The following is a 72089-nucleotide window of genomic DNA, read 5'->3' as shown; positions in this document are numbered from 1 at the left end:
CTCCTGCTTTTTCTTCCACTGATCCTACTCATCTGTGGGGAAAAAAATTACATACAAATGTCACACTTCAAACTTTGCTCCCTTTTATGAGCAAAACCTTTAGTGGAAACAACATAAAGTTGATTAAAGTGTGGCCATTACCATTATGAGGGAGGTGCTTCTGCCCCTCTACTCCACTGTTATGAGATCTCCCATCCAGAGTGCTCCCAGCACAGGAAAGATATTGGAGCAAGGGCACAGGAGGGTCATGAAGGCTGGAGGACCTCTTCCATGAACACAGTCTGAAAGAATTGGGATTGTTCAACTGAAGACTCCAGGGACGCCTTTGAGCACCTTCCAGCACCCAAAGGGGGCTACAAGAATGCTGGAGAAGGACTTTTTACACCTGCCAATGGATGGGTGAGGTGTCCCATGGTGGGAATGGCTTCAAATTGAGAAAGAGTAGGTTTAGACTGGATAATAGGGAGAAGTTCTTAACTGCGAGGGTAATGAAACACTACCACAGGTTTCTCAGAGAAGTTGTGAATGCTCCACCTGGAAAGTGTTCAATGCCAAGTTGGATGGAACTCTGAGCAATTTAGGGGAAAGTGTCTATGCCCGTGGCAGAGGTGTTAAAAATAGGTTAGAAACTGTTGTAAAATAGTTGATAATTGTTAGGCATGTACTGTTAGTTTGGTTGTTATATTGTAAAAGGGGTTAAAAGGGTAGCTATAAGAAGTACGGTATGCAACGTACCATAATACACCTAAGTAAAGGGCAGCACTCCCCAAGCGAAAGGAGAAACCGAGCAACCTGGACAGAACTGTAATGGGCCAATCAAGCGCCTAAAACCTTCATGCAAAGGAAGGATCCAAAAAGAAACCAATCCAAAGGGACAAAAAAACAGGATAAAAAGGGGCATCCGACCCAGGGAAGCCGTGCCGCTCCACCTGGAACATCGGGGACCTCGCTGCTGAAGACCCAGCGCCGGAGCTGCAGCATCCTGGACGGGACCGCCCCTGCTCGGCCCGCAAGCCCCCTTCCTTTAGGCCTTTCTTTTTCTCATAATAAATGCTGAAATCGCTTTTACTGCCGGGAGTCTGGTCCCGTTTTTAACAGGAGGGGGTGGAACTACATCATCTTGAAGTACCCTTCCAAGCCAAACCATTCTGGGATTCTCTCCTGTCCACCGCCAGCCCCCTGCTTCGCCCCGCCGCTGCCGGCCGGGTCCTGGCCGCACCCGGGGCTGCCCAGCCCCCGGCAGTGCCCCCTGCCCGGCTGCCCCCCCTCTCCCCGCACTATTGGGCTCCCGCCCTCGCTTCGCTGGCACTACACAAGAGCCGCTGAGAAGCCGCTGGTTTTAGGGCTTTCGCCCGGACCCGCACAGGACCGACCGCTTTCGGGCCCGCGCCGCCAATCGCTGCAGCGCCGGCCAGGGCCCCGTGTCCGCTCAGCGCTCCGCAGCGCGGCCGGCGCGGCACACGGCCCATGCCCACAGCGGGGCCGGCCTGGCCCATGCCCACAGGGGGGCTAACCCGGCCCATGCCCACAGTGGGGCCAACCCAGCACACGCCCACAGCGGGGCCGGCCCGGCACACGCCCACAGCGGGGCCGGCCCGGCACACGCCCACAGCGGGGCTAACCCAGCCCATGCCCACAGCGGGGCCGCCGCTGCCCCGTGCCTTCTGCCGGTAGGTGCCTGCGGCCGCCGCCGAACCCTCCGCACAGCGGGACGGCACTGGCCGTGAGCTCGGGATGGCCCCGGGGGCTCGGTGGCCCCTCCGGCGGAGCAGGGATGTGGGTGGGCAGCAGGGGGTGTCTCGGGATGGCCTCTGGAGGGCGGCGAAGCGGCGCTCAGCTGTCCCTTAAAGCACAGCCCCAGCCCGCCCTTGTGCACGGGCAGCACCGCGCCTGTGTCGGGCTGCGGGGGGAGCGGAGTCAGGGAAGTGGTTTTGGGAAACACGAGACGTGTTTGTTCAAAGCGGCCTTGCTCGCTAGGTCGTTTCTGGTAACTGGCGGCACATGCGTGTTGCTGTGGCTGCTCTTTGCCCTTCCATTTCATTTCTCTGCCTGCTGTCCCTTCAAAGGAGATGCCTTCTTGTGGCCTTTCCAGGCCTTCGGGCTTCCTGCCGGACTGTAGTTCACTAGATAGTGAACTCTGTGGGCGCCAGGGAAAAGGAGGAAAACACTCATCAGATGCATTTGAAAGACATGTTCAAAAGTTCTTAATTATCCTTTCCAAAAAAACCCCCACCTCTAACTTGACAAGTGTTGTGACTTATAATGATGGCTTGCAATCCTAAAAGCACTTCAAATGCAGTGCTTAATAGAGCTAAATAAAGCCGGGTTCTCATTAACTAAAAAAGAGCTGGTGGTTGTTTAAGATCCATCAAATCTTCAGATTTGTAATTTGCCATTAAAACTCCAGAGCTGACAGTAAAGGGAGGGGAAAGGGGATTTTTCCTGCTCACTGCCATACCACAAATTACCCAGATCAAAAGCAGCATTTGTGGGAGATGCACATACTAAAACCACACTACAGTCCTTATTCCCTTTTCTAGCTTCATGTCCAACTAATTATTCTTTCTCCATAGATATGAATTACTCTAGGTTCATCACCACTGTGAGTGCAGCAAGAAAAGCATCTCCAATAAGACTGCTGAGTGAGTACATGTCCCTTCTTCCCAGTTTCTCTGACAGTACCATTCTATGTTCTGGTCCGTGCTGGGGTATCATGGCTTAAGACTTTAAAAGGTTTGAAAGAAAACCATGCTGTAAGCTTACCAAGCAGCTTTTGTCAAGCAGAGATGCCAAGCAGGTATAAAGAAAAAGAAGGTGAATAGCCTTGAACTATTTCAGAAACCCATCCAGACAGATGAATTAGAATTATCACTTTTACAAGTGTCTGAAAAGTCTCTGCTACTGTTTCTGAACACAGGCTTTTGGCACAGTTTGCAACTGAGTTTATGTTGTGTGTCCAGGAACAAGCAACTGCTAGTGACTTGAAATTCAGTCCCTCCAGGTTTCTTTCCACTTCATTTTCCTGTATCCTGTTCATGTCCGTAAATGCCTCAGCACCCCCACCCACTCAGTATTACTACACTTCCCTTTTCCATATTAATCTATCTTTAGGCTACAACATTACATTGTCTTCCATGTGACAGATGGAAGAGCTTAACTGCCTGCTTGTTTACTCAGCTGAAACCCACAGAGACCTGACAGAATCCAAGCATGAGACATACATCACTAGTTAAGCCTTCAGGGGTCAATTTCCCCTCTTGGTAAGGGGCTGGCATTTGCTGTTCTGCTTAAAATGCTTCACACAGGTACAGAAGAGTCATGTAATTCACTCTAGGCAGCCTCTTTCTCAAGTGATATGTTAATATGCATCAAAACAGAAGTATTAAGCAGCACAGTTCCTGTAGATAGACATATTGAGCCTTCAGTTTTGATGACAAAGTAAATCTCTCTTTACCAGGCCAAAAGTCACAGGCATAACACAAATTGGTGAAATAACTGATAAGAATTAACTCCCCATGTTCAAGTCTGCTAATAAGTTCTGGGAAATAAACTCTGTAACAGGCCACTTTTAAGCCAGATCTGGTGTCATCTGTCCTCTCATATCTGATGTAAAACTGTCAAGCCAGCATGAATGCCATATTGGGAGTTCTTAGATTTAATGCAATCAAGTGCCCTTGCTGGTCTGCACTGCATAGATTGGATCTGAATGATTGTGAAACTGTGACTTAAAAGCAGAAATTAAGATTTTCTTCACAGCAAATTACTTACACAGTGCCTCTGCCACTAAAACTGGGCTGCTAGAAACATTTCCATTCCCTTATAGAAAAGCTAAAATCATCTGTCAGTATAGCTGCCAGATCAGCTGAAGTGAGACTGAATGAAAAACAGAACAAAAAACAAAACCATTCAAGTCAGTCTAAACAGAAGATCATTTAGATTTTAAATTCTTGAAGCTCAGAAGACATCAGTCATGACAGTTTTTGTAACAGAGCTGTCCAGATTGCTTCAAAATAAATTACAAATAGCTTTTTTAACTTAAAATGATTTTTTGTTTTAGTCTGTCCTAGCAGTATCTCCCTCCTGGGGCCCCCAAACACCTATTTAATCCAAGCAGAAAGCTGACTTTAAGAAGAGTTATCCTTTTGAATTCATGATAGCTAAACAAGTAAACTGGAAAATAGAAGTAGTTTTCTGGGCCATTATTAAATATTGGCCCAGAAAATAGATTAAAGGATATGCTCACCATTGTAATAATCAAATTGTAACCAAGATGTTTTCCTTTTACTCTAGCTGAATTGATGCAGAAGTCTCCTCCATCTCTTATCTCTCTGGCTGGAGGGGCACCAAATCCTAATGTCTTTCCATTTAAGAGGGCAACAGTTGACATTGGACATGGAACACCTATTGAGATTGGGGAAGATCTGATGAAGAGAGCTCTCCAGTACTCAGCCTCAGCAGGGTATCTGTCACAGCTGCTTGCACTTCAAGATACCAGAAGCTAAGGATCATAATATCCTTTATTATTGCATTAAGTCACCTATGTTTTTAAAACCTGTTCATAAAGCCCTTTGTGTCAAAAAATAGGTTCTTCCCAAAACTCAAGGTTGTTTTTTTTTTTTTTATTTGCCTCAATATTTACATTTGAGTTCCAGTGGAAAAATTTGCAATGAGTTATGTAAAAAGGAAAAAAAAAAATCACTTCAATCACTTAAAACCCTAATCCTAGTATTTCTCAATCCAGAGCATTTCCTAGCTATTAGTATTTGAGAATCCAGACACCCAAATCAGAATTTATTTAAAAGATACTGCATTACAATACACAGTTTCTATATTTTGGAGTATTTATTTTCATTTGGCACCATATACTAAAGTCAGTGTGTAGAACTTGTGGTAGTTGAGTGGAGGTATTTATAGAGTTGTCATTTTTGGTACAAAAATTGCATATCATTATATTGTATATCATTATATTGCTTTAGTGCTTATGTAAACTTCTCAACAGACAGCACTGAGTCAGGTGAGGACAGGTTTGCAAAAAGACTGGGGTACCTACAGAGATACATGGGGCATCAGTTAAAACTTTCCTTAATATTTAAATGAACCTGCCATTTGTGAATATCCTACAAGATCTTATGACCTTTTCTGGAAAACGCGTTTTAGAAATCCTTGTAATCTGCAGCAAGTTACAAGCAGCATTAAGAACTTTGTCACACTGCCAGATTTGAGTACAGAATGGTCATTTCTAGGAGGGGATATTGTTCAACCTCTGCCCTGTTTCATCCTTGGCAATAATTTCTGCCCAGATTTTACTATGATAATTTGGTGTATGGACCACAAGTGCCCCTCTCATTTTCTTAATTTGATAAGAGTCATAGCAATTGCATTTAAGTGTATCTGTGTGACAGCTGAAATCAAACTCAGGACTGCATGCTAGATTTGGCAGGGATTTAGAGGAACAGGCTAGCTTTGGCCTATATAAGGTCTGAGATATGCCTTCTTATTCACATTTCAGGATTCCAGAGCTGTTGTCTTGGCTAAAAGATTTCCAGCGGAACTTACATGATCCCCCCACAGCCAATTACAGTCCTGAGCAAGGACAGATGGAAGTGTGTGTCACAACTGGCAGCCAGGAAGGCTTGTGTAAAGTAAGACCAAAAGATTCATATGTTAGAAGCATTTCATTCAGAGAGAGGTTTATTCTTCCATCACTTTGGCTATATTCAGCATTAAGTGCTCTCTATAACTATATGCAGGGTACTGTTTCATGTACTCTTTCTCCATAGATATGAATTACTCTAGGTTTATGTACAAGATGAGGGAAATGCAATAAAATTGGACTGGCATTCTAGACTGTCAGGACTGCATGAAAGTTCAGGTGACCAAAGAGCCTGTGTAGAAAACATGCAATAAGGTAACATATCATGTTACTCAAGTAGTGCAATAATAAGTGCATAGAGGCTTTACCATAATTCTATTTTAAATATGCTTCTTCTCATTTTTACTTCCTGATTTTTTGGGGTTTTTACTTCCTGAAATAATTACCCTTTCCAGTCCACTCTCACTGCTGTTTAGTTGTTTCTTTCTATAACTTATACAGTAGAAAGCGTGCTTCAGAGCACTGTCAAGTTGGTAACCTATCTTAATTTGGCTCTAAAGCAGATTTTTCATCCATTCATTGTCTTTCTCACAGACAAGATATTGATATGGTTAGGGAATTACTAGTATCTAATCAGGGTTTTTAGTCCCACTAAAAGTCAAAAGTACAAAGCACATATATAAGACCTGAACAGTCTTTAAAACAGAATATTTTCTTTTGCAGGTGTTTGAAATGCTCATTAATCCTGGAGACAACATCCTTTTGGATGCACCCACATACTCGGGGACACTAGCAGCTGTAAGTATTCCTTAGCTACAAAACATTGTCAATGTTACATTTGAACTAAACAGCAGTTTAATGCCTGATCTGCAGTCTTATAAGCACTGTCTGTATTTGCCATAAAAACATATCTAAGACTCAAGATTTTAGTGTCTGACCAGTTAAGTTCATAAATATTAATTCATAGAAGGTTTCCTACTAAAAGTTCTGTGAAAGCTATTTGAAATTCCTCTCCAAACACTAGTTCATTCCAGGGCTAAGATCACATATGGGACTGGAAAGAAAGTCATCAGGACCTAGTTTAGTTGAATTAAATTTATAACAAGTGGGTGTGTTAGCATGTTTATCTGAAGTATTTAATGATCAGAGTATACAATTTAAAAAAAGTGTAATATAAAAAAAGTGTAATATTGGAACAGGCCTGAAGCAACCATATATGAGTACAAAGATATGAATTAGTGAGAACTGTAGAAAAGCAGCAAAGTTTACTTCTGAAAAGTAGTTTAATCAGTATAAAATTAAATGCCTCAAAATGCATAAGAGTTGCAAGAAGGGTTAGAATATTCAGTTGTCCCCCCTTGCATCAAAATAAATTGTTATTGCTTACTGTCCTGTATTTGAATATATAGTCTAATCAGCTGTACTCTTTTAGGAATGTATTTTGACAATGCAGCAGTTTGCAGTTTTACTTAAAAATGCAGAGCACTACATGGCACAAATTGAAATTCCACAGAGGAGGGACAGCAAGCTTTTTCATTGGTATTTTACCTATATTTTTTCATGCTGCTGTCAACATGTCACTGCAGTAGCATCATTTCATTCTCCTTTTTATTGCTGAATTTATCTATTGAGAGAACAGATTCCTTGCCCTTTGTCAGGGAAGAGTAGCTTAAAACTCTGACATTTCCACCTAAGTAGAGTATATATTGTCAGTAGGAAACAAAGGTGCTGTGACCTTAACCGTCTGTGGTGAGAGCATGAGAAGTCATGAGAGAACAGTTCAGACTCACAAACTCCCTTTCCACTTCAAAAACCAAATCTGATTTCCTAGAGGAGAGCAGCAATTGAACATAGGAGTTACCCATTTCCTCTGAGTTAGCTTAGTAGAACAAAAAGAGTAATGTGGTAAGTTTGACAAGCCTTACAGCAAATTCAGGCAAACTTTTATTTGACTCATGAGCAAATGGAGCTTGAGATATCTATAAAATCAAAAAGAAAGACTTTGTATTTATGAAATGTTATGGTGTCAATGACAAAAGGAAGGCCTTTGAATTACACAATTATGACAGTTTTGTTCTTTCTATCAACAGCTGAGACCCTTGGGTTGTAATATAATTAATATTCCTAGTGACCAACATGGCATTATTCCAAAAGCTTTAAAAGAAATTCTGTCTGCTTGGAGCCCAGAGGATGTAAAAAATTGTAGCAATCACCTCCCCAAATTCCTGTACACTATTCCAAATGGATGCAACCCAACTGGCAACTCACTGACCACAGAGCGCAAAAAGGAGATTTATCAGGTATGGAGCTGTGGTCTTGTGAGCCTTGTAGGTGGAAATAGATAAATATCTGCCTTCTTTCAGTTGAAGATATCCTATGTTTGCTATTTAGGCCCACTATTGGTCCAGTAAACATTCCTCCTAGAACTTGCTTGTAGCAGAATCTCTTCCACAGCAGCTCTTCTAGGTAAATTGTTTTTCAATGGTAGCCCACTGGCAGCTGGTACCTTGGCCATGGGCTTCCAACGGGACTTACTGCCTGCACGGTTTGAATGCCACAAGGAACAGAGCTTCAGTTGCATACTAGGGTCTGTGTACTATAGGTACCATGATTACTCTTAAAATTTTTTGATATCTAAATTGGGCACTTGAAGGCTTCTTATCATGGGGGGCTTCTAGATAATGAATGGCCAATCAATAGAATCATAATATGATGCTGGTTAAAAAAAAAATCCACCTGACTGAATTTGCAGCGTCTTTAACTCTTATTTCTTTTGTTACTTTTTATTAACTTATTTAGCTTGCAAGAAAATATGATTTTCTCATAATAGAAGATGATCCTTACTACTTTCTTCAGTTTGAAAAGGTAATTTTTCTTTCATAATCCTTATAACACCTTATTTTCTGGGGAGAAACTAAGGTTTCACAAGAGAACTAAGGTTTCAGCCCTGAACCTTCCTGCATGCCTCTTCTTCATGTCCTACCAAGGCAGTTGTAGGCCTGACAGTCTGTGCTCCTTTCAGTAATTTTCCCCTTTGTGGTATTTTATATCCTGGTAATTAGTGGTTCAAATTTCTCAAGCCTCGTACAGGATAGAATTTTTCAGTAATCATAAAATTACAAAGACTTTGCGTTCAGAGCAAAGCAAGTACGTCACTGAAGCAGCACTTTGAAAATTTCAGCCTCTTAATGTTCCTTTCTCCCTGTCTCTTCTTTCATTCAGCAGAAGACTGCATACTCTGCACCTACTATATCCCTTTGCCTTTTGGAGAATCTGGGAGTTCTCCCAGGTACCACATGTAATGGTACTGGATAGGCAGCTTCCCTTCATGTAAATTTGCTGTAAATTTCATATGTGAATCTACAGTTACTCAGTCTTTAAAAGCACCTAACTTCAGAAATCAAAATGGGTCTTACAAAGCACCAAAACGTTGGTAGAAGATAAAGGTCAGCATTTTCTCTTTTGAAATATGTTTTTATGGAAGGAGGCAATAAACCTGCCACACTTATTGAATAGTATTGTAAAGCTTTGTAAGAAAATGTAGGGGAGAAGGTGTAAAAACAGAATTCATGATAAGGAAAAGGTATGCTGGACTCAGATCTTCACAATTTGGTCCTATCTTCTGATTTCACTTTTTAATATAGCAAAGCAAAATGTTACAAGGCTCCATTTTAGAAATTGCAATACATCTTTACTCCACAAGAAATCTTGGCAGAAAAATCATTATTTCTCTCTCCTTCTTATGGCATCATACCAATTCTTAAACTGAACACTTGTGTGCATAACAGTGGGCTAAGCAATCATCAAAAAATAACAAAGCTGATTTCTTCAAGATGTTCACAGAATACTATAATCACATCTCAGAAAGCTAGGCTTAGCAATCACTTGTCAGGAGGTTACTGAAATGTTTTCCTTGGAACACACATTTGAGAAATTGTGTCTTCCTAGTAAAGAAAATAATTCCATTATAATCCTTACTAGGAAAAATCCTTGAATTTTGTTTTTTATTCTTTATTCCAAGCCATGGGCTCCAACTTTCCTCTCAATGGATGTGGATGGCCGAGTTATCAGGACCGACTCTTTCTCTAAAATTCTCTCATCTGGGTAAGGCCAGCTGCAGACCACTTAGCATTGCCTATTCACTTAAGATGCAAGACTTCATATGAAGTGATGAGACATGCCATAGTGTTTTCTCATTTACTAACTAGCCACTTCTGAAATGAACCTCAGAATCAATGGCTTTTCGCACTCTTCTCACTTTTCATGTCATCTCTTGGCAGTCATTTTACTCCAGGTTCTGTTTCTCTTCTGAAGCAGATAGCTAAGCCTCTCACCCCCAGGCAGCCCATTCTTGTAGGCACAATCTAGGCAGAAAGACAGATGCTGGATTCCAGCTCTGTTCCTGGAACTCTTAGGAGCTTTTCTCCTTTTTTCCATTTCCCTTTTTATCTATAGCTTAGTATTCCTGCAAGCTCCCTGAACTTGTAACACAGAAAAACTATAATTCTTCACAAACTGTTCATAGGGTTGTACTCATATCTAGCCTTCCAGTTCTTTCAGGTTGTTTCCACCTGCCAGAAAAAGAACCAACTTGGCTGTTTTCCATTTCACAAAAGTCAATGTATTTGATTTTTAGCTTGCTTTTGTCTGTTAACCTAATAGATATAAAAAAATTAATGTGAAGTCTGCATTGGCAGATAGTGGATTATAACCCATCCTAGAGAAAGTGAGGAGACAACATAACACTAAGTGTAATTGCATTTTCACAATTCACACCACAAAATGGCATGACACAGTATTATCTTTTCCAAAGACATATATGAGTTTATGGTTTCCATTTTTCTTCAAATAAAAACTTCACCAATCTGTAAAGATAGGTAATAAGAATTGAAGCATAAGGAACCATCTAGTTTATCAATCTATATTCCTTCTGCAGTACCGAAAGGGAGTGAAAGAGTAAAGCCATTTGCCACTTACCTGTTTTTCATAAAGCCTGAGCATTCAGGATCTTTTATTATGGGAAAACTTGTCTTTCCTTCCCTTTGATTCATCTTATCTTTATGGTTGCAGAAGATAGCTTCTAAGCATAGATTTTGTCCTGAAGCCTCATAACTAAGCAGCTACTATAAGCATTAAAACCTCTTAAATGTTTTTATTTCATTACTTTGATACTTGGCTTCTAAATTGTATAACCTGAGGGCAGTATTAAGATATAGATAAATTTGAATGCATAAGAGATCCTTACACTATCAATGAAATTGTTGCATGTTTTCCCACATATAACCCAGACAAAGTATTAGCACATTGCATTTCTGTGGTAACTTTTTGTTTGTTTGGTTTCCAGTTTAAGAATTGGTTTTCTGACGGGTCCCAAGCCTCTCATTGACAGAGTTGTTCTTCACATTCAGGTGTCAACAATGCACACCAGTACTTTCACACAGGCAAGTACCAAGCCACCAAATGAACTGTATTTAGAGACGACAACATATCCCAAGTTATAAGAAACTGCAAGCAAACAGCTTTGTACTTTCATACAGTTTTGTTTATGCACATCCATTGTCAATTCTGCCAAAGGAAGAGAGACCATCAAAGAACCAGAGCTAGAGGGTTGTCTCAGTGAATGAATAGTTCAGCTGATATCCCTTAACCCTCAGATTTCAAAAATCAAGTTTTGAAATACTTTATCTCTTCCTGGTAGGTTCTTTTGAAAAACCTTAATGTAAAGTGCAGTATGGGAGAAACACTCATTTATTATTTTTTATTCTACTTTTCAATTAAAACAATACTGGCAGCCCACAAAGACGCTTCAAAGCTAGCTGACAAGTACAGCCCCTTTATGGTTTGTAATAAGGAAAGGAGACAGTGAACACATCTAAATATGGCTTCCATCTTCCAGCTCCATTAGTTCATCACTGCTAAAGCAGAGAGGCCGATGTGGATAGGAAGGTAAAGCAATATACATTGCCTTCCTCTTTCTCCCCATGTACCATATTTAGCTCTTCATCCATTCTTCCCTCCCCCACCCCAGCTTCCAGATACCAATGCCATGATCCTTGGAGACACCAGTAACATGGACAATAATAACCTTCGCACATCTGTTTATAAGGGCTCCCAGAGACACCGCATGCAATTTCATGTCTGGGGAATGTTGAATAGTGCATCTGGCCATGGATCTTTTGATGATTGTGGAACAGTCCTGTTTAAAACATGGTATTGATGATGTGTTTTATTTCTTTAGATTATGATATCACAGCTCCTTCAGCAATGGGGACAAAAGGGTTTCTTGGAGCATATAGACAGGTAGGGTTATCTCCTATGCTGAATCTCATCATCTGTCATTCTGCTACTTGTTGCCTACAACAAACATTCTTTGTAGCAAACAAGTCAGAGGAGATGCTCCAGTATTAGGCCAAGTAAGCAAGACAGATGACCAAGACTACTGGGTTCACACAAGAGCCCTGAAGAGACACAGTGTGAGGTTGCAGACAGGCAGGTCAGGGCATGTCACCTCCTGCTCCAGGCAGACAATCCACCAGTCCATTGGCACAAACATCATGCAGCTCCTACCTGAAGGGAACCTGAGAGGATCCTGGAAGCATCAAGCCAGTGAAAAAAGTTTTGATCCCTGCTAAAGTGTTAGGGACTATAGCAAAAGCTGAGATCTCTGAGCACAGGATCTATTGTGAAAGAATCAGCATAGCCTTTATAAAGGGATTTCACTATGTTAGCAGGAATTTACACTCTTGCCATCCTTGATCTCCTGATTGGGGATACTGATGGAAAAACAGTGAAGTTCATCTACACACACTAAACATTGCCTCTCACTGTTAGAGAGCACTGGGCTACCATCTAACTCACAAGACATTTCTTACATACTGACTGACACACATTTAGTTTTCATTTATTATGCAGGAGGAGCATAGTTTCTCTTGACAGTCAGTGCCTCATTTTATATGCTCTACTTGGATATCATTAGAGCCACAAGTTTCTCACTTCAGTAGGAGTGTACTACACTCTGCAAAGGCATGTAACAGCAACATGAGAAAAACATGCAAGAAGTTCTTATATCTCACTGTAACAGGCACTTGTGTCCCCCTGATGTTCATACTGTTAACAGCAGTATTTGGAAAAAAAAAAAAACCAAACTAGACACATCAGCCTTAGCATTGCTTTGTTTTAAGATTTAGGAACATAAAGAGAAATCTCACAGAGGAACTTGGACCACTGCTTTAGCTCAACTTTCAGTAGTTCCCAAAAAATAAATCCCAAATGCATCTCTTCACTTACCTCTTTCTTGTAGGTCAAAAGGCAGCCTTGATCAAGCTTGAAGGCTGTTCTTGCACTTAACAATGAAAGCAGGGCTGCAGTGGGGCAGCTGCAGTGCTTTATAACCTTACTGATGAAGCCTTACGGCTGACTGCAATCTCTTCCAGCTGATTTCACTTGTACAAGGGTGAGGTGTTAGATCAGGCTTTGGAGTAGAAGATTGGGTTTTTTTGGAGCAGCTACATTTTTGGGGAAGTTTCATCTTAGTAATTGTTATGCTTCAACATGTAATTAAAATGGTAACAGGATTTGCAATTTTGGTAAAAGCTGCACAAAGGAGATTTACTCTCTAATATAGGATGTAGCAATAGATACACTGAGCCCCAAAACTGTTTAAGCCTCTGGAGGTATTGGTGTTTGTGTATCAGATGTAATAAAATACATCCATAAATCAAAACTATTGGTTCAGAAAATATTTTAAAAATACAAATGTAAAATTATGTAAATTATGCAAATTACTAAGGATGTTTTCTCAAGACATGGGAACACATTTGCATTTGAATTATGAACTCAGTATCAGGCATTTCTTTTGTGTCTTCTATTGCACAGCTGTGTCATTTTATGTCAACAAAAGCCACTGCTTGTGACTTGTCCGTGGTAAAACTTGGGTTAGGGTCATTTTTTCCCAATAAGAGATTACATTATTTGAAATTTTTACTTAAAGTATGAAGGAGATATGTCCAAAAGCTTAGAAAGGGGAAGCTGTCAAATAGCTGTGACAGGTTTATCATATGATTTGCTTTTTACCTTGTTAAATGTCATTTCCATGAGTACCCGTTACACAAATTCAACCCAAATGCACAAATGTTAAGTCTGTGCTTTTGCATATGTTGAAGTCCCTAATTTTCTTCACTGTGTGTGCTTTGTGCAGTAAATACTGTTAACAGGACTTATATCCACTGCTATAATAGACAGATTGGATGTAACATATAAAAGGTTTCTGTGGCATGTGTAAAGCTGAGGAAACAGCCACACAGGGACTTCCTCTGTCTGGTTGTTCAGTGCTCTGTTGGAGGTGCAGTGAAGCAGTAAAGACTTCTCGGATACGTATACTAAGTTTTATACACACAGCATAATGTGTTGTGCTCACCTAGGATATGCTTACATTTCTATTAAATGTGCACTTGAGTTCTTCAAGTAGGAAAGCTTTGTTTCTGCCTCCAGAAACAGACTCTGAAAGGATATGAGTTCATGACTTTGAATTGATAATTTGCTTTCAGAGTGGTGGACTTCTACAGGATCCAACGGGATGCAATGCTCACTGCTGCTGACAAGTGGTTAAAAGGTCAGAGTGCAATACAGATAATCACTTAAATTTTTTTGCTAGCTATTTATCATCTTTGTGCTCAAGATAAATCACTTAAGTTCATCCCTTGACTGAAGTGACAGAGAAGCACTATAAGCAAATCAATTGCATTAAATATTAAGCTTAGCACAAATACTCTATTGCTGCATTTTTGTGCTTTCTGGTAGGAGAGGAAGATAGATGGTGATGAAAAAAATCTCACCACATTACTATTTAAAGCAATTTTACAAAGAGCCTGTATTTCACTTCATTATGTTCCTATACTTTCAATTTTTAAAATATCTGTCTTTAAAAAAATCTCTGAAATAGAGACCTTAATTTAAAAGAAGATACAAAAAATCACTATAGCAATAGTGATAATAATGTTTGTATCAGCAAATCTAAAACATCACTGAATCTATGATGTATCCATTAGAAGTGGGGCAAAAGTTTCTTCCTTGATTCCGTTTTCTCTCTCTCTCTTTCTCCAGACTTGGCAGAATGGTACCCTCCTGCTGCTGGCATGTTCTTATGGATCAAAATTAAGGGTATTTCTGATACACAGCAGCTGATAATGGAAAAGGCTTTGAAGAAAGAAGTATGACGTGATTTAATGACTTGTGATCTTAAAACAAAAAAGGGAGGGATAAAATATCTGTATCTATCCATATGTGCACACATAAAAAAGCAGGGGGACTTGCTGTGCACCATCATTAAGTCTGCAAAGTCAGGCACTGTGGCATAGTTATTGACTAACAAAATATTTTCATGACTCCATTCAGATGTTGATATTTTATCAGTTTACTTAAATTGAAACCAATATAATATATGGTACAATGTCATTATATATGACATATATATAATATTAATATATACCTAAATGTATGATGGCTGTTGACTAATTTTTTTTAATGAGAGAAATTAAGTTTGGGTTTATTTCTCCAATTTATAAGATCCAGCACTGAGTAAGCTACACCCCAGGTGCCTCTAAGCATTGTGATGATATGAACAAGACCTGGTAACCAAAACCAAAGACTCCTTGGTTTTATTATGAAAAGTCTGGTTACAGGTTGCATATTTTTGTCTCCTCATTTTGAAAAAAGGAATATATTACACCATGCTCACACTTACAAGTGTGTAAGCACTGAGCTTTCTCAAATTTAATTTAACATAGTGTTTTAAAAATGTAGAAGTGGTAATAACTGTGTGGTTAATCACTTTTTCATAGGTATTACTGGTTCCTGGAGGAGCATTCAATATTGATAGTTCAGAGCCTAGTTCTTATGTCAGAGCCTCCTTCTCTCTGCCTTCTCCTGCCCAGATGGATCTGGTGAGATTTTTTTTTTTACATTCTTATCAAGACAATTTCTCACACAGTAATGCTCCTTTATTTTTTACATCCTTCTCCTTATATTTTTTCTTGAATGTTAGAGGTTTTAGTCTGTAGGTGATTAAGCAGTACTTTCACAGCAGTATTAACTGTTCCTTAAGCAAGATACTCATCCAAATGATCTGCAAGGTACCAAATTCTGAGGACCATTAAGAATTTCTCTGTGTATCTTATACATACAGTGTCTCACACTTAAAGCTCCCAGACATTATTTAGAAATGCTTTACTGAAGCCAGAGTATTTGCTTATGCATTAGCAGGCATCATGTATCTTTGAGACTTTGGATTCCCAAGATTCTGAAATTGAATTACCTGTGTTCTTTTTTTGTGTGTGTGTTGGCAATTCTTTGTAAGAAAGACTATTGTTTTCCTTTCATACAAGTTACATACAAGCATAATTTTATTATTTATTATTTTATTTCTGTTGTTATTTTTTATTTCTTATTATTATTCCTGATACTATTATCAGGAACTAATCTTTTATGTGTCTTAGGAGCATTTTTGATATTATTTGGCTCTATCTATAAAATCAGTGGGAGAAAAGATAGGAGACATTTATTTGTGCAGACTTAATACTGATTGATTGGGGTGCTTGAAACAGTTCAGTATTTGTAGTTGTACTTTCATGCAGTTGCAAAGGCTTGTAACAGATAAGTACTTCTATTGCCAATTTAGTTCTTCTGTATTTCTTCTCTTTTTTCCTTTTTCTTTGTTAAAGTAATTCATAACCATACTATTGACAGTCGAGCTGTATTTTTATATGCTTCCCCACTCAACTGTTCTTCCTTTTTTTCCACTTTTGGAGTCCCTGGGCTAAGGGACTCCAAAAGTCTAACTAATACTAAGTTAAAAGAGATACCCTTTCAGGGATCACTAGTTTGTTAGAAGTTATATCTGAGCTCCACATAACCTTTGAACATCAATATATGCATATTTCTGTTTCAGAAATCTCTGCCTTTTATTTTCTATCAGAGAATCGGAAGCTTTTTGCAGTCAAATGCCATACATGATTTTATAAAAGGAAAAGAAAGAATATCAGCAGAACTTTGCATTATAAAATATTGATTCTATACAGTTAGGGCACTTTTAGTAGCTTTACAGGTTTGACGTTTTCCCTGTTCATGTAATACTGAAATAAAAATATGAACCATATTTTTCATTGCAGGCCTTCAAGAGACTGGCTGACCTTATAAAAGAATCTTTGTGAAAAAGCTAAATAGACCTCTTGCAGTAATAAAAATCATCTCCAGAAAATAGTTATTAACATTTGGATTTCATCAGAACACTTTATAAGCAAGCACAATACAGTGGATGTTTCCTTACATCTTTTCAGCTAAAAAAAAGACTGAAAATGAAAGTGAAAAACAATTTGCCTAATTTTTTTTTTGACAGGACATTGCATTACAAAATGTATCTAATTCAGAAACATTTAAAATACTCAAAACCAAAATGTTCTATTTCCTGTACAATCCATGGTTTTGTTAGATTTAAATTGATTTTTGCTCTGACTTTTGTTTTCCATTTGAGTTGGGAAACAGAAATCATTTACTTAGAAAGTTGCACTTGAGGTGGTCTTAGCCACTATTACTTCTCACTATTAATATCAACTGATACATTCCTCCAAAAATCTTATGTTGGGATTGTCTCATGGGTCACTTCCATTCTTGTCCTTCTGCATGGCATCTGGTTTTAATGATTTGAGGATTAGTATTTAATTCTACTGAAGTTTTGTCAGGTACAGCTGATGTAACTATGTTAACAAATTAAAGCTGATCCAATAAAATGAGGCAATGATTACAAATAAACTGAGGTCCATTGCAAGTTGCAAGGGTATTCTCTAATTTGTAAAAGGTATTCTGATTGCTGTTTTTTTTCTTCAGTTTGTGAATAATTACTCTGTACCTGTTGTAGAAAATCTCTGGTTTGCCAAGGCATGTGGATGTACTAAAGGAACTACTCCTTGTTATTCAGTCAGATGTGGTTGTGAATGGAGAGTGTAAGTAACTGAAGAGGGGACACAGGGGAATGGACACTACCCTAACACTGCCAGATGCAAACAAAATGAAAAAATAAGAGATGTTTCAGTCTCTTGTTCCTTGGTTATTGTCATCCCAAACGTTTGATACTCAGCAACTGGTACAAAACCTTCAGAAAGTTTCAACTGAACTGATTCTCCAAGGCTTCCTGTTTGGGTTAGTGACTTCAGTTTTACTCACTGTTTGGATGAAAGCACTGGGATTTTTCACCAATATCAGATGGCTGTTTCTTTATGTGCAACTGTTCAGAATTTCAAAGTAAAACGTTGTTCAAGGATCTAGTTAGCAATTTAGCAGACCAGGCAACCCAAGCAAATAAGGACCAGGCACAACCTGGAAGTTTCACAACAGAATTTACTACTACAAACTATTATTATTACAAATTATTGTAATACTTAGAATAATTTTCATTCCCTCTTTTCCCCCTAGTTATAAATAGCATGTGTCACAACAAACTAGCACAGATATATGCCTTTCCCAGCATCCCTCCCATTGGCAGGATCATTCCAGTGCCTCCAGCCCAGCATCACTTTTCATGTCAGTCTCAAGCCATTTAATTTAGTCACAAATCCACACCATCTTGAGCAGCACATCTAAGATCAATCCTTTGCTCAATTCCCAGATTACTGCAGCTTTTAGGTAAATCCACTGGAGAGGAACTGACATAGGTAGGCAGGTGGTGCAGTGGATGGGGCTGGCCCCTCCACAGAGTCAGGCTGGGCTGGGGCAGCCCAGACCCAGGGAGTGACAAAGTGTAGGGAGAGCCTGCAGTCCCAAATCTGCTCTGAGAGTGCCAACACTGTCTTTGAAGACAAACTTGTCTCATTTTACATGGTTTGATGGTGCTAATGGGGGATCCAAACTAGCAGTGCCTCCTGTGCAGTGCTGCTCAGCAGTAAGTATTCACATCTCAACTCACTTTGATAAGCATGTATAGAAATGATGAAAACTCTAATGTTGCCATTAGGCAATTTTTATCTTGGTCTCAATTGCAAAAATTATTTTATACAACAACAAACTGACATGTCTGTTTAATTAAAATAATATTTTTATAGAGGAATAAATGTAAACCAAAATTAAGACTGATTTTAGTTCTCAGGTAAATGTGATTGTCAAGTGTTTTGGTCATATTGTCATTCATCCAAACCTGAATTCAATAAAAAAAATCAAAATACCATTATTAAGTAAGCCTTAAATTGGTGATGTGTTGAATGAAACACCTCTTAATTTTCTGAGAGCTAAACGTTAATTAGGTTGAATGTAAGCAAAATGCAATTCCATTTGTGCCACATTACCTGGTTTTGCTATCAGCTAATTTAATTTAGAGAGAGGGTTTTTTTTCCCCAACTGTGGTGAAGCATCTGTAATGAAATTAATACTCTGAACAATGCAAATTGAACAATGGCAGTGAAATCCTATATGCACATGCTGTTTCCGTGAATCTCTTAATGCACATTTTCTGGTCTCTTGGGAGAGAGCTTTCACTGTCATTAAAATGTTCATGGAGGAAGCCACTTGGGACAAAAGGAAAAGGGTGGGTAACATGTTTGCATAGGAAGAAATTACAAGGCAAATTAAAGTTTTGGGGTTCCCTTTTCATTTCATCCATCCATGAGCAAACAACCTCTCTCATTCATAGCTGGGTTTAAGCCATCTGCTGCAAGTGACACAATCTGCCACTGGGGAAGAGAGGACACAGAGGAAGGAAGGGCAGGGCTCGGTGTGGGGAGCGCAGCCCCCAGTGCTGCCCTGATGGGGTGCTTGAGGAGGAGGTTGCTGCAGTGCTGGAGAGAGCTGCCTGGCACGGCAGCCCCCCAGAGCCTGGCCCTTGCTTCTGAGTGAGCACTTAGCTGCCCATTCTCTTGTACCTGCACTCTGGTTCCACTGCATTTTCACACTTTTGGCAGATGAAAACCACCTAGAAATTCTGGGCAAAGTCTGGACACTTGCAAATTCTATTTGCATTTTAAAAAACGTACTTGTATTTCAGTTCTACTTGTATTTTTAAATCTTGTGACCTACAGATCTGCAGTTCTTTTGGTCCTGCCTTTGCAATCTGGACTGTGACCCACTGAGGCAAATATGTAAAAGAACTCCACTTGAGGCCTCAGGTTTAAGCATTTATATTTTTCAGATTCTGTACTGCTTTAGTGTGTACTTCTGAGTTTCATATTAGGAGACGGTAAGCTCTCTTCACAGAGTAGGTAGACAAAACAATTCCTTCTTTAGCTGGGAACCAAGGACAAAAGATCCAAATTTCAGGCCCAAGAGCATAAACAACATGGACTGAAGAAAGAAAACAAGAAGGATGGGACTTCATGGGCTAAAGCTGTAGTTGGACAATTGATTCCAATATGTAAATTGACCAGAATTTATAAAAGTGAGAGACCCCGTGACCGGTTGTCCATTTTGTGACCATTTTGGGTTCACCTTGGGTGTAGCCCTGGCTGGGCTCTTGTAGTGCCCAAGGTGTATCTATTGAGGCTTTCTAATAAATACCTACTCTATTCTTTAACTCCATCTAGCTCTGTTCTAGGTCAGCCTTCACAAGGCATCACATTGAGCTGAGCTGTGCATGTCCTAATGTGTCTTGTTTTCTTTATTGTTCAATAACAGGTTTTGAGCAGCCCACTCTAGACAGTCTTATATTGGGAATACAACAGTTGCAGTGTTTGAACTTTAATTATTCTGAATAAAAATGCAAAGAAACATGCATTTTCATTCTTCTAATACTGTTCCCAGGAATACCATGCTGTACCTCACTTTTCTCCTAACGAATATGGAAACTATTGCACAACCCTGCAAAGCACAGAAGTCACAAGGAGAGAAGAATAAGGTCTTGCTGATTCTTTTCAAGAATTAATGTCCCAGAAACATGTTAACAAATCTGGCTACAGCTAGAAAATTACCTATAGATGTATAGAATGTGGAGAATACCTTCAGAACTGTATTTTCTTTTTACTTTCAAATTATAATATATCAGATCTGGATTGTCATAAGAAGTGGATATGCTGTGATATGGTCTGGGAAAAATTAACATCAAAGTGTTTCTGTTCCTTGATGTACACAGAACTTTGACCTTTTTCTACATTTGGCTAATAATAAACTTAAGGTACTTTCTTGCAGTTTCATCCAATAAATCAAGCATTAACAGAGGTAGATAAAGTTCTTCTAACAATATCAAATTATTTTATTGTCTTATATGGGATGTATAATTTAATAAACTCTCTGAGTATCTCTATCTCCACAAAAACTACCAATAAAGTAGAGGAAAGGAAAGACCACTTCCGTTTTCTTGGTCGATTATATGAAATCTTATTTTCAACACAGTCCAAGAACTTGTAAGATGTTACTTAATAAGAACCTAAGCTAGTTTCTGCATCTGTGAGGAAGACTGGGAAGAGTTACTGTCTTTGTACAAGCCTAGCCAGGTATATTGTAAACATTTTAGGCAACCCACTAACATGAAAACAAACAGCTAAAAGCTTTTTAGTAATGCCTAAGAAAAAAGATACTTTATCACCCAAGCAAATAGAAAACAGCCTTGATTTTTACAGAATTAACCAACACTTTTGCATCTCTGCTTTTTTTCTTTCCTGGATTTCTTTGTTCGGCTCTTTTTAAGGATGTTTCTAATGCATAGGGGCCCCAGGTGACATAATTTTCCAGTAATTAAAACCAATTATTTTCTTACGATTGCCACCATATCTTTTTTTTTATCCTTTACAGATATGCTATTACCTTATTCTCTGCATTTGTTGTTGGTCATATCATACACAATCCCATCAATAACTAATCTCTGGCTAATGGTAAGTCTGACCCTAACTCTTTTTCATTTAAAGCTGCCAGCATCACTTTAGGAGAACAGCACTATCTTTAGAGAGATGTAACTCAGAAGGGTAACTATCTGGAATATAATATTGGCTTTATCTTCAAGTAACAGCAGTTGTGCCAAATGAATAAATGTGTTATTTCTTTCTGCCTCCTAATTGGCATAATGTTTCCCATTTGTATCTTTTTATTTCTTTTTATTTAGCTATTCTTGCTTATTACCCTAGCAAGTCCATGATAAGCCATAGATGTTAGATTAGTTCCCACATAATAGATGTGAAGAGAGGGCTTTTAGAAAGCAACATGCACAGATGGTTCAAACTCTGTGGATATCAGTCATGCTTGCAAGGGCTGTTTATTGTGAACAAGAATCCCAGGGACTCACAAGTTTCAAAGCCAAAGGAAATCATCATCAGCTTTATAAGAAAGGCCATGCATTTTCATTACCTCTGAGAAGGATATCCTAGCTTGGTTTTAAGACTTGAAATGATGGAAGACACACCAGCCTAATCTGTTGGATTAAAGAGCCCTTCATTTACATGGCATTGTCTCCAGTCATGTCACTTGTATTAATTCAGCTATTTCCCTAAAGCCAAAAGTAAGGGATAAAAAGGTTATATTTCAAAAGTTTGGAGCTGCACTCCTAATCAATGAATTTTCAAAAGATTTTCTCTAAATCTCCTCAAAATCTACCCTAATCAGGGTAAATATGTTTCCCTTTAAGACAGGAAGGTTTTGTAAAGTAGATAAAACAGTGAATAGGAAAGACATCAGTGGAAATAGTTTCTGTATTGGCAAATCATTCTTTGCTGCCTGGTGTCAAAAATAAGGAAATCAAATTTCTGCCTTTTATGATTACCATAATATCATAAGCAACATATGATGTAAGGAGCTTTTTTTTTAAGGCCATTGGATCTGCCTTGTTTTGAATCCTGGCAATTCAGATCTTGGTCTACTTTGTAAAAGTGGCATCCAGGAAGCTAATTTGGAGTTCCTTATCTGTAGTACCAAAGCCATGAAGGTGGGATGGGTGAAAAGTTCATGCAATGCCCTCACTGTTTCTAAAGTAAAACTTGTTTTCAGAGTGGGTAAAGTATTTAGGGACGTGAAGTCCTACTGATTTTTTTTAATATTAGACTCTTAAATGACAAAGTTGTTTTTAAAACAGAACTAAAATTCCTATGACCATTACATTGTTTTGATAAATCTCATATAAAAAGTTTCATGATTCAAAACTGTAAGGGAAAGAGGAAATCTTTTCCACATTCTTGAAAGTTTCCTGAATGAAATGATGAAATGTTGCAATGCTGTGACAATGCTGTGACACATACACACACACATTGCATCTGAGGTCTACTAAGAGTGGAAAATATATTTACAAACTGATTAATAGTGTGCACTGACCTTTCTTTCACTGTTTAAAATAAAATATTGGTGATGTTCAGGACAACTGAAGTAAGAAGGATGACACTGGAGCTAAGTTCAATAGCAGAGGAGGAAGGAGAGTAGGACAAAGCATGTAAAAAAAGCCTAGGGACAATAGACAACTAGAAATCTTCCCAGGAGCCAGACACAGATTGTTGAGAGCTGTTGCTCTGTTTGAAATTGTTGCTCTGTTAGAAATGGTTCTAATACTCATTCATGGTTCTAACCACACTTTCTGACTGTCAAATGGCCTTCTTAGTCAAGGGACAAAAATATTTTACTTCTCTAAAATTTGTATCAAATTGTATATTAAGGATGATAAACGCCAGGCTAAAACAGCCATATGTCACTATGTAACTACTGGCACTTTGAAGAACCTAATAGAAAATTTGGCTTACTCTCTTCCCCAGGCTGTAACAGAATTCTAATAGCTTTGCTACTCTGCCAAACTAGGCATTCAATAGCTGTCACAGCTTGCTTCCAGTAGCAGCTTCACAGACCACAGAAAATATAATATGCTGTGATAAATGAGCTACACAAATGTTTTGCTCCTGCCAAAAACTGAAACTCACAGCAAAGCCTTGCTCTTGCACCTTAACCTTACACAGGATTTTGTGCAGGCCAAATAAATAAATGGATCTGAAAAAGGGATTAAACACAATGATTTGGAACAGAACCATAAAAGACTTTTGAACACAAAGGTCTGTGGATCTGTGAGGTCCATATCAGGATTTTCTAGACCAATGATTGCCTGAATGGGAAAGGATATCAAGGGATCACGAAATAGTTCCCCATTTTTTATGCTCTTGCTTTGGCCATTGACAGAAACATTACACCGGACAAAAGAAAATTGGTCTTAACTAATACAACAATACAGATGTTTAAGTTAGCTTGTCTCTGATTTAGCAAGGACTGCTCAGCTAAGACATATTACTGTGTAGGAAGTGAGTGACAGTGAGAATTAAAATCTAGGGCCAAGCTATAAAGCAATCTGCAATTCATGCAGAGGCACTGAGTCAGTTTGCTGCTAAGTTCAAGCTTTTCTTAAGGTCACATCTTTTTTCCAGTCTTGTGCTCAGCTCAAGGCAGTGGCCACATTATCCTGCAGAGTCTGTGTACAATATCTCATTTCCCCTTGTAACTGCAATTGAATACAGATGTACTGATCAGCTGCATTGGAACAACATGCTGGTTATGTACCAAAGAGAAAAAAAATCCTGCTGGTGTCACTACATGGGCAGAGAATTGTAAAAGGGTTTTACTTGAATTTCCTCCTCCTTTCTGAGTAACTCCAAATGAGTCCCTTTAGTCTCTGCATCCCCATGGTAATAATGATAGCTACCTTTGTAAAGGACTTTGATATACAATGATGCTATTGACATTTCCAGGTACTTACATCATCAAATTACATAGTAGAACATGACAAAGAATGCAAATTCATATGCCATTATCTTTTTCATGGCTGCAAAGAGGAATATTATCCATTTCATCTTTTGTGATTCAAAGAGGTAAAAATTCTTTTCTGAATTTCCTAGTATTTGGTGGGGGAAGAGTGTGAAGATAAGAGTATACATCCTGTCTTGAGGAATCTAAACTAGGAGCCCCTGTATCACTTCCATGCTTGAAGGGTTATCTCTCCAGTCACTCTGAGGGCAGTGGAGAAGGGAGGTGCATCTGGATCAGGAGGCTTCATTGCTCTGGGTCCCCTAGCTGCACTCAAGGCTCCATCTCTCCCCAGCAAGGAGACAGAAGCCTGGGAGGAGAACCTGCTGAGCCAGGCTCTCATGGTGACCCAGCCTCCTGTGCTGCACGGGTCTGAGCACAGGAACTGTGACAGGCATTCAGGTGATCCTGTGCTAAATAAAGCAGCTGCATACTACAGGCTCTCTAACCTGCCACAGTGCCTCTCACATGCTTAAGCAGACCGACTTTGAAGTGGCATCTGCCTTAAAAGTCTTACTATGGCAGAGCATCAGAGTTGTCACTGAACCACAATGCCTGTCATTTGTACATCCCTTCATAAGCACTTCCTAAAAACATCTCCCACACTGGAGCTACTGCAAGAACTGGTCATATGTTTTCATTTTAATTCTATTTGAAGCATAGGGCAGGAAATGGGGAAAACCCATCAATATAGTACCCCTCATAACAGTAATTATGAGAGGTTATTAATATTTATAAAGCTTTTTAAACAGGCTTATTTACTAGATGTGGCTCTGGGAATTCATCTACAAAAATGTCAATTTATGAAGGCCACAATGTACAGATCTTCATCTGAATTATTCACATTGGTTGATACAATTAATCTTTTCTCTAGCTGAGGTTTAAAATTGGATCAGATGAATTGTATTACTAAGGTTCTTTTTTCCTTCTGTTGCCAGTGATTCACTTCAGTAAAGAGGACTTTATTTTAGTTATCAAAAGTTTGGTGAGAAGAAGTTCATCTTTTAAAGTTCTTTTTATGACCTTACATTCTTGTTGTTTCATGCCAGGCTGGATCTCCTTCTAGAGATGTGTGTTAGTGGCAGCCTAGTGGAAGTTCTTAGAAATTCATGCTTTTTTTTTTCTTCATTAATGACAGCAGATAATAGTAGGTTTGGTGTTAATACAACTCACTCATTTATAACTTTATTTTCCCCTTCATGCCTTAAACACCAATATTTCTGTTAGTGGAAGCTGAGGGCCTGATACATCTGCTGTTTTTCCTCCTGGATAAGCACTGCTCCAGAATAGTGATGAGGAAATAACTCCACAGTTGCAGACAGCTGTGGTTCCCAGCTGAAATATCCTTCTCATGGTGCAACTGTATTCTAGTCACATTGTTAAGCTCATACACTCAACCTATCATCTTTGCTACTAAGGGTACCTTTCTACAGCAGGCCTAAAGAGTTCACTTTTCTACTTAGCTGAGATTTATTAAAAATAAAATTGGGCCTTTTAGCTTATCCCAACATTCTGATTATCAGCACAGTTCTATGAATGCAGGTCTCAGAGAATATCTTGGCCCTTTCATACAGAAGAGTACCAATGTGCTCTCCCTTTCTACATATTCCAGCTTCACTTTCTTGAATAAGATTAAACAGCAGCAGGGTTACAGTGCTGTCAAAAGCAGAAAATGTGGAAACAATATTTTGCTAGCAAAGGAAAATTTTAAAGGAGAAAAGCTTTTTATGTTAAGTCTTATCAACACTAAGAATATGGTCGACATAGCTGTGTTAGAAGAGCATGAATATGTAGAATCTTGGTGTGTTCAGATGAAGAGAAAAAATGGTCTAGAAAGCAATGAGTGGTCTCAAACTAAAGTGTCATTCACCACTCTGTTGAAGAAGTGGATAATGAAATATTTTAGCAAGTCTCGAGGTGATAATATTTAGGTAGAGCTCAGCCTGTAGAACTGCTGGCCTGCTTCTCAAACTGTAGACAAGATTACTGACTGAGAAAGCAACATTCAAATTATTCAGCAGTTATACTGATGTTTCTTGCTTAGGTACCATTATTCCAACCTTTTCATACATTAAGAGTCTTCCTGAAGCATGTAGGTAGATGATGCATTTGTATTATACATAAAATTTTAATTTTCCATTGCCAAAACCAACATAGGTACATAAAAGTCAAAGTAACAATAAACATGGCATAGTGCTACTGAATATGAACTGCCCTGGGTGAACAGATGCATCTGATCATGTTTTTCAGGAGAAGGTGTTTGGATTTATATTGTATTCAAGGGCCTTATTTCTCCACTCAGCCTTATCAGCAAAATAAAAATAAGATTTTATTTTCTCCACCAGATAGTATCAAACCAGGTCTGGATTTCTTTGGTTTGAGGTGGTAATAATTCAATTGCTGAAACAGCTATGACTTCAGGAAGGTGGTTTTACAGATGTGTATTCATTGCCTTTATCATTCACTGAAGTTATGCCCTGACCTACCTTATCCAGGGGCTTTTCAAGTGAATTTACAAGCAGCTGCCACCTTTTTTTAATTCTTGTCTTTGTCTGCTTTCTGATGCTGAGCTCTGGTAAGTATCATCTGTTAATATCTAACAGTATGGGTTTATAACCAGCACGCATTTCAGGACCAGGTTCAATATTTACAAAATCAGTGGTCCTTTATCAGCACATATCTCTGTTTCCAGCCCAAGGATTACACCACTTTGCTATCTAGTTTATACAGACAGGTGAAGCAGCTAGGAAAAATGATTGAGATAAGAGTGAAGGTAATGGAAAGAGAAAACATAATTAAATGCTTTATGGGAAAGGTTCCAAAACATGGAGTAGAACACCAGCACCCACTGCAGTATACCTAAAGCAGAAACAGATAGGATGTTTTTTTTGCCAATTGATTTGTAAGTGATGTATCAGATTTATTGAAAACAAAGGAGCAGTCGCTCTGTTAACAAGAGAGGATTTATCCTATTGAGAAACAAAAAGAACAGAACAGTGAGAGCGCAGAGCATCCAGGCAATGGGAAGCTTTAGGAATCCCATCAGTGAGACATAGCCAATGTCATGAAGCCTGAAGTGAAGTCATATGGGATCTATTTCATTAGACTGTTGAAGTGAAAAGATATGCACTCTCTGGGTTGTGAAACCAATAAATACAAATTTAAGTTCCAGTTTTAATTCTCCAGAATATTTTCAGAAAATTTAGCAAATGCCCTCATGAACTTAAGGACTGGGCTCATAATAACATTATGAAACTTATTCCAGTTAGAAAGAAACACACAGCATGTCCAGTAAAAGAAGCCAGATTTCTGTACCCGATAAGTGTTGCAGAAATTAAAATTATCCTTTTTTTAAGTTCTTATGGAGAGCTTTTGCCTTGCAGTTCTTGATAAAGGAAGATGGAGAGACCAGTTCAGCACATGGTGGGTCTATAAGGCATCATCTAGTTTAAATGGTAACACATCATAAGACTAGAATTTAAAATGTCATGAAAATTCTTTTTTTTCCTCCTGTAGAAAATTCTAGACACAAACTACAGTGAAGACAACCTCTGAACACTGAGAGACAGTAGCTGACACTGCTGAATGCACAACTTTCTCCTGCAAGGTCATGGACACGCTGGAAAATTTTGCTTCTATAAATTTTATTGACTTTCAGTTTCTGATAACACTAAGTGAAAGCACACTGAACTCTGGCATTGTGCCACAAGAGACTATTTAATTCTGACAGCCAAACCCCACAGTTTGCTGAGTCACAGAAAACTCACAGTAATAAGTCTGTGTAAATGAAAGGCACCTTTTGTCAAAGACAACTTCGTAATGTAACTTTGACCAGACTTCAGTTTATTTTCTGTCCTTCCTACAGGGGATTATAATCAGAATATAACTTTGAGAGAAAAATGCAGGTTCTGTATGTGAAATTGTTTGAAAACCCTCTGGTTCCCCTGGCTCATAACCATTCCTTAGTTTCCCTAGTATCTGTATGGGGAAAGGAATAAAACAGCTCCAGGAGTAATACAATTTAATTCCACTTGTTCTTGTTGCATGGTCACAGGTCACACACTGTCAGTATGCTTTGGTGGTATGAAGAAAATGTAGAATATAGTGACTTTATAAATACATTTTCCTTTTTGCTTGCACGACTTTGATTTCCTTATGACAGAGGGTGACCCAAATTGTATTCCTCAGTAGGAATAAGTAAGTACTTGCTTCTGGTTTTTAGTATTCCTGTCACATGCAATTTTTCTTTCAAAATGAGAAATGTATTTTCATCTGCCCCAGTTAAAACATGCAAACAGTAAAACACATTGAAAGAATCCTTTGCTTCAAATATATTTTGGTAGTTAGAGGTGAATGACCCAGGCTGTCATTCACCACTGGTCAAATCTGAGCTTACAAGACCCACTTATACTAAATCAAGAATGAACTGTATTCAATTATATATATCATAGAACCATTTAATGTTTTGGGTTGGAAGGAACCTTCAAAATCATCTAGTTCCAACCCCCACTGCCTTGGCACGTACACCTTCCACTAGACCAAGTTGTTCAGAGCCCCATCCAACCTGGCTAATTTTATTTCTAAATCTACTTTCTTTCAGTTTGAAGCCTTTCCCCTATGTCCTGTCACTCTATACCCTTGTAAAATGTCCCTCTCCAGCTCTCTTGCAGGCCCCCTTCAGGTACTGGAAGGCTGCTTAAAGGTCTTCTTGGAGGCTTCTCTTCTCCAGGCTGAACAACATCAACAGTGAGCCTTTATTCACACGAGAGGTGCTCCAACCCTCTGATCAGCTCCTCCCCTTAAAACTCAGTTTCTCTGGAGCTCTGTTCCCACAAAAATTAGCTCAGCATAGTGAAGTTCTTCAATGCTTCAACTGACCATCCACAAAGATACAAAGTCAAACATGCTGTCTCCTAACACTATCCCAGAAAAGGTATCCAGGATATTTTTGTGCCATCTGGGCAATTTTTAAAAGACTAATAAAAGCCTAAAATGCTCTCTTTTCTCTCCATGAACACTAATGGTAAAGAAGTTGTGTTTAATTTTTTTTTTCCAAAATCATCTCTGCTGGACAAGCACAACTTAAAAATGTTTTCTCGTGTGATCAACTTCCAGAATATGCTCAAGATTTCTGTGCTACTCAAATGAGCAAAGAGCCTCAAGTCTTCAATAGTCTTGTTGAAAAATTATATAAAAGCTGGAATCTCATGTGCTGTATAAAGCAAGCCTCTAATTACACAATTGAGATCAGTGAGAAGCAGTACTCCATGGCACAGGTCTGAGAACATCTGCCTTCTGTCCCTGGCACGGTGCTCCTGAGCAGTGTGCTCTTTGTGGGGCTTCAAAGTACAGTGGCTGATTTCCACAGTGCTTCTCCTTTTCAAATCCTTGGGGAACTAAGCATGGCTCTTTCTCAATTTGCCTATGAGTGATCACAGAATGGCCTCTTTCTGGTTGTACAGTTAAAAAGCAAATCTTAGATTTGTGATTTCTTTGGGGCTTGTCTTTGCCAAGCTGGCTTTATAATATTTAGAAAAGGCAAATATTAAACTGACATCCCCTCTCAGTCTTACGCTCCATGTGCATGAAAACTCCTTCTTAACTTCTTCCTTAGCTTTTACTTGTAATGATTAATGATAAAGCAAATTAAGGCAGAGCTACTTCACATTATGCGCAGAGTGCACATGATGAAACAGGAGACAATAATTTAACCCACAAAGATCCACACATCCCAAGTGCAGTGACTTATCAACTTCCCCAAACCGTGATGAAATCTAGCTAACAGATCCTAACAAAGCAAAATCACAGCCTAATATAAACTGCTGCAGATTATTCATATTGGTTTTGATGCTTTTGCTTTATGTCTAAGCACACCATCAGAGCAAAAGTAGGGAAAAATACCTGTTTTCAGGTAAGAAAGTGAACAATCCCATGCCACAGCCCACAAGCCCAGATGGATGCAACATGACCCTGTCACCCAGAAAAAACATTTAATTCTAAGATCCTCTTCAAAAAATTGCATATGTATGTGCAAGTGTAAATATTTTTACTCTGTAGTTTGGAACAATGAGACACAAACATAATGAGTTGTCCAAAGCTCCTGCAGAAGCCTTCAACAAAGATGAAAACCTAGACCTTCTGACTTCCCGTTCACTGATTCAGCCATGACACCCAAGTCTACCATTACTTACACTTATACAACACGTTCTGTACAACAGAATTTTACATTGCCCTTTATTTAACTTATTTTATTTAGATAACACTACAAGAAACAGCTATTGCCCAGAGGTGTGCAGCTCCATCACCAGATGCAATCAGGTTGGAAAGTTTCTCCAGTGACCAGGTAATAGTTAGCTACACTTTTTTTACTTCCCCTTAAAGCCAGGCATTCAATTAACTCATCAGCTACCACTACTCAGCCACCAACTTTGTTCTTTTTTTAAAGCTTTCATGAAAAAAAAATCAAAGGACTTGTGAAGAACGTAGTCAGAAGAAGCCCCATCTAGGATAGCACTTAAAATTGATTTCCAATGAAATCATGGCTGGACATGACAAGGAGGGTAGTAAGGGATTATGTCTCTGTGACTGACTCATGTGTTTTGCTGTTCTTTGAAATCAAGAGCATTGATTTTTTTTTATAGTTTTACTTAGGTTTGCTTCCAGCATCCTGCGATTCCCCAGGGCCCAGAAAGATACAATGATTGACACAAAGGGAAGTTGCTGAAAGGTCAGTGTGCTCAGTACACACTGGAGCATCTGTGCTGCTGCTATATTTGCCAAGATCCAAGCAAATTCAAGGAAGAAAATTATATTTGAAGAGCATTTTACCTGAAGTTTTTCATCCTCCTAAAAAATACCCATAATTTCTAACTTTAATTTATATATTTGTGTACAGACAGTCCACACAAGTTAAAACAGGCTGGCATCTGAGTTTTTCCACACTTAGTTTAGCAAATTCACTCTGAAGTACAAGCCTAGCTTTTCCCTCTAAATTAGTGGGACCATCCAGATTCACATGTACAAACATCACAGGAACACAAACTGGCACTGGCACCCAGCACAGTCTGGCCAGCTCTGTGCCAGCTTGTTGGCAGCATTTACTGGCACTGGCAATGGCAAAGCTTGTACCCCAGCACTGACTGATCTTTTCCCCAGCCTTGCAGTGAAGCCCCAAAGCAAAAGGTGGCTCAGAAACAAAATGTGGAATAATTTCTAAAGTCAATCTGAAACAAGTCATGGCCTTAGCATTGACTAAACATATATCCCAATCTAACCTTCCCCCTCTCACAGTGAGATACCCTAGTCTGCCACTGACCTGACAGAAGAGCATCTCTGTCTCCCTTGCAGACAGAGATGCTCTCCTTTGCCCTGGAGCTTTGTGAATTCAAGCCCCAATTCGAGCTCCAGCCTTTGCACCCCACTTCTTTTCCCCAGACAGGGTTTTGCCCCATTTTTCTTCCAGGCCAGATAGAAATTAGAAATAGGTTTGTGGTGGAGTTTGGATTACTTTGAAAGTTTGCATAAATCATGCTTTTACTCAGTGTAAAAGCTTCTCACCTTCATCCCAGCCAAAGTTGTTCATAACCTAAAATCTGCTTTAGGATCAGCTTTTAGCCTGAACTCTGAAAAGCTTCCCCAGTAACCTGCAATAAACTCAAGCTTTGCCTTTTTTCTTTTAAGTTCAGAGGTCAAACCCTACTTGATCCACCATGTTACCCAGTGATGCAATGTCCCATTTCAGAGCCTATTTCCCAATGACACTGGCTCACACCAACTCTCAGCTTAGTTTAACAGACCCTGGTAATTGTTATATGACTTTATAAATTTACAAAATTTATGCATGGAACCTCTCATTCCATGCATAACTATTTACTTCCAGAAGGCTGCATAGCCTTAATTTGGAAGCAAACATATAGCCATGAGCCTTTCGTATCTGCCTACCTTGCTGAAAACTGAGCCTTTTATTAAGGCAGTAGTGCCAAGAGAACTTCAAACACGTTAAGATGCTCAGAGCTTGACAAGAATCAGAGATTTTATTATAATTTCTATGAAAATTAACTTATTTTTCTTGCAGTAGGGATACAGTGATGTTTTAGACATGAGACAATGTCTGCTGTGCATATGTACTGTCTCGTATTACTCTGGATGCCACATTTCCACTTACATTAGAGCCTCAGAAGACATTATTGACTAACTTAAAAGTAATGATCAGAGAGGTTTTATGTGACAAGACTATTATGATCTGATGACAAATTGACCTACTTTGTTTTATTTTCTTCCTACATTTAACAAGACTAAATTATATCTCAGAGCAATTGGTAATAGCTAAAAATAGCTATTTTAGCTATTTTAATAGTAATCTGTTAGCTGCAGCAGTGAGCCACATAATCGAATGAGGGAATGAGGTGAGGCAGCCTCTGCCTGTCTTTGGAAATGAGAGTTTGCATATGAACACTTAGACACACATGGAGCCAAACTGAAAAGGTTTCAATTATCATGATCATCTCTGGATTCAAACTTATAGGTCATACTCGCAGTAACACCTCACCAGGTACCAGAAATCAGCCTGACAGAGAAGCCCCTCTTCACCTGGACCACAAGGTCACTCCAGAAGAATAGAAGGACACTACTGAAGGACTACACACTGATTAACTCCAGGACAATTTTCGAACCTTTCTGAACATGACAGTTAGGGAGATTTCAGCTGGGAGCCCATCCTGAAAGGGACACTCTGCTATGCATCTTCAGTAAACTCCTCACATGAAAATGTGGGCTGGTCAAAGGCAAAGAGCAGAGAGCCTCAGTCACCCAGGTGGTCACAGATTGTAAGTGATACCTTCAGTTTTACCAGAAGCTCTCGGAGAAGTCTGCAGGCAGGAGCCAGGCATGTAAAGCCAGGCATGTAAAATCAGTCTGCAGTGCTCACAAGGCTGGCGACTCATCTGCAGCAGGAACGTCACAGGGACCTGAAGGCAAATCACTCTCAGCTCTGCCAAGGGCTGTCCTGCTGTCTCTTAGCTTAGTGAGGAAGTAAAACACTGCAAACTTCAGGAGCCTCACTGAGAGAGCAGCAACTGAAGGGACCAAACTTCGGGGTCACACAGGTGGAGGAAAGTGACTGTGCTCTGCTACCTTCACCTCTCTGCAGGTAAGTCCTTGCTTTCAGAAAAAGCATAAGCATGAGCTAATTAGACCTTTATTTTCTTTCCAAATCCAGATTATGGCTTTTGGCAGAGAAAATCATCAGTAACTCAGAACCCTAGCAGCTCATGCAGTGAAGAAGTTTTGTGCCTGTCCTGCTGCCTCCGGGCCAACATCTGCTTCACTCAGAATTGTTCTGTGTGATAAGCAGTATCTCAAGTGTACAGCTAGGGCAATAGCCTGCTGGCTTGCAGACTATGAGCTTGCATATAAGTAGTAAAGACTAAACTGTGTTTATTTTCTTTAGGGAAATATTTTTTCACCTGATAAACTGTAGAGGTGGTCACTAACTGTGGAGTAAAAAAGTTATGCAAGGTATTTGTTGCTAAAAATGCTGTAGTTTTCTTTGTAAGAACTGCAATAAATATTAAAGCAATTTAGAAAGATTTCTAACTGCATCAAACAACGCTGCAGTTCAGAATTATGTTCACAGCATAATTTTATTCAGAGGTGATTATACAAGACATGTATGTTCCCAGGAAGGTTTTTTGCCATGCTGTCTGTTTTATATAAACAATAATTACCAGTCAAAATTGACTTGGGAAGCTGGGCTTTCCACTAAACACTTTAGCTTCTTCGACAATAAGCAGAAAATGGACAAGAATGAGGGAATAGTAAGTATTCAAACAGCTGCATATGCTGATAATGAAAAAATTGATCTGTCAATGAGCCTACAGTCCACCATTTCTGTAAAAGCAGACAATAGCAAATGAAGTTAGCAGGCCCCTGCTGAAAAGTGCCAGCTGCAAATAGGCTGTCTGGATGTCTGGAAGGTTGGGGGATTCAAGAGGGTTACAGGTTCCACAGTGAAATACAAAGCAAAGTGGTACCATGATTTGCTGCAAAGATAATGACTTAGCAGCAGGCACAGATCATGTCATGCAATGATGGAAAGAGCCAAGGAACCAAGCTGCTGGACTCTGGGTATTTGTCCAGAGGGTCTACACACACTCCCCTGCACACACACACATACTGCAGAGAAAAGGGTCCAATCAGCATGACTAATACCACTTCAAATGAAATAGCATTGCTGCATTTCTCTGCATGTTCTGCCAGTATACATCTGGTAGTAGTAGAGGACAAATATGCTTTTTCAATTATTTTTAAACATTTACTTTAAAACAAACATTGATTAAGTTATGCTGAACTGTGTACATCACTGATTTGTAATACCATGGACTGACAAAAGGAAACCTAGCCCAGAGTCCAGAAAAAGATAATTGCTTGGTCATCTCATAAAACATTAGGGTAAAAAAATTGTGTACTACTATACCCATGGTATTGCAGATGAGATCTTGCCCATCTTGAAGCTACTTTCAGTATGACAGGGTTGGAGACCTGCAGGATCAATAAAATATTGATTTTATATCTTTTCTTTTGCCAGGCTTGGCAGAGAAAAACTGTCCTTCCATTGGAATGGTTTCAAGGATTACAAATAAGGAAACATTCAAAACACCCCAGCTGAAAGAAGCCATGAAAGAAGCCACAGAGACAGGGGTGAGTAAAAACTGTTCACTCAGGGAAAAAAAAATATTTTTCATGTAGTTTTACCTATATTGTGAATTTCTGATGTTCTCAATATGCTATGAGTCAGGGGATGTTTTCTTTCAGAAGACAATAAAATTTCAAGGGCTGTGAAGGGGAAATCACATGGTTACTATGATGGTTTGGATCTGATCCATTATTTGCATGTCATTTCCCTTGGGAATATAATATAATAAAATTCCAATAAATGTGATAGTCGTGGAAGATATCCACAAAGAGAAATGCTTGTCTCCCCAGAATGTATAAAATGCCAGGATGGGTGAATCTTTGTATCAATCTCTTTCACCTTCAAGATTAGCAAGACTAGGGTGTGAACTTTTAGCAGTTTTAGAGTTTCTACACTAAAATATGTGAAACTCTAGAAGAAGCATGAATATATATTAACAGGACATCATGAACCAGCAAAATCTGAGTAACAACATTCATATCCAAAAATGCTGTCTCCAGCACAGTATTTCCACCAGTTTCTTTCAGCCCCAGTGAAACCTGGCCTGTACCTAAGTATGAGAATTGTATTTACCCAAACCATAGAGAATTTTAAGTAGTGTAATCTTGTTGGGTTTTGTAATCCCCAAAATTGATTTGCTCATTACCTTTTCTTTATGAATAAATGTGCACATTATGCAATTTACAACCATTATGGCAAAAAAAAAACAACCAAAGGAAACTAAGAAAATAGAGTGGAGGAAAAGTGAAGATGTTCTAAAGGCTAGGAAGTATTCTGATGATAGTCTTATTTTTCTTTCCATCTTTAATTTTTGTTATAACAGCAACTTACTTATTTTTCCAGAACAAAACACATTTCCATTCCTACAGTCACTGTCGACCACTTTTCAATTAACAGAAAGGACTTAAGAGAAGTTTTCTAGGTCTGCAGTATATCCTCCTTCACTAGAGTATTGGCAAGAGACACCCATGCAATAACCAAAGCTACTCCTACCTTTTTTCCCATTACTGACCAGGAATGGTTTTCAAGACTGTTCAGGCAGCTGTTACAGAACACATGAACACATAGCCTCCTCTCCACTGTCAAAGCGGTCAGTAGTAACCAAGTCAAGGCACTGGAGATGTCAGCAGTTCCAGCAGTGGTAGCAATGGACCATGGACATTCCCACAGTCAGTCAGCTCAGGCAGACAAGGGATTTGTCAGCACTGACCAACACCAGCTTGAGTACCAAAAACCAAGATAACAGCACATGGGTAGATTTCTCTCTACTTTAATGGGCCTGTACAAAGAGCCACACATCTTTAACCTTTGACTAACATACCATTATTTTCATTATCTGTAAGCAGTCAAATTCATTTTTATCATACTGGTAAATTCATAATTGTTAATGCCTGGAGACTTTGACCTATACAGATTATAATTATAAAGTCCTCTGAGCTGTTTTAGTGCAAAGCATACAGTGCAGGTGAGAAGAGTGGGACAGAATGAGCACTGGGTGTCTGAAGTGCCAAGCTCCATTGCTCAGAACACACAGAGCAAAATCATGCATCTGTCCAAGAGAAGGGGGCAAATGCAGCATGACTAGTCAGTGAAGTTTTCTTGATATACTTCAGCATTTCCATACACTTTCTCCAGATCTGAACAATCTATCTCTCACTCAAATATGATTTGTATATCTCACCAGACATCTTTCAGAGACACTGTTGTTGTGTTTCCTGATCACAGATATGGGAGACTGTCCCAGGTAAGAAGATGTGCTGCCCATTTCTCCCCAATTCCCATTTGGTTCATTTCAGAGCAGAGTTATTTCTGACACTGACAAGTTGCTGCATTAAAGTAATAATTTTGAACTTAAGACATCAGTCTATGTGCCATCCTAAACCAGTGAGTCAAGTCAATTGTGACTTGAGAGAATGAAGGCTCAAAGTCAAGGAACAGCATGGAGGGGAGCAAGATGGAATGTTTGCCTGGGGCTTTTAAAAGGCATAATGACTCTTCTGCCTGAAGTTCCTTACCAGCACAGTATTCCAGCTTGAATTCCTTATCAGCGCAGTATTCCAGTAGTCAGTCCAGTAGTGTATTAGCTGCTGGTATTCAGATTAAGTTAACTCTAGCTACTCTTTTAGGACACTTGTTTTATCTGGTTTTTTTTTTCCTTTATTTTTGACAGCAGGATTTTAGGGCACTATGAGAAACTGTGGGAAAATTGTATGAAATGATCAAAATAAAATTCTCTTGCCAACACTTTTTGAAACCTGCATTTATTGATGCATGGAAATTACGTGTCTAATTTTACACAGAAAAAAAAGTAACAATCTTACCTTCAGTAACTATCAAGAATTGTACAATAACTCTTAATGATAATACTTTGCACAGTACATACAAACAACAGAACAACCAGCAAAGGTCTCCTGAAATATCCCTGTAACGTGTATGAATATACAAACCCCCCTGTTGCAGGTGTGTAAGCTGTATCTCAGAGTAAAGACTTTAAGCAATTTGGTGAGGGATACACCATACCCTCCTGAGAACCCATGAGCTGAGAGCATCCAGCCCCTTGGACATTGAACTTAAGACTATTATTGGTTCTTTGTGTGACCAAACTGTACAATGACTTTTTTTTCCCTTTTCAATAAGTTTGTTTATGCTCATCAACAAAAGGCCCAAGAAGATATATTGACTGCTCAGCAGTGTCACTTCCTTGTCAGCCATAAGGTTTGTCACACCAAAGAACATGGCTGCATAAACCCAATGGCTTCATACCCTTTATATAAAAACTATGAGATCCTGAAACTTTGAGAATAGACTCAAAATGATGAATTCTATAATCTCCATGTAAAATCTGAAAGCAGCCTGAAGCCATCCAGCAGCACCTCTACATTACTCCACACAGGACCTAAGCAAGTCTGATGCATTAGCCTTAAATTCCATAAAGAACTGTTGTCAAAGTTAAATCTCTTTCACAGCACAGAAGGTGCTTCAAAAGAAAATGTAGTTTTGAAAATGTCTTCATAAACTATTTACAAATCAAACAAATAATAGGAAACCCATTCAGATAAACTGAGTTTGCTTTAAGAGAATGAATAGCATTTGAGTGATAAACATTTCATTTCTATATTTTAAAAGTCTCAGTGGACTTTAAAATCAATATATTTTTACAGCTAATTCATTTTACCACCAATTTATATTTTCCAAATAAAATAAGAACACTGTTGGTTTCTAATACATCTTCATTTCCTCTCTATATTTTTTTAGTAATAGGTAGTCTATCAAATGAGTGTCTCACTTTTTTTTTTAAATACTGGGTTTTTTTATAAGCCATGTTGTGCACTTGTTAAGTTACTCTATAGACTATGATATTTTCAGCAGTTTCATAAATTAGCCTTCTAAAGTGATTAAGCTGTTCTCTGGGCTCCAGAAATAAACTCTTCAAACAAAATGATGTGTTTTTAATCAGATGATAAACACCCACAGTGGAAGCACTTTATTTCTCCAGAGCTGCAAATATTTTGAACAACTACTTGTCATCAGTACATGAACTATATATATATCATGCAAAGAAAAACCAATTACCCACATATCAAGTGCAGAGAAGAGAAAGCCACGTGCCCCTGTTGCTGTTTCGATTATCTTGAATTACCTATGTCCTTGAAATGTACAGTTATATCTCCCGCCAAACCCCTGTTGTGGATATCTTGAATTTATTTGCCTGACTGGACCTGTGAGGTAGCTGGACATGTGTCACACCAGCTGGGTTTACCTAAGATGACTCCTGGCTTCTAAGTGCATGAGGAAAGGCAGAAAGAGCATCTCAGGGTGAACTGCCCCTGCCATGGCATTTGTCCTCTTCAAGCTGTCTCTCTAGTAAGCAAGAACTGACACCATCCCTGTGTTCAGGGTGGAGGGACAACTCATTGCTACTCAGCACAAGTGCTAAAGGTGATGGGTGTTTGGCACCAATGAAAGCAAGAGACAGAATAAAATTCTACAGAACACATAAGAAACACCAAACACACCCTGTTTGTTCTGCCAGCTGCAGTTACTGTGGTCACCCTTTTCTCACCATGCTCAATGTATTCACAGCAGCCATTCCCACTTCAGAGCAGGAAAGGTCACTGGTGGAAGACTTGGCAGTTACTCTGCTTTGTTCTTCAAAAATGTTCAGTAAGTCTGTCTATTCTGAAAAGACCATAGACAGCTTTCTGCAAACAAGAATAATCCTATTTAACTCTGCAAAAATTAATATTTTGTCAGTCAATGAGTCTCAGAATTTCTTGCAAGTTTATTTACTCTAGTAGATTATACCATTTTCTCCCTTCTAGGCATTCTATCTGTTAAGATTTCTCCTGGAGTGTCTCATTAATGCAGGCTTGGGAAAGTAGGTGGTAAAATCAACCTGTGTTATAGACAAAAAGGAAGTTTAATAAGTCATAAATATCTGAGTCCTGTGAAAGGGAAGAAGCTATTTTAATGAGCTCTTAAAACCTACCAGAAGAAAAAAGGAGGTATGTATGTGAAAAAATAATGTGTTCTGAATTGAGTAGACAGGAGCTGCTCTTTCAGGATATGAAATGCAGGGTAGGTGGGAGAGACTTTTCCTGCCACATAGTCTATGATAATGTGACAGGAGAAGCTAAACCAGAATACTTTTGGTTCCCTTTAGGACTCAGCCATGACTGAAATTGTCCTTCTTTTGTTCAAGAAACACTTCAATTTAATATGCAGACATATATTTTAGCTGGAGGGAAAAAAACAACCCAACCCACATCATCTGGTTAACTGTGAGAGAGACAAGGTGTTCACAGGAGGGCAGAGCAACATCACAGTAACTTGTCCCACTCTGTCCCACCCATCTACTAGCCTAAGGACAAGCAGTTCTAGTTCAGTGCTGGAGCAGAAAATTAGAACTTATTTCATTGGCAGTCACCCAAAATATCCTTCTTTCTTGCCTTCTGATCATGAACAGCTCAAGCATTTCCTGTGCCCTCTGCCTCTAAAACTACCCCTTTTTATGCCTAGTGCAAAGATTTTTCTGCTAAGACCAGAGTCTGACCCCATCATCCCATTTGTGGTGCAGTACCTTCTGCAGCTCATCCATTTCAGTCTAGGTAAGTGATATCCTGTATCTGGGGCTCTAAAACCTTGCCATCTATTATAGTGTAGGAGACAATCCTCCATAAAACTAAATAACCTAAAATGGTTTTGAGCTTAAATGCAAGTATTACACATAATGACAGTAAGCCTATGAATGTGCCACATCTCCTCCCTTCTAATATATGATGGGAATAAATTATTTTTTCAACAAGGTAAAGCTGAAATATTATTAACATCCAGACAATGTGCTGTTACCAATTACTTTTTTTTCTCTCGATATCTGGAAGTAATATGAACCCTATTCAAGGTCTTTTTGTGGGGAGGTGAGCTGTAAAATGGCAATTTTAATGGGGAGTAGATAACAATTTTGGTCTTTTCTCCTATCAAAGAGAAAGTTACGTAATTTCCTCCCTAATAGAAAGGTCTTCTACCAAGGAATATAATTTCCTTTGAAAACTAGTACATGGAGGAAAGAACGCATTAATGAGACTTTGATTGCATCTCTGCTATTGCTATTATGTGATAATCACTGAAATTACTCACCTGTTGTATCTTGCTTTTTAATCTATTCTTAAAATGAAAACTGAATCAAATACTTAATATACTTCATTTGCAAAGCTGTTTCCACTGAAAAGTCATTCTAGAGAAACTTCTGCTTGCTAAGGGGAGCTGTTACAGTTGCTACACTAGCTGTCACTGGGCATAGCTGCATTGCTGGCACACCTAACTTTGCTCCTTCTGCAGGGAGCCACATCCACTGACACAGCCTCAGAGATCTGTGAATCAGTCTGACCAAGCACTGTGTCCTGCTCAGCACAGCTGAAATTGCTGTTGGATTTATGGGACTGAACCTGTGTTAACATGTGTTACACAACACATATGGCTGTATCTGAGCTGGTGAAGTTGTCTGTATGGTGTTGAGGGATACAGACCCCTGTATGGACAGCTTTGGCCGTGAATCAATGCAGGGACATAGCTTCCAGTCCTTGAAAACCAATGCAAGATGACTTACTGAATTCCTTCAACTCTTTTATGAAGCAAATTTTGCTTTACTGTTTTGCATTGGGTTTTATTTCCCTGTCTTTCAGAGGAGATAATGTCTTGTTGAACAACTAAAGCAAAACTCATCCACAAAAAAGGTATAGGAAGGATATAGGAAGAAAGGGTACAGAAAGAGCATGACATGGAGTGATAATTAGAGATTGTTAGAGATATCAGCTCTGATGCCTTTGAGGCAAGAGGTTCCCAGAACCACTGCACCTCTCAGCTACACAAATGCACAAGGCAAGAAAAGCAGGAGTTCTGCAAGCCAAGACCCTTTGTCTTTTACTAGACCCAGTATTTCCAGATGCCAGCAGTCTACCATTAACTTACAGAGAAGAAGACAAAATAGGACCAACCAGCCCCAGAGCCTATTCCACAGCATAACCTGCAAGCAGGTTGGCAACACTGACACATGCATCTATCCTCTAGCACAGCTACACTTGGTCTCTCCAAATGCTTGCTTCTTTCATCCCTCCAGATCCCCTGGTGATCTTTAGGGTGCAGCTGCCCTCTCAACTAGAAATCAGACACACACACACGAAATCTCTGAGCCATCAAAGAAGCTGTGCACCCCCTGACTGCCCACCCCCAAGCTTTCCAATCATGCAGAGAACCGTGAGGCCAGGGGACTACCCAGCCAACTTCCCTACTCCTGGGATACCTCCCAAAAAGTAGTGGGAGGGGAGGATGAGAGATCTGATAACTTTTGATGGCAAAAGAATGAGAGTGAAAAGCACTTGTTTACTACATATTTGATCCCTTTCCATGTAAACCCATGCATTTCAGGTGCATGTTTCCACTGAACAACAGGGAATCAGCCTGTGTGTTTCAAAGTAGAGGCAGCCTTTTCTGTACATAAAATTTGTAGACATAACCACCCCAATTTTAACAACAAAAAACATTACTAAATACTTTCCAGTAGATGGCAGGCTTACGTTGTGACAATGCTGAAAGTCTGAACTTGAAAGCGCTTCTGGATAAATGTTCAAGTACTGATCAAGCAAATTTAATTTGCAGAATGATCTAATATCTGAAAAGACATAAATACACATTGGATTAACTGATAGAATGTCATGCTGGAAATGCAGAAGTTATATTTTAAGGCAGCAAAAGCTTTAAGCTCAACATGGTATTAAAAATGAACTTAGTTAAAAATGAGCTTCATTGAGATAACCGCTTATACCACAGGACTGACATGACACAAACCACAATATTTAAAGTGAGAATCCACAGAAGTTACCAGCCATAGAATACAGTCAGGGGAAAAGCAAAAAGCCCTTGAAAATATTACTGAAAATAATCAGCAAAAGGGGTTTTCAGGACAAAAAAAACCAATTCAGCTGAACAGTATAATGTTTGCTTTTTCACAGGGACTGTGCAAAAATGAGCATCCCATTAAGGGAATTCAGTACTGCTTTTGTCAATTTGAGAAATCATGACCTCAGTAGGGTAGAGAACAGCTTCACAGGTTGGGATTCCCCCCATAAACAGCCAGGAGAAAAGCCTCAGGCACCCCGAGGGGGGATCTCAGAAATGGTTTTTTACTTGTCAGGAACCAAAAAACTCAGCCCAGGATGACTAGCTGCAAAGAGATGAGGTTTCAGTTTCTTAAACCTGTTTCTGAATCTACTTTTCCAACCAGGGCCGTAAGATGTGCCCCACTGAATTTTGAACACAATGACTCTAGTGAATGATTTCCCTTGTAAGTGTCCCAAGGTTGTATGATCTTATGCTCCTTGAAGGAGAGATGATTTACATGAGATAGATAAAAATGTGATCACTCTGTTTATGTCAACACTGGTCTGAGAACATTTTTGGCAACTGCTAATGACAAACCTCTGTACACTGCAGGCAAAATGAAATGGCTGCAGTGAAAAAATACCACTCTACCTTTTATATGGTTTCTTTGGCAGAAAATGTTCAGACATCAGTCACCCAATACTTTTATTTCGTATTTGGTGTATGCCAGTTTTGACTTGACTCACTGAAATTACTCACGTATTTAATTTCACTATTCTACTGTGGAATTATAAGATTACTTGAAATACTCTATCTATTCCTAAAAAGAAGTTACTTTTGTGAATATCTAATAAGAAAATGGAGGGGCTGATGACACGTGGTTTCTGAAAGTAAAAAAGCCCAGTCTGGCACACCATCTCTGTCAGGATGTAGTCTGCATTTATTGCACTAGTGCCTTTGTGCTGTGCTACTCAACTGCAGACCATGCTGAAAAGCAGAATTCTCATTCCTAATGATAACCAGTATCTTCAAAGACACATTTCCTACTATTTCCTGTAATAACATACTCAACTTCCTCTGGTAAGTGGATGGCATTTATAAAGAACATAGCTACATCACCGAAAACAGTTTTGAGTTTTGCTTTTATTTTATAAAGTCCTTTGTTGTCTTTTTTTTCCCTTTTTTTGCTTTCACATATTAATGCCTGATTATATATTACTCTTTAAAAGTTTCATCTTATATCCACCTTACTGATGATTCACACCTATTGATTCATCTTGTTTCTGAAAGCATTTGCTTCATAAGAAATACAAATAAGAAATAAAAACAGTATTGACTGATGCTCTAAAATCCTATTGTATTTTTGCAGTTGGATAAAACACACAGAGCTTGACACATTCCTGAAACTCTGACCCTGGTGAGAGTGTAACACAAATGGTAATATTAACAAAATTATCTTGATCTTTCCCCCCAAGAATAACATAACTCTAACTGTTCCAAGATCGCATGTCCTTCCTTCCCCTTTCAGCCTCATGAATAATTTGGCTCATCTTTCTCACTGACATAAACACAGAATCTTGCTGAAGGTCATGCAACATGCCCAGTATCTTTTCATTCAGCTGCAATTCAGCACTGTACCCTGTGCCTTGTATTATTTTCCACTCATGACATGCAGTTGTAGATTGTTTTCATGGTGGTGTAATGCCTCATAGTCAGTCCATGCAGTGAATGGTGAACACTGATGTTTCAAAAGCTAATTAGTGGTGAAGATTTGTTTTTTATTTCCCTATCTCTGTTTATTCAGCTGGAAAGCCATGGGCCAGGCGAGGTCAGCAAAGGCGATTAGAGAAATGAACTTTGTTTCATACAACACAAAGTTGAATTAAATAAGATTATTTGGTAAGAAAAGAATTAAAGAGTCTGATGCATCTGACATTATTAAAGTAACAATTCTTAGGCCTTTGGCTCATCCAGCATCCCCACTAATCCATTTGTCAACCAATATATCTGTCTAAAGACAAAAGCTCTCTCAGGTTTGACAGGGAACTGAAATTCTATGTCTGGCTTAGTGGCTTCATTTCCAGCCCTGACCTTCATCTCATCACTGTTCTCTGAAGCAATACTCTGTCTCCAGTTTTCAGTAGCTAGAAGGAAATGTACAGGAAATCATGAGGCAGGGAAGTGGATGCAGAAAATAAAGGAACCAAAACTATTTTATCTGTTAACCTCAGCTTAGACATGGAAAGTTTTGTGCTGGGGGGAGGGATGGGGATTGAGTGGTTCTCACCAGACCTTCTTTCATTTCTTCATGTCCTAAAAATTTGGTAGCTTTTTAACAGTGGTGCCAAACCCTCTGAATCCAGTTTTCTGTAACATCACTGTGGAATTTTCCCTTCAGATCACAAGAGGTGTGGATTTCACCCTTTCCTCAGCTGCCAATAATTTATGCAGACATATCTGCCCTTGCCTTAGCACATCAGCACAGCTAGACTTTCTGCAGCACACATCACTGAAGGGCCTGAGCAACAACACTGAACACAGCTACAAGTGCATGCAGAAATGGTCCACACACATCCTGTACAACAGGCAGAGACCTTTCCATCAGGTGAATATACTGCAAAGCCTCAAAAGGAGAACCTCAAAAAGGAATTCAATCACAATAAGCTGTTAATTTCAAGAAGAATCATGTATGCATTTACATAAGGTAAACATGTATGCATTTACATAAGGTAACATTATAGTGACCACATAACCAGTGGGGTTTTATAGTGACCACATAATCAGTGGGTTTGTTTCATTTACAGACTGTCTATGACACATTTCAGGAAAGAACTTCCTCCAGAAATGAGTGACAAAAGTGGATCACAGCAGAAAATGTAATCTTCAAACAAGCTGAGAATTTCTCCTTCTCTGTGAGGAGCAAAGGAGGGAGTCACAGTAAAGGTATAAAACAAGTTACTTTTGTAACCCCATGTCCTAAAAAGATAAAGTATAAGGAGGAATAAAATGTAATTGGTCCTTCCGGTCCACTTGTAGAGGATAAAAAAAGGAACCGCCCCAGGAAAATAAGAAACCCAGAAAGGCAGAAGAGAAATAGTTAGCACTACATGTTATTATGAGGTACACATAAAAACTACCAAAAGTTCACGAGCTTCATGCCTAATATTTTTTAATTTATTGTGAGTTGTTTCAAAAGGTAGGGAGGAGAAACAAGAACAAAACACAAGCCACAGTGCTCTGGGACACATCAGACTAAGGTATTTCTGAAAGCTAGGTACCAAAAGAAGGGTGTCCTTTTTGCAAGAATGTATGCTGGTTAAAATAAATTAATAAATCAAGTGCTTTGAACTAACACCCAAGTTGTCTTGTTCAAGGCAGGAATACCCATCCCCTCCTGTGACATCTCCTCCCACACCATTCTGGCATGTTTGGTGCAGGCCAGGAGTTCACAGGATCATATAATTTCTCCATCTCCATCCCAAGATCTCTTGTAAGCCTTTCAGTTGTCCACATCTTTCCCAAAAAATGGGATGGTACTCAACAAAGAATGCAGTGCTGATCTAGCTTGGAATTTCAGTCTTTCAGATGGGAATAATGTGATTACAGATTATAGTGACTAAAGTAACAATCTTGGGTAACAGACATAACCAAAACTAAACGCTGTTAGTATTTCAGAAAACAATTTAAATGAGGTAAAGGAGTATGCTGAAGATATGCATCCTAATAAATAAAGTTATTCTTTTCTCATCCGTATTCATGTAAGATCTAATTATACTTGGGGCTAGAATTTTTTTTTTTAAAAAAAAGCAAACGAGTAACATCACCATACTGAAACAAGATATTTCTCATAATCAAAATTTCCTTTTTACTTCATGAGAAATATGGCAAACTAATTTCTAAATGGAATATCCCCCATGTATTTATGTTGACTGGCATATTAATACAGCTGGTTTGCTGAATACTATTTTAAAACTTCCTTTTTCTTTAGTTTCTCTGCTGTTACCTTTCATTGTGTGGCACACAAGCTTGTCTCAGCCATTCCAGTATGCCACTCTGCCTAGGGGATGGAGGGACTATAAACACACAAAATGTACAATTTAATCTTATCTTAGATTTTTTAACTGCATGATTACAAGGCTTCCCTGATTAAGCTGTTTAGATAAAACTATTAGCAATATCAAAGTTCTGTTTGCTCTAAGGTAAAAGGCTTCCTTTAATCAAATGATGTTATAGTTTTATAGGAATAGAATCTGGTCACTGTAGAACTAAGTATGAAATGCCAGGGTTTACCTACAGCAGGTATTATAAAAAAAAAACCCAAACAACATTGCCAATTTTTTAATTAATGCATTTTCACATATCTAGAATAATATTATATAATGATTATACCTAGGTAAAATAGCGAGATTTTATAGCTTAACCAGAGCTAGGGTACACATCCAGAAGACCTTTTATAGTTCCTGCTCAAATCAGTGGGCCAGTCCTCTGCATGCAGCTGGTGCAAGCACTATTGGAAGGTGGGATGGAAAAATGCCTCACTAAATCCACATGCTCACCTGGCAGGTGATAGTGATCTCCCAGGAAAGGGCATGGAGCAAGTAATGTGGTGGCTGGCTCCAGCCACTGAACAGGCTTATGTTCACTGAAACCTGAGGAGCCTGAAAGGATAGACCCTTCAGAAGGAAAGATGTGTGACTTTTCCAAATATAAAAATTAAGCCTTGTATCACACGTAGATCTGACAGGCAGAGTAGATCCAGACAGTGGCAGAGTGTTACCTGACTTAAAGGAATTTGTAAGACTGGGCACACAACTATCTGACTTGCTCCTTCATTAACTGATAAATAAATTCTACTCAATTGTGTTCAAACCCAGTACTTCAAGATAGGAAGAAGGAAAACCAAGTTCATAATTAGTGTGGTCAAGCTAGCACAAATCAAAAGTCAGTGGCCAACAAGGACCCATGACTTAAACAGCTCCACCAAGGAATGCTTTGCTGGAAGAGTTAGTAAGAAGCACACTCCTTGGCTGATTCCCTCAGCTGCCAAGTTTGACAACACCAAACGCATCTTCCCCCCAATTTTTTCCATTTTGGAGACACTGAACACAAGAAGCCCTGGCTGTCAACAGCCTGATCTCACCAGCGCCTGCACCACTCCCAAGCACTGGAGGCATCCATGTTCAACCCCCGCACTTCCTACATGCAAAGTGATGGGACCCGAAGCCCAGGCCCTTGACACAACTAGCCCAGCTCCCTGGAGTGGTTCTGCCTCCCTATTTCTAAATCCTTTGTTGCTATTCCTCTTCAGTTTCCTCTGGGCAGACTAGAGACCTGCTTTGAAATGCAGTCCAGTTTCAGCAAATGCTCTCTCATCTGACTACTCCTCCATGAGCAGAGGAGCTTCAGCTACTGCTCCCTGGAAGCAATCAGAAGAGGATAGTAAGTTCAAGGTCCAAGCCTGACTACAAAAGTACTACAAACATCTGGAAATACAGACCTCCACGGTTTAACCCACTGGTCTTGCCACTCAGCTGAAGGTCACTCTGTATCCTCCTCTTCTGATGCCACAAGGTCAGGGAGGAAACACGGGAGAGTGGCACAGGACAGCGGCTCAGGACAGCACCGGCTCACAGCAGATCCCTGTCAGATTCCTGCCTGCAGCTGGCCACCTACATCCTAATCCCTTGTTCGGCAGCTGCACACCAGCACAGATAGCACCAAACAAATTCAAGCACTTTTGCTCAAGCAAAAAGACAGCTTTACCTCCGCTGACGGAGCACTTAGACATCTATAGTCAGTGTCAGCTTCCCAGAGGCTGGGACTGCCTCAGATTGAGTTTAAACTGGAGCTGGGTGCTGCAATCCCGTTAGGAATAAAGCCCTTGGGGGAAAGCACGTGTGCCATTTCTCTGAAGCGCAGCATTTTGGTTCTCAAGATTATCTATGATAACACTGGGGTGTTATCCCTTTCCTGCAGCACTTGCTCCCGCAAGCGTCTCTGAGAAGGGATGCGATGACCGGCGGGGGTTGCTCCGGACTGCCGGCTCCGCTCGGGCAGAGGGGGCTCGCACTCCCCGCCTTCCCCACAGCGGCCCCCCCGCTGCCGCTCGCTTCAGGCCTCCCCGCCTCGCCCGCGGCCGCCGCACGTCCCTGGCCCCCGTGTCAACCCCACGGCCGGGGGTCCTGCCGCCCCCCGCGCCCCTCGCGGGCCCCGGGGCCGCCCCCCGGCCCGGTTCCGAGCATGCTCAGTGCCGCCCTGACCTACTTTCCCCGCCGGAGCCGGCAGCGGCGGGAGCGCACGGCACGGGCACAGGCACGGCGCGGCACGGAACGGGCACGGCACGGCACGGGCACGGCGCGGCACTGCGGCAGCGCCGCGCTCCGCCCGCCCCGGCCCCGGCCGTGGCCGCGGGCCCGGCCCCGGCATGGTGCTGTGCGGGGCGCGCTGAGGGGCGCGGCGGCGGCGGGCGCTGCCGCGGGGCGGCGGCAGCAGCGGCGGCAGCGCAGCGACACCGGCAGCGGCAGCGAGCGAGCGAGCGGGAGCCACGGGCGGGCAGGTGAGCGGCGCGGAGGGCGCGGGCCGCGGTTCCCCGGCGGGCGGGCGGGCGGGCGGCGGTCCCGGCGAGGCGCTGCCCGCCGCCGCCTCCATCGCCCCGCCGCCGGCACCTGCCGCGGCTGCCGCTGACCTGCGAGCCGGCCCCGGTGCCGCGGTGGCTGCGGAACTCCGCGGTGAGCCCCGGGCGCGCTGTCCCGCCGGCGGCCCCGGGGGAGCCTGGAGGGCCGGAGCAGGGTCCGGTGGCCGTGCCGGGGGAGCGCTGCAGCTCGGCCAGGCGGGCACGGCGCCTCTCCCGGGGCGGCTGTCGCTCGCTCGCGGCCAGCCCGGCGTGGAGCGCGGAATCTCACCGCGCAACGGGAGCGCAGTAATGCTGTGTTCAGCATGAAAGTTCAGGAGATTATTTCAAATCAGCACCGAGTCTTGAAGGAAAGTGGGTTTCGTTAGGCAAAAAAAAAAAAAAAAAAAAAAAAAAAAAAAAAAAAAAAAAAAAAGCCCAAGGCTTTACTGGAGCCTTCCAGCTCCTGCACGCAGGATGCTCGCTGCTGTCCCGCCCTGAGAAGGGGAATGGGAGGTGACACCTCAGTGCAGAGACCTCTTCGATGAACCTGACTTCAAAAAGAGGTGAAGTTGTGCCGCCTTAAATTTAAAATAAAGGATGCCTCCTGATATTTTGCTTTAATTACCCTTTTACTTCACAGGCTAGCCTCAAAAGATACTCAATTTCATATGTGAACTAAGAGAACTAGAATCTAACACTTCAGAGTTGTTGTACAGAGTGGTCTTGAAATAATCTTTTGAATCCTGTTTCTTAACAGGGCCAATTCCAGCAGTATTGGACAAGGGAGCTTAAGAGAACACAGAGCACTACTGAGCAGGCACTTTTCTAGTGCATTTGTCTGGAGAGTCTTGTAAGAGACTACACTTCTTAACAGCCCTCTTTCATTTGTTAAATTGAAGCATCTCAAATGGAGCTACCCTGATAAACCCGCTTAGGGAAATAAAAATACCAATTGTGGCAAAATCCTAAATGCAGCCTCATTTGGTACATGTTTGTCTGAAGGACTGTAAAATTATTTCAAAAGGAGGAACACAAAGGATTTAAGGAGAGGAGAAATGTAGCATTTTCATTCTTTAGAGACATTATATTGTAAAAGAGTTCCTCTTTTCACTGCAGTAGGACAGATTACAGTAGATTTTTTTTCAGTGGAGATGATGTTTTGCATGGCAGGAATCCTTTGTCTGGCTTAGTGACAGCACCATTGATACACAGCAACCTTGTAGCTGCTGTACTAGAAATCCTTTTTTATTAGAAATCTGTCTCATTCAGATTGCAGCATATCAACATCAGTTGATGCTGAGTGCAGCTTACACAGCTGGAGTGCACATTGTACACTCATTTTTTTCTGAAGAATTTAGAGTTTTCAGAGGCCTGGACAAACAGCACAACAAACAAAAAAAAAATGTTTTGTGTCCACTGCATATTTCCTGTCCTGAAGGTTCATAAAATTTAGAGATAAAATCTTAAAACATTTAACACATGGTGAGAGTGTGGTAGTGAATTCTGAAGTGACCTATATTGTACAGGTCCAGTTGCCCTCCTACCCTGTCCTGTCCCCTTTGCCTCTCTGCAGTTGGACAGGTCCTGCATGAATTTGGAGGAGGAGGAGGATGGAGTTGGCACAGAAGCTGGCTAAAGTGCATTCATTGCTTTAACCAGGGGAACAAAACCCAAACCCAGCCAACAGAGGGTCACATTTGTGACACAATGACAGGGGCTTCTGGGGAATGATTTAAATGGGGAAAAAAAACAGTCTGCATTCCAGTTCTTGTCTACAGAGTTTGGAATGTGGAGCTGGCATTTCTTTTATGGTTTATGCTTCTTCCCCAGTGTAAGGCACCAGTGAGATGTGAATGCAATTTACAACAGGGAGAGTGAGCTTGCCAGCAGCTAAAACAACCTGTACCAAGCTCTGCTAGCAAGGTCTTCTTTCTCTCCCAGCAAACTGCACCTTTACTAGAAGTCTTTGCAGGCACAAATGCCTGTGATCCTCCTTTGAGATGTCCTGGATTGTAATAATATGTCACCAGAAGACTGGTGTAAGACCAAGGTCTTAGATACTTCCTTAAATTTTTCATTCCTTCAATTCTGAGCTGCCATCCATTCATGGAAACTTGTGAGCTTTTGCAAATATCTCTCTGTGTCCTTAATTTTGTTATTTAGTTTTGACAATTGGCATTTGACCGTGTCATTTTCTGCCCATATACAGATCCACCATAGAAACATCATTTCCAAGACAATGGAGAGGTTATCACTTTTCACCAGATACTGTGATTAAAATCATCCATAGCAGCATTTTAGAGCATTTATCAGAAATAACAACCTCTATACAGATGTGTATAACTAACTTCATTTTGGAAAAGAGCCACCACATGTGGAGGAATTTCTTATTGCATTAAGAATAACCTACCTAGCCCAGACCTAATATTTAATTGACATGTGTCTGCCATACTGAGAGTTTTATGCCAAGAAAAGATTCTTGCTGATATTTTTAAGTCAAGCAGGGGCCAGGGCACTGCAGCTGCATGTGTGTGTGTGTGGTTCCCTGTCCTAGGTGTGTGACTGTGGTACACACACAGTACTGTGGTACATCCAGTACTGTGGTACACACACAGTACTGGATGCTGAGAAAGTGATGTGCCTTTACTGTTACACTTTTCAATGTGGCATAGACATAACCAGCACACACGTCTGAAATTATAGAAGTTCTTTAGTCAACTCTTGAGGGCCTTCAGCTAAATTATTGCATACACATGACAATATACAGTCATGCTTGGAGAGGGCTGAATTGATCACATTTGGGTGCAAGCAAGACTTAAGCTGCTGTGTAGTGCAGGGCAAACTTGTTTGAATCCATCTTCTGTCCCCTTTGTTACTTGTGGAGGAAAGAGGTGCAGACACCTTTAACCTGAAATAATCATTTTCAATTGCAATCAGTCATGAGCACTTAGATTCCTTTAAATTCCCCCTCTGACAAGGTTAATCCTTTCCTAATCATGGCATCTATGTGTAACCTCTTTGCCCTGTATCCCAGCAACCAATAAACATGAAAGCCAGCCATCAAAAATTATATCCATCTTACAGTTCTATAGGGATAGGGAAGAATAGTCATACTCAAATCTGTTTTGTCCTATTCTTTTTTCTTTTATGTTCCAAATAACGTGGGAGTCTTTTGTTAAGATAGCATAATATAAGCTATATCAGTGCATTGAAAACATTCAGTTGGTCAAAAATTTAGTTTAAACAGAATTTTTAGTCTGAAAGGTCCTTCATATCTTTGTTTAAGCAAAACTTAGTTTTGAGTTTTGTGTTATATTTAAATGTCCTACATCTGGAGTCTTCCTTCTTCCTTTGGACAAAGAAAACCAATAGATGTACTTAAGGGATGGTTAGCTTTGACAAGCAGAGCTCAGAAGAGAAAGTGGAAGGAAGTGAGCTGGGCCACATTCTGCATTGCTATGTTCTTAGCAGAGTCTCATAAGCCTTGCCAAGAGCATATGAGATCTGTTGCATTTGCTGACTTTGGTTATTTAAACTGTTGGCAGAATAATGCTTACAGAGTGCAGGAATAAATAAAAGATACAAGGTGTGTAAAGAAAATGAAAGATATGTAGAACTTGGTGAGGTCAGGCAGAGCTCAGATGTACATGGAAGTGTGGGAGAGATTCTCTGTGCTGCTTCATTGTTCCTCCTTTCTCAAGAGAGGGAACTCTTAAGCATTGATGCATCTGCATTTACTGCAACAGCAAACCAGCAGCAATGCTGAAAATTTGCCAGGAGTTAAGCAAGGGACTCTTAAAGCCATACAGTGTTTCTGGAATAAGAGCTTTCTATACAAAACTATATTGAAATGTAATTGTACAGCCTCCATAAAAATACAAACACAGAGGAAATCTAGATCATCTATGTAAACAAAGTTTTTATTTCTAAGAATAAAATTCTTCAAAGCATTTATGTTCTAATAACACATAAGCTGAGCCTTGAAAAATCTCCACTATGGATGGTGTTGAATTTGCTTTATGATCTGGGTAGCCTACTACTCAGTAGGACATTTTCATGACAGTACCTACCTTGATGAAAAACAGCAAGCTTCTCCACTAAATATAGAGCATTGCTTTTGCTGCAGTCATTAAAATACCACATAGAAAGAAAACTCAGATATCTCAGTGCATATAAGAGTGCACATCTGAATTACAGCTTTTTAATGAGAAGTTAACTATCCAAGTTGCCTGAGTGCTTTTGTTGCTTCAGTGTATTTTGTGAAAAGCTGATTTGATACAGCAGAGATGCTAGAATTACAGGAGCTGTGGCATCAAAAGGGGATTTTCCAGAGGTTTGGCGTTCTTAAGGTACTTTTAAATAACCTCTCCAATAATTACCCACCGACAGCCTTCATTCTTCTTTAGGTTAATGGATTAGCATCTCTTGAGTGTTCATTGACATCAGGGGAGTGCACATCAGACCATTCAAAGACATGGTTAAATCAATAGGTTCATTCCAATATTTAAAGTGAAGCTCTAGGATGCCATGTGCTTGCTAGTTTTGCAATATTGAGACATGAAGTAGGATAAAGAGAATAGAGACATGAAGTAGATAAATAGAGGAGAAATTGACAGTAAAAAAATTCTAAAACATTTACACACAGATAAAGGCAACATGAAAACTCTTCCATTTATAGCTGCTAAATAGAAAGGCATATGCTTCTTTCCCTAAATGAAAAGCCTGGATATAACATTAATTTTCAGTTACACTTTATTGCTTGCTGCTGTCTTTCTGCAGTGTCTTGTTACACTATGGAACCCTGAAAGTAAGACAATTGTATCCTTATGATGCTTCTTTCCTTTGTTACCCCCTACAGTGTTGTGTATGTTCAGACCAAAATAATTTTAGAAGACGAAAACTGATAATGACTAAGTTTTGATCAGGTTCTGCCATTAATGGCAGAATAAGCTACAGCCCTTGATTTTTCCTTTTTTTTTTTTTTTTTGTTACAAGACAGATTGACAAATGTTTGTCTGTAAGGACCTACCAATGCCTTCAAAATATACAATTAATTTACAGGCTTCTTTGATATAATTTTTTTTAAGACAGGTGTGTTAGAAAAGGTCTCCAGGTTGCCATACTGACAGCCCTTCCTATTCACTGCCCAGGGTCATAAACTCAGAGGATAATACGTATACAGAGGTCAAGTCCCCACATTGATCATAGGCTGTCATAATTTATTAATCTGTATTTGTAAATTATATACAGTCTCTCTTGAATCTTCATAGATTCCCAGCCCTTATTTTATCCTGTGTCAAGAAATCGAGACAACCACCTTGAGGGAGATGATTCTTCCTCTCTCCTCTATCCTTGTGAGACCCCACCTGGACTACTGCATCTAGGTCTGGGGTCCTCAGCACCAGAAAGATGTGGACAGGGTGAAGCAAGTCCAGTGGAGGGTAACGAAGATGCTTAGAGTTCCCTTGGCTGGAAGTAGTCTTCTCTGTATGGTAAAGAGGAGATGTACTGTTCTTATCAGGTAAATAGAATGCAGAAGGCCAAATACCTTTTTATTTCAGGTTGTAGTCAACACTCTCAGCCTGTCTTATTCTAAAGTGCTGCTACTCAAAAAATTATGCAGGTGCTCATGAAAACAATTTCCCAGCATCCCATATAGCAATTTTTAAGATCAGACATATTTTTTCCTATTGTCTTCCCCAAGGCAATTCTTGTATTTGTGTTTCTGGAATATTAGATTTTCTTTAGGTTGGGGGGCTGCCTCTGGAGGCCATCTGATTCAACAGCCTTTTCAAAGTAGGGCCAGTGTATACCAGCTCAGTCAAGTTTTGAACTTCTCAAAGGATGGGGATTCCATGACCCATCTGGGCAAACTATTGCAGGGCTTGACTGACCTCCTGCATAAATATTTTTTTTCATATTCATAATTTCTGTTGTTGCAGCATGTGTCCTGTGTCTCATGTCCTTTCACGGCACATCTCTCAGAGGAGCCCATGTCTGTGTTCTCTATACCCTCCCATGAGGTGGCTGAAGGCAGCAAGCATGACATGAGGTTACTGAGCAGACATGGCCAGGGCTCAGCCCTGTTGAGAGGTTTCCTCAAGTTCCCAGCAGCTGAAGGCAGCTGAAGAGACTAAATAAGCATCTAGCTGGGGGCTGCTGCCCATCTCGGAATTTAGATGTGCAGAAGGAACTCTTCATCTTACAAACACCACCAGCAGGTCACCTATTCAACATAGCCAGGGAAACAGAAAGCCATGAAACTACAAAGGACTGAAATCCCCCACTCCAGGAGAATGAAAAGCAGCTCTTCTGGAGTCAAGCATTAATATTTTATCAACTGACAAATATATAGAAAAATAAGTCAGAAATTTTCTGCTAGTTGTAAATGAGTGACATTTCTTTTCCTCTGCATGTCTGGATCCTAATAATTAGACCTTTTCAGTAGGTGGTTCTCACTCATAAGCCTATGAACTGGCAGTGAGCTTCTCACCTGTGTGGCGTAAGTTCTTTCATTTGCATTCCTGTTTCACTAACACTTGTTAACTTTTACTTTTGCCCACTCTTTAAAAGACATTGCCTATGGAAACTAGGAAAAGTAGCAAGTAGTTTTTAAATAATAAAAAAACTAGCCTTAATTTTGTTTTGCAGCATCAGCCTTTATACTTCTTTTAGATAATGGAGAGCTAGAATGAAAATAATTTAATTTTCTTGGTCACTTACAAGCCAAGGAAGATAGCATTGGGATGTTAAAGCTATAGGAGCACAATTTATGCATTATGCAGTAAGCTGGCCTCTTGTGCTTCACTTGTGAATTGAATGACCTCACAGTTAATAGGATTACACATTATTCCAAGAATAAGAACAGGCCAGTCTTACAGATGTGAGCAAGCCAGGAAAAGGTATGCATCACTGCCCTCCTTTTCTGTTCTTTTGTGCTCTGTCATCATGTTGTTCTGCACAAATGCAGCACTTAGAGCCATGACCCCATAGTCATTTTCTTTGGTGGCAGTAGTATGGGAAGCAAACACATCTATGACATGAAAAAATAACTGGTCAGTCAGAACATGTCACTGATTAATGTTCTTAGATGTGTCTGTCAGTCCTAGATGTGTCTTCCATTTAGACTGATGCCTGATCTTGGACAGAGAAGTTGTAACTGCAGCTTTTGTCCACATTTTCACATTAATTAGGAGTAAAACTATCATGCTGCAGCTCTGCTGTTTCTGGAGCGCGTTCCAGGGCACTTCTCTAGGTAGACATGCATAGAGAGCATGCTAGAGCGGGCTGTCATGTAACTTAAAAGGAAAGCTTGTCATGTGTTCTCATTTGGCTCAAGTCTTTCCTCTCACAAGCAGTAAATCTGTTACTTTAGTATTCTCAATTTACACCATTTGGGTTGGGGAATTGAAAAACAGAACTATTTAATACATTGATCACTGGCAAGCATTGCTGAGTGGTAAATGTTGCTCCAGACACAATACAGCAGGAGAGTTTCCTATATACATCTTCTAGGTGCTGGAGGAGAGTGTGGGGATTTCTTTCATTCCATCTTTGGAGGAAAGCCTGAATAGCTCCAAATAGCCAGAGGTGTTCTTCTTCCATTTCATGCACCACAAATTTAAAAGTACTAAAAAAAAAAAAAGTATGTGTAACCACATCTATTCTATTCTATTCTATTCTATTCTATTCTATTCTATTCTATTCTATTCTATTCTATTCTATTCTATTCTATTCTATGCTATTCTATTTTTTGTAAGTGGTAGCTCATATGCTTTGGTGATTTCATTTTTTCCATGAAATTAGCTCTTTGTTTATAGTGACCTTTTCATGGCAAAAATGCTCTGAGACTCACTCTGTTCCTACAAAGCAAGTCTCAGGATTGCAGATGTCCTCCTTCTTTAGAGTACTGTGTTACTCAGCCTAAAGGAGTTATTACAGAAATCTTTGTTTTAGTTTAGTCAATCCAGCTTTCTCTGACTTAGGTCAGATCAAAAGGTTACAGTTTTGGCTGCCTTCATCAGGTTTATCATGGGTCACAGCTAATTGCTGCCTCTCGTGGCCAAGATCCTGGGTGACACTGTACCCACTTCTCCAATACTCTGGATTCTCTTGCTGCTTTGCCAGATATCACTAACAGTCTCCTATTTTGGTCTCAGTCTTCTCCCCATTTAGTTGTGTGATTAAACCATAATTCGTTATATCACTTACGTTTAGCAAAGCAGCTGGCTCCCAGATCTGTGTTCCCTGATATACTCTGGCTGCTCTTGTGCCTATGGCAAAGCAGGAGGACAGGAACTCTCAGCAAATCTTCCTTTGCCTCAGCGTCTGGTGTGAGCAGATTTTCTGCCCTTCCAGTTCTCTCTCTGCTTCTTCCTGCTTTCCTAATCTGACTCTAGCATTTTTGGTCATGCCCAGCAGGTTTGCAGAGGGTCCTGGACATTCAGGTCCCAGCATGGCCACCCTGTAACTTTTTTGCATCAGTTGGGGCTAAGAAAACCTTCTTTGCTTTCTTCCATCTCTTTTTGTTTCCTGATAACATTGGAGAGGATGCACACCAAAGGAAAGATTGCCTACTGCTTCCTAGTTGCCCTGGGAACATTTGTCTAAACTTGTGTCTTAAAACACCATTCTTCAGAGAGATCTCTCCCTGTCTCCTCAAACATACTCAGGCACTTCCCTGGATGGCATATGAAAGCAGCAGCCGTCATTTCCAAACATTCTGCTTTAAACCTCCTGCCTGATTATTTCTCATGTTAGTCACCAAACTGTAGTTATTCCAAATACAAATGTATCTACAAAGGTATTTAGTATTTTTTTTAATATTCTGCATTCCAGGAACATACATGAGAGAGTAGATTGTCAGGAGTAAGAAGGAGTAGGTAAGGATCTTATACAGAGTAGACATAAATTATTCATCTGTTTCCTAAGATTTACTGCAGCTATTTATGGTTCAATTCTGGGCCAGAATGAGGGAGTCACTCTTGCCTTCAGAAAAGGGATCAACCCTTCGGCCATACTGTGGACCAGTCACACTTGCCATCACTACACAAAGGTATCATTTCTGTTTCTGTATGCTCTGCATTTAAAACAAGTAAATGTACAGAATAGGCAATGCCTTACTGCCCTCACACCTTCCAAACCTCCACCCACGTCCCTGTGCTGTGTGGAATCAGTGGCCATCGGCTACCTTGATCAGCTTCCTAATACACTACTGGTCCCTTCCTTACAGGTTTTCTGTTCAGCCATTGTAGAGATGCTAATTCATTTCCTTCTGGAATGCAAATTGCTCTCCACAATAAACACCTTTTTTTGATTGCTACTAATTTTTCTGCTGTAAAAATATATGATAGAGTCAAATACAGTAATAACAAGGCTCAGACAGCAATTGGAACACACAGCTTAATCACTTTATATTATCTTTTGCTCTTCCCATTGTCCTAATCCAGCCAGTCTCTGTTCCTGCTCCTTTGCCAGGAAGTGCAATTTTTGCTTTTCTGTATGGCGCAATGCAGATCTGTGACACTGTACAGAAACATTTTATAGACTGAATATGTGTAATCATGAAGAATGTCAGTCTCCAAGGTTAATGGAGTAGTAGAAATGAGATGTAAATAGTTACTGAAGTGAATAGGCAGAATTGAACGTTTTTTTCCCAAACTGCTGACTCAGACAGAGTGTACCTTCAAAATCACAGACTCTACATGCTTTGCATAATTGGAAGTAGATTTCTGAAGTCATTGTTTATATAGCTTCATATGACAAATGATATTTGCATATTAATTTAAAGTTAAAAATTATTCTGTCTCTTCAAGAGAGATACTTCCACATTCAGTAATTATAAAAGCAGAGAAAAAAGGACAGGCTTGAAGCTGGGACAGACCTCTACATCATGCCAGCAGTTTATTGAAAAAAACATAGGTTTTCATTTCTAGTAATGATTCATCCTGTAAAATGGAAGAATTCATTTGCTTTTTCAATAACACTCTATCTATTTGTATGAAAGCAAGTTCACTGCTTTACAGAGAAGAGAGGATGCATAACAAAACTACCTAAATCAAGTATTACCAGTGCAAGATGGTAATGTTGCTTTCTTTCCTTTTTGAATACAAAAGAAAATAAGGATGAGGATTTTTCATTTGTTTCTTTTTATTTTAGTGTTTTGTTTATATATAGAACTGATGTAGGGAACTGATCTTGTCAGCAGTTACTATGTGTGCTAAGGCAAATGAGTTACCATGAGTCAAATGTATATTTAAGAAAATAGAAACTTTTTTGAAATGGAATTGTTCATTTGGGGAAAGTTCATTAGATAGTTTCCTATATTCAGATTCCAGATAGATTCCTCTATCTAATAAATTTCACTTAAGTTTCAGTTATTTACCTTAGAGACACATGAGTAAAACCAGTAGTTTTAAACTGTAAAACCAATCCAATAGTTGGATGCTCTGTGATTTTAGCATGATTTGTGGCCTTTAGACTCTTAAGTGAAATTTTCCAAGGTGCTCATTTTGAGGCCAACACTGTGCCTTCACTCAGTACTGAATGCCAATTGTGTTCACTGGGAGCATAATGAGGCCAATAGAGAGCACTTTTGTAACCCCCCCCCCCGTGCCTCTGTCCAGAAACTGAAATCACTGCTTCAGAAAGGCCTCATTGTGGGTGATTAGTTGAAGGAAAATACTGAGGGAGAATGTGCAAAAAGTACACAGACAAAATGCTTAATGCCACATAAGGAACGGAAAAGTCCTAACTTCATTTGAATCTCAAAGGAACATTAACCATAATTATGTTACTAACATGTACTCTTCTTTACGAATCTGCTCTAAAAATAACAACACTGAAATTACTTTATCAAGCATTAAATACCCTCTTTTAAGAATAATCTTCCATGCTATGTTTTAGCTCAGACAGCAGTAGCTTAAGAAAAGTGAATGGTCTGAGATGTTTTGCTCTATGTGCTGCTGTATTTGGGAAAAAAATGTGTATATCAAAGATTCCAGCATTAGATCCAAAAACCCTTCCTGGAATTGTTCTTATTGCTCTTTCTTACATCACGTTTCACAGTTCATCTAAGACCATGCATGTGATAGAGTTGCAGCACCAAACTGGTAGTGACAGCTTTTAATGTGCTGCACCTCAATTTTTTCCTGTTGATTTTGCAAACGGTTAAAAAAAAAAAACAAAAGGAAAAAATCTGTTGAACTTTTGGCATAAAACTGTAGCTGCTACTGTAGCTAAACTGCTGCTAAGTGTCTAGGTGATAAAAGCTTTCTCCTATGCCTGTCACTCTGAACAACACCATTGTCAGGAAAATGTATGCATCTTTTTCCAGTAAGGATAAGGACTGTGATAACATTAGCATGTAGACAAGACACTGTGCTGATGATTGTGAAATGCATTAATGGATGTGTCACTATTTTAAAAGAGCATATCTAATGGACTGTTTATATATGCCGTCTCACTGTACTTATTTATTTTATAGGACATTTTAAGCATAAAATTGCACAGAACAAAGTAGAACTCTCCTGTGCCCTGCTCACCTCAAGGACTCAACAGAATCAGTTCCCAGCCAGTCGTGTACACCGCTGAAGGAAAATGGACATACTGAACAGCCACCACTTTTTGTACTTTCTGCCCACCACACGCCTTGTCATCTTATTAGCAGCTTTGAGCACTGCTGAGGATGTGAGTAACAGCACTTTGAACCGCACTGACACACACACTGGGGCCGCGCCACTGGTCACCTCCCGCATCGACCACATCATCGTCAAGGAGGGCAGCAGTGCCTTGATCGACTGCAATGTCCAAGGGAGTCCCAGCCCACGCTACAGATGGTACAATTCCAATGGCCGCCTGCTCCAAGAGGAGGAGAATAAAGGTAGGATCTTAGGAATAGCACTGATGTAGCCTGTCCAGAGACACTTCTGATTTCAGCAAGTTGACAAATAACCTGGATTTAATGGCCTGGCTGCAGTATTTTCCTGTGTGAAAATAAATGAAAGCTTGGTGGCAGTTATAAATTTTTTATGCACACCTTGGAAGAAAACAGTAACTTTTTATGTGTTATTTATAGCAACACATAGCAAGAAGCTGAAGCAATTAACAGAAGTTGTAGACAGGCCTCTTTTCATTGGAAGACTTCATGTTTGTTCTGTTTCTCATTCTGTCCTCCTTTGTTCTTCTCTGGCACCAAAAAAAGATTAAAAAGCTGTTTCTCAACTCAAAGGAGGATCCTCATGACATATTAGAATAGTTTGTTGGCATGAACTCAACACAGCTAACTCCCTGGTATGCCCGCTGTCTTTTATGTGCAGTGCCATGGTAGTGTGAGAAACAGGAGATGCCCTGAACAACCAACTGCAAAACTTATATAGGGCAGCAGTCAGAAGGACAGGCCAAATTTGAGCCTTCCTGGCTTTAGTAAAGACTCTTCAGTGGTGTTTGCCAGAGATCATTATTACACACGAGCTTATTTTCCTTAAATGGAAGGTTTGGGTGATAATCCTAGTTATACTTCCAGTTATGCTTCTAGTGTTTGAGGGGAGTGTGGGTATATAAAAGGTGTTTTTCTCATGTACTCCTTCCATAGTGACTGCTTTGTTCACAGCATGATGAAATAAACTCTTAGCTGTTAAGATAGTGTGCCTAACTGATGGCTGACCTGACAGTGAACTCTGCTGTGACAGGAGTAACAATCGACCTAGCTTGATGTGAAAGAGCAGTGTGTATCTGTAAGAGCTTACTGCATAACTGGTTATGTTTTACAGTACAGCATGTTATCATTTTCTGAGTTAAGCTAGAGAAAGGAATTACTTGAGCTACTAAGCAGACTTTCAAACATGACTTGTGTGGTTGTGGCAACATACAGTGATTAGTGTGCTGGAGTGTTTTGCTAAGGTTTACTAATAGAAAATTTCCCATTTAGTAAGGCATCTAAATTTAGGTCTTTGTGTAGTCAGCTGAGAGAGGTAGCTAAACCAAACATTTAGGTAGATGAGCAAAAACTTTGACCAAATCAGTAAAAAGTACAGATGTAGTATTAAGACAACTTCACTTTAACTTAGAATTTCAACAGTGCAATACCTCCTTTAAGAGACTGTCTTTCTGTAAGAAATGTTTCCTAGCTTGAGAGCTTTCTTTGTGGTGTTAAGTATGGCATTGAATTGTTATCAAAACCCAGCAATGATACCTTTTTGAATCATTGTTTTCTTATGTGGGTCAATATGTCCGTCAGGATCCACTGGCATAGACCCAGTCACTGAGTTCAATGCCATTATGTCATTTATAACAGCTGGAGCCAGGATACATCACAAGGCATCTTGTTATTTCACAATTAATTGAAACCTACTTTTCAAAAAGGACCAGCATTCAAATTCAAAGAAATACTGAGCAGCGAATACTCTGCATTTTTTGTTATACTGGAGGTGGAGGAAGAAGTGTCATCTGTTACAGATTCTAATATTTCCTCTGTAAAGGAGTTTTCCTCTGAATTTGCTTAAATTTAGCAGATTGGGGTATTTTTTTATGTGAAGGTCTGATTTAGACCGAGCTTTTATTTATTCTGCATTTTTTAATTTCAGGCAAAATGTTCAGCTGTTTTCAAGAAATATGCTAGGGTAAAAAAAAATATTGTTTCATTTAAGTTAAAACTTCTAAGTAAGAGGATAAAAAGACGTAATTAAGAGCTGTCTTGTACACATGAATAGAGGCAGGGATCTTTTGGGAATACTTTATATGTAGGCTTAAACTGGAGATAATGTGAAACAATTTGGGTAAGCCCTGTTTAACTAGAAATCTTTGAGGAATTAAAAATTTTAATTCATTACCAATTAATTAAGTGGCAAATACAGTAACTGGGTTAATCTTGAATCACTTTAGCAGTGACAGGAGCGATGAGTTATTTGAAACAGGTTGTTTCAAATGCAGTTTCATACCTAAACTGTTCTGCTGTGCCAGGTTCAAAGAATATCAAGTGTGCATGTATATGAAATGTGTATTTCCATGCAGCAGACCAAGTTATCAATTATATTACATTGATAGAAATTACTTTTAAAGGTAAAAGAAGTTCTGTTGTGGTGTGTAGAGGTTCTTACCAACAAACAAGGCATTCCCTGTCATGGCTCTTCTCCTTTCCATCTATTTTACTCCTCCTATCCTACTTCTGCCTCTTTAAAATTATACTTCAAAATCAGTTTCTCAACACCTCAGAGGGTAGGCAGTGTAGTGTATGATGTCTAACATGTTAGGGGTTTTAAAGTTTACATTAACAGAATTATATGAGATACTGTAACAAAACACCAAAAATAACCCAATTGTAAGCAAATGCATTGTCAGGGAACAAAACAAGGAGGTTTTAAGTAGGTTTTTCTGCCTCACAATCCCATTGATCCTTGTTGAAGGATCCAACTCCTTCAATTCACTTCTTTGAGGAAGTGTGACCTGTGTTTGGGAGGCTCTCTGGAGTAGTCCTATCTTTGTAGCCTAACTGACCACAAGATTGAGATAGATGCATATTAGCATTTTCTGAGACCCTTTTAGGGCATGCTCTGACTATCCAAAGTTGATGTCAGGGATTTGACAGTAGTAGTAACACAGCTAAGATTGCAGGCCTTTATGAAGGTAAATTATTTGTCTTCCTGTGAACATTATTTCCTTCTTCCAAAACCTGAAGCCAGTTTGATAAAGCTGATATTTAAGACTATGCTGATCATGTGACAAAATACTTCTAAGTTACTCTGTTTCCTCTCCAACAGGAAAATGGTGGTTTCTTGACAATGGGCTACTAAACATTACCCGCGTGTCATTTGAAGACAGAGGTAAATACACGTGTGTCGCATCCAACACGTATGGCAGCGTTAACAATACTGTGACGCTGAGGGTTGTTTTTACCTCTGGAGATATGGGGATCTATTACATGATTGTCTGCCTTGTCGCTTTTACCATTGTTATGATACTGAACATTACTCGGTTATGTATGATGAGCAGTCATCTGAAGAAAACCGAGAAAGCAATCAATGAATTCTTCAGAACAGAAGGGGCAGAGAAACTTCAGAAGGCCTTTGAGATTGCAAAGCGTATCCCAATTATCACATCAGCCAAAACTCTTGAGCTTGCCAAAGTAACCCAGTTCAAGACCATGGAGTTTGCCCGCTATATTGAAGAGCTTGCTCGGAGCGTACCTTTGCCACCTCTCATCATGAACTGCAGGACTATAATGGAAGAAATTATGGAGGTTGTCGGTCTGGAGGAGCAAGGACAGAATTTTGTACGGCAGGCAGCAGAAGGCCAGGAGACCACCGACACAGATGAGCTTTACATGATCCCAAATGCTTTGACACGCAGTGAATCTCCCACAGGTGACTCGGACGCATCGTCACTGCATGAGCCACCTCAACAGATTGCAATAAAAGTGTCAGTTCACCCATTGTCCAAAAAGGACTGCATGGATGGTCAGTCACAGGAAAGCATGCAGTTGGACACCAAGGAAGAAGACACTCCTCAAACACCAGCACTTCCTGCAGAGCCCCCTCCTGAGCCTTCTGCTGAACTCAGTTCTGATGACACAGCATTGGCAAATGACAAAAGTACATGTGTTATATATGAAAGCCATGTATGATAGTTACTCCTGAATCTATGCATAGCAGGAAAATCAGGTGGAGCTCTTTTAAAAATATATATTGTACTTGCCGCTAAGCCTTACCTGGAGACTATCATAGCAAAAGCATGTAAGTGGATTATTTGGCACTTTCTTCTCAGTTTGAGTTTAGTTTACCATGAGGTATGGCAGAGTAATTGCTATTACATTAATATTAATTGCTCTTTTTTGATTAGGAATATTTCCAATAAACATTTACCTCAGCATTTTCTAGGTTGGAGTCACCCATAGTGGCTCCTGGAAGTCACTGGTAGTCTTTGGTGTAGGACACTTGAACTTACTAAACATAAAACTGGTTTCCATTTCCCTCCTTCACTCTTGTTATTTCCATCTATTCCATTTTTGCAAATATTAACTTGTGAATTTGAAATATTGCCCAAGAGGCAGCACTCCAGTAGCCAAATAAAATCCTAATAGATCCCATTTACAAAGCCTGTTTGCTCAGCTGCATTGTGATTTAGAGGGCTATTAAAGAAAGTTAAAATGTTTCCATTTCATTTGACACCACACTGCTTAGCCACATGGGAAATAGTTTTCCCTTTTTCATGGAATGGAGATGCCAACAATCATTTGTTTTGCATGAAGAAACAACTCTGAGGTGTATATTACATATGGGAAAGCCATCAGAAAGTTGCAGTTCAACAGCTCTGCAGGGTTTTTTTGCATACATTTGAGCATTTTGTATGTTGCCAGAAGTCTATATGGCAAACAACTGCAAATATGCAAGATGTCTTGTTTTGCACTAATGTGAAAGCAGTAACTATGTACTACCTTACCAGAAGATATGCAGGTTCCATAACAGTCCTGCAAGTGCCAGTAATCAGTTGATAACAAGGCTGAAATGGCAAGTACCTTTTTATTTGGCTTCTTAATTTTGGTATTCTGAAGATCAATCCTAAATTCATATATAAGCACCAGTTTGAGAGTTTCATCCAAACTGAAAAAAAAATATAATCAAGTGTCCTATAAAATTACAAAGACCATCATGCAAACTGTTAAATGTGATATAATTATGTTGAGATTTTGGGAACCTCCTACATGTAGGATGTTCACTGCTCGAGTACATGTGACTCTACCCCAGTAAAGCTTTAATGATCATAGCAATTGTGGCATTAAAAAGGATCAACATCTCTGCCAGGAAATGCCAGGAGTGGAAGGGAAGTAATCATTTCTCTTGCAGATAGACAATAAAAAGTACCTTTTCTGAAGTGAGTCTGGAAAGAAATCACTACAAGGAGTTTGTGTAGGGTTAATAGCATATTACTTAATTACCTGACACATTTAGTTTGACACTAATGAACAAACTATCACCTTATAGTGTTTAAGAAGGATTGTAGTATAAATATACTTAAAATAAATCTGGAATCAGGTATACTGTAGAAAAAGAAGTCTCTTAGGTCTGTGGGGAGATGATGCATGGATGGCTCTCTCTTTTAACAAAGCAGCCACATCTCCATAAGGTGTCTGTTGGAGGCAATCAGTTATATTAACTGCACAGGTAATCAAGATCAGACAAAGTCAGTGTTGCAGGTACATAAAAGAACCCTTGATAATGAACTGAGGTCTTGTGTGAACTTCCTTATGTTAAAGTGCAGAGCCTCACCACAGTGCAATACAGGAATATCCGATGACTTACATAGGTGATGCAGAGATGGCTCCATATTTATCTTTCTGTGGTTATTAAAAAAAATACATGTTTAATAATGGACTTCAGATTTTACAACCAATTTTTGAGAAATGGCAGCATTCAAATGTCTCATTTTTTTGTGCTTACCACAGTGGCAGGTTTCTACACAAAAAGTATTTGCACATGCCCAAAAGGAACCATGCAAGGGCAAAGTCCCATTAGGAATGTGACTTGAAATATTTGAGTTCCAGCAAAGCAATACAAATGTGAGAGAGAAGTTAGTTTAAAAGAATACCATAAAGAACCTCACTTCTGACCAGTGTGATTGACAGTAGTATGATGCAAACTTCTTGTCTGAATCCAAAGGACATTTCTGTTTAGTGTTCACATCAGTTTTTCAAGTTACTTGATTTGCTTCTGATATGAAAAAGGACAAGGGCAGAAACAAAAGCAGGAACTTGCACTAAACTGCTTCAATTCACCTTAATGTCCTGAGAAGAGGTACTTTGATGTTTCTGCCTGTCCAGCATTTACAAACAATGCCCACGCATTCTACAATTACCTATCTGGTGCACAACTAAGATTGCACAGATAAGCAAGGATATTCACCTTGAAAGCATAAAAATAACTTTTAAATTACACTTTTTTTAAGTTTTAAAAATATTTATTACAGTATTTTAATTTTAATCTTTTTAGATTATGAAGTTTTTACAGTAGAGATCAGACCCTTTTATGTATTTCTATAGTGTTCTGACCCTGACTAGTCCTCTCAGGCTGTCCTCCAGCCTCTTTTATTATTTATTTATTGAGAAACATTTGAGAGCAAACAATCCCCCTGGATTTCTTCAGTATCACTGTGTAAACTTCCTTGAAGATACAAATGATGTTTTTCCCTAGAGGCTGCCCACAAAGGGCACATTTGAAGTACACACAAACACACATTGCAAACCACATATAAGCAACCGGTACTTGGATTAGATCCATGCAATACACGGAGGGCTGGATTCCTGCTGTTGAAAGGTCAGAGGGAGCGCTAAATTTTCTAGAGCTGGAGTCACTCAGAGATGACAGTTCATAGGTAGGACTGCTCCAACCAATCTGGACATTTAGCTTTGTGTTATTATCAGAATAGGAACTAAAAAGCAATGTAGCTGAAGAAAATACAGATTTTATACAGAACCAATGGTTCTGGTTTATGTGGTTTTTTGGTGGTTTTGTGTCTGCTGCTCAGTGTCTTATGCACCCATTATATGACACATCTAAGCCTAAAGCTTTTTATACACTTTCAGGAACTTCCTTTGTGGAAGACAGATGGGAAGAAAGACCCAAACCTGTCTTTCCTGTTCCAAACTTTCCAGCTGTGCTATTATAAAGTATGCAATTGTGTCTTGCAGTATTTCTTAGCAAATGGCTATTTTATGGTCCAAAAACACAATTAGCAAACATAAAATTAATAATGACTCTAAGAAAAAATTAATGTTTGCATTGTTATATATTTTCATGCACCTTAAGCACTTCAGGGGCATTAATCTGTTCCCATCATTGGACTATGCAGACTTTTTGTTACATTTTTCTATTTATTATACCACCAAACACTAATGGTTCTTAAAATACTCAGAATCTGGAAAATCCAGTCCAACTGAAATTGCATTCTAAAAGCAAAGGAACACCAAGCCAGGCTTAATAAGGAAAAGAGATTTGCACAATTATATTTACACCATTTTCAAACAATTTTGCCAAACTTCATGAAAGATGACTAGATTTCTGCACCAGAAGAAATCAGTTGGATTTGAATTTCACACTTACTATTCTTTTTTCAGTAAATGTAAGACTATACTAATCAGTCCACTTAAACATAGTATTCACTATCTATTTTCTCAACATTTTCTTTTTGGGCAGCATTTTTTTCCTGCTGATTCTTTTTTTGTTCTCTGATTCAAGCATGTTTGTGATGAAACCTATGCTTCAGGGGTTTTTTTTGTCTGTCATATAAAATTTAAAAGAATCCATAGACCAGCATTTTCTGCAGGTTTGTTGGTACTTGGTAAGGCACAGAAGTACACTCCTGTGCTTAAAAACTACTGTATAAACGTTAAGACTTGCAAAATGGCATATACAGGCAGATGTCGATTTTTTTTAAATCAGTGCCTGTTTTATTCTAATGTAGATACTATGTCAGTTCCTTGATTTGCAGTTACCTTTTGACAAAAGTACTGTAACATATAACCAGGGCTTTCTGACTTTCAGTTTGGTCAGATTAACTAATTCTAGAAAGTGTTAACAGTGTCAGATTTTCAAAGTTCTCATGGGATATCTTGGCAGCATGCTATTTTAAGAGTTGGCCTCTTAAGTATGCCATATTTAGTGGGACAACTGAAAGCTTCTTAGATGCAAAGGAAATGCTTGCACTAAAGTCTCGTAAGTTATATTTCATTTATTATGAAATCCTTTTTGATTTTACAAGAAATGTAAGACAAATATGAATGTGTTCTTTTGAGAAGCAGTTGCTGTATTTTGATTTAAATAACTGTTACGATTTTATAGCTCACGGCCGTAAACCACAAAGAGAAAAGTTCATGCTGAAGTGGAAAAAGGAAATGTGATGTAGCTTGTACATTGATCATTGTTTCAATAAAGAATTTGCACAGAGTCTGCTGAGTTTGTACACATTCAACAAGATATTTACAGTGCCACAACACCACTTTCCCACAGAAATGGATACTCAATAGCATACATCCTGCACTAATTTTTGGAATAACCAGCTCAAACCTTTTCTATGTCCATTTTTTTCTCTCCCTGTCTTACCTACCTATACTTTCTTCTGTCCCCAGCAGCTCTGCTGTGCCACTTCTCAAATAGGAACAGAATGAAGTTAGTCGTCAGGGCAAGTGTTTCTCCATCCCAGGCACCTCTGTTCCAAACTGACCTTTTCTAAGTCCCCAAATGGATTTTTTTCCCCCAGCTGTACCAGGCTCTAATGCTTTGTACTATATTTAGCTCTCTGGCTCCCAGGCCCAAACTGAGTCATTTTACTCTTCCAGTAAAGGCTGACTTGTGAGTCTGTGGTATAATATGTAAGTCTGTAAATTGGGCAAAGACGATAATGTAAACTGAAGCTAAGTTACCAATTTCTTATTCAAAATCATAGTGTGTGACAGCAAATTATAAATGTGGCAGATTTAGTACACTCAAGTCATGTTATGAGAAGCTATTTCATACCACAAGACAAGGCAAAAATGAGAAAAGAAAATCCAGCCTTGCATAGCATAAAGAATACATGTAAAACCTTGCTTATGATTGAGTAGAAATTCAGCATCACTATCAAATCATTTTGCCATTCTATAGCCAGTTTCTATTTTGAGAACAGATTCCTGTTACATCTACTCTAACCACTACCTTTCCTATGTGGCTAAGGACCTTAAGCATGACAATAGTACCAGAGCTATCTAAAAAAAGAGCCTTCTCTCCCTTTGTCTGCCATTTAAAAAATTATTAACAGGACTATTTAGTTATGTGTCAAATGCCACTCACAAACTACCACCCTGTCCTGTTGTGGAGCCACAGAGCTTGAGATCTCATGTTGAAGATGCAGAAGCTGGACCTTCTGAAGCATATTTGCCTTCTTTTGTACAAGTTTTGATTTTACCACACAATTAACCATTTGTATTTATTAACAATTCAGGTCCAGTCATTCTCCATTGGTAAATACAGAGAAGTTAAATAAATGCCAGAAAGACTTCCCTCTTTCTGAAGCCTCTTATTGTTTCTGCCTCAAGATTAGCCCATTAGCCCTGATTGACAGACAGCTCCTGAGTTGCTTGGGTATTGTTTAACTCCTTCCTCCTGGTGAACACTACCTTAGTCAGAAAACAGAATTAAAAAAAAAATACCAGCCAGAAAAAGAAGCTCCCTTCTAAGGAGACACACACAGATCTTGCCTATTTAAAATGCTTTGTTATCCTTCTCTCTAATATGTACAGAGTAAGCAGCCTCAGGAAAAGGCAGTAAAAAATAGAGAGAAATTTAGGAAGATTAAGATGGAAGTTTTTTTTGCTCTAAAAACATCCAGAGGTGATTTACTTTACTGAAAACATCCAGAAGTGATTTATCTTCAAAGTATATTAAATTCTGACTTGTTTTACTGTAAACATACTCAAGTGAAGAAAAAGAAGATTCCTAAAAACAATGATATTTTCACTCCCAATATCAACATAAATTATCACAGAACTATGAAACATATTTCCCAGTCCTTTTCTTAGAATGCCTTTTATCAGGGAAACTATTTTCAGTGATTTTTATGGTTCTGTCTAGGTGACTGCAGCTTCTTTATGGCTTTAGTGGAAGTGCATTTTTTTCTGCTGTCTTCTTGGTTAAATATTCTCTACCCTGTGTGATCTCCTTTTGTGAGATCAAAAAAGAAATCAATATTCCATTGAAGATTGATCTTCTTGTTTCATTTTCCCAGTCCAAAACCTTACTTTATGTTTTGTTTTACTCCTTGGATTTTGTTTTGTTTGCCCTAAAATTCTTCACATTTTAAAATAAATCAGAGGATTCTAGTGGTTTTTTTCAGTTGCCTGTTTTGGGGCAGGATCTCTCACACCTATCTGTATAATTCAACTTGAATTATGCAGACATACAATTAATTACTCCCAAGTTGGTGCAGGATAAACTAATCAATAGACTGCAGCAGATTTTCTGCAAAACAGCATCAAGAGAACAGGTAAATCCATAATTCCCAAGCCACAAGTGGAATAAATGTCATCATTCATTTGTGAGTCTATGGGCATGTTTTGTTCTTATGTGAGCTCATTTGAAAAAAGTCATATATGATATACCTCTGCCTTAGCACATTTCTTTTCCCCTCATGGATGGAATAGCACATTTTGACCATCCATACATCAGTTATCCACTACCTTCATTGGTTTGTCTTATTCATTGGATAGCTGGCCAAGTGCAAGGGCCTCTCTAAGTCTGGTATTTCTGAAGAGAGTGCAGACAGCTTCAGGACACTGTGTAAATTATATAAATTTCAAATGAGTTGATAAATGCTTTTCCACTTTTTCTAAACTGAAATGCTGTATTTCTACATAGGCTAATATTTACACACTAATGAAGTCTGGGTTTAGCTAGAAACTCCAGTTTTCATAAGCATACAGTAAAATGACAGTAATCTGCTGCTGAATAATACTGCTTTTTGCAACTACCATTTCTACATTTCATAATCCCTGTGTAATCTCTCTTAAGCACAGAGTTCATTCTTTAATGTATGTGCCCCAAATGAGGTGAAAGGATCCAAATCTCTGTTATTCCTGTAGACTGCATCAGACTACTAACTATTTATTAGAACATATAATAGACCTAGCCAGCCCAGCCATGTAAATCCTGTTGCAGTTACCAGAAATAGCCCCAGAGCATTAGCCAAATGTTATATGATACAGTGAGAACTACATTCCTACTCTACACCAATTCTGGAATAAAAATTCCAGAAAAAATCCATCTCTTCTCAGCAGGGAAGCATGGAATGAGAGCATCTGAGGGACTAAATATGTCACATGTTTTCCAGTGGGAAAAAAAACCCAACCAAAACTGTAGGAAATTATTGGGGACATTGTGAAATTGATGCAGGAGCTAAAATATCACCCAAGAGAGGAGGTCACTGCAGCATGGAAGGTGTCACACAGTAGCTACAGACACTTCTTAGGGTAGTTAATCCACGATATTGTAAGGAGGCAAATGTTGTTATAGATCATGTGAATTAGCAGCATCCAGGAGACTATGGACAGTGTTTCC

General features: G+C 39.5%; 2 protein-coding genes across 3 annotated transcripts; both read left to right on the top strand.

Moving 5' to 3' along the window:
• The first annotated feature begins 1469 nt into the window (after positions 1-1469).
• On the top strand, positions 1470-18813 carry AADAT (aminoadipate aminotransferase). 2 transcript variants are annotated; one of them, XM_036382937.2, is made up of 14 exons: positions 1471-1670; positions 2574-2642; positions 4291-4459; positions 5510-5642; positions 6317-6391; positions 7684-7893; positions 8393-8458; positions 9615-9697; positions 10938-11034; positions 11832-11893; positions 14140-14204; positions 14696-14802; positions 15433-15534; positions 16759-18813. In XM_036382937.2, the coding sequence occupies exons 2-14, from the start codon at positions 2576-2578 to the stop codon at positions 16798-16800; spliced, it is 1278 nt and encodes a 425-aa protein (XP_036238830.1). In that variant the 5' UTR covers positions 1471-1670; positions 2574-2575; the 3' UTR covers positions 16801-18813. The 2 variants fall into 2 exon arrangements, with proteins under 2 accessions (XP_036238831.1, XP_036238830.1); XM_036382938.2 differs by lacking the exons at positions 9615-9697; positions 10938-11034 and having other exon boundaries at positions 1470-1670.
• A 30054-nt stretch (positions 18814-48867) lies between these two features.
• Positions 48868-68946, top strand: MFAP3L (microfibril associated protein 3 like). Its single transcript, XM_036382155.2, has 3 exons — positions 48868-48954; positions 60497-60892; positions 63768-68946. The coding sequence occupies exons 2-3, from the start codon at positions 60610-60612 to the stop codon at positions 64628-64630; spliced, it is 1146 nt and encodes a 381-aa protein (XP_036238048.1). The 5' UTR covers positions 48868-48954; positions 60497-60609; the 3' UTR covers positions 64631-68946.
• Positions 68947-72089: the final 3143 nt, after the last annotated feature.

Source organism: Molothrus ater, chromosome 4 (genome assembly GCF_012460135.2).
Source record: "Molothrus ater isolate BHLD 08-10-18 breed brown headed cowbird chromosome 4, BPBGC_Mater_1.1, whole genome shotgun sequence".
In the NCBI taxonomy this organism is placed as follows: Eukaryota; Metazoa; Chordata; class Aves; order Passeriformes; family Icteridae; genus Molothrus; species Molothrus ater.
Note: the sequence above shows the minus strand (reverse complement) of the source record. Positions and strands in the feature narration are given on the sequence as shown.

Excerpts from the sequence above, each read along its gene's own strand:
- AADAT (XM_036382937.2), top strand. The coding sequence starts at position 2,576 with ATGAATTACTCTAGGTTCATCACCACTGTGAGTGCAGCAAGAAAAGCA. Across the intron at positions 2,643-4,290 it reads ATCTCCAATAAGACTGCTGA|CTGAATTGATGCAGAAGTCT; the intron begins GTGAGTACATGT and ends CTTTTACTCTAG. Across the intron at positions 4,460-5,509 it reads CAGTACTCAGCCTCAGCAGG|GATTCCAGAGCTGTTGTCTT; the intron begins GTATCTGTCACA and ends TTCACATTTCAG.
- MFAP3L (XM_036382155.2), top strand. The coding sequence starts at position 60,610 with ATGGACATACTGAACAGCCACCACTTTTTGTACTTTCTGCCCACCACA. Across the intron at positions 60,893-63,767 it reads CCAAGAGGAGGAGAATAAAG|GAAAATGGTGGTTTCTTGAC; the intron begins GTAGGATCTTAG and ends CCTCTCCAACAG.